Source organism: Crocuta crocuta, unplaced genomic scaffold (assembly GCF_008692635.1).
Source record: "Crocuta crocuta isolate KB4526 unplaced genomic scaffold, BGI_CrCroc_1.0 scaffold140, whole genome shotgun sequence".
In the NCBI taxonomy this organism is placed as follows: Eukaryota; Metazoa; Chordata; class Mammalia; order Carnivora; family Hyaenidae; genus Crocuta; species Crocuta crocuta.
In genome coordinates this window covers 9,472,383-9,537,434 of record NW_027527775.1, presented here as the reverse complement: position 1 = coordinate 9,537,434, position 65,052 = coordinate 9,472,383, and the positions used below count along the sequence as shown (strand labels likewise).

At 41.8% G+C, this 65,052-nt stretch overlaps 1 protein-coding gene, 1 long non-coding RNA gene and 1 other non-coding gene across 3 annotated transcripts; 1 reads left to right on the top strand and 2 right to left on the bottom strand.

Annotated features, from left to right (window-relative positions):
• Positions 1–4,703: 4,703 nt before the first annotated feature.
• GSR (glutathione-disulfide reductase) lies at positions 4,704–51,901 on the top strand. The gene is made up of 14 exons (XM_077773276.1): positions 4,704–4,780; positions 4,885–5,248; positions 20,925–20,951; positions 24,167–24,255; positions 25,427–25,496; positions 28,326–28,473; positions 31,548–31,602; positions 35,822–35,921; positions 39,737–39,823; positions 41,249–41,407; positions 44,630–44,741; positions 47,239–47,370; positions 49,030–49,163; positions 51,302–51,901. Exons 1-14 carry the CDS (start codon positions 4,704–4,706, stop codon positions 51,449–51,451), a joined length of 1,704 nt encoding a protein of 567 aa, XP_077629402.1. The 3' UTR covers positions 51,452–51,901.
• Positions 45,351–45,422, bottom strand: TRNAE-CUC (transfer RNA glutamic acid (anticodon CUC)). Its single transcript has one exon. It is a non-coding gene; the product is annotated as a tRNA-Glu (tRNA).
• Positions 51,902–53,263: 1,362 nt separating the features above from the next.
• Positions 53,264–54,626, bottom strand: LOC144239443 (uncharacterized). Its single transcript, XR_013337430.1, has 3 exons — positions 54,541–54,626; positions 53,431–53,530; positions 53,264–53,379 (listed from the first exon to the last, which is right to left on the bottom strand). It is a non-coding gene; the product is annotated as an uncharacterized LOC144239443 (long non-coding RNA).
• Positions 54,627–65,052: the final 10,426 nt, after the last annotated feature.

The window sequence follows — 65,052 nt, the reverse complement described above, 5'->3', positions numbered from 1 at the left end:
TCCACACCCACCATGAGGCTCACACTCACGATCCTGAGATGAAGACTTAGATGCTCTTCCAAATAGCCAAATATGTGCCCCAGTGTATAGGTTTATTGATTTACTATACTGTAAACCTGAAACTAATATAACACTTATGTTAATCATACTGGAATTAAAATTTTAAAAATGAATCAATTATACACTTACAGTAAGTAAATTTTATGTATGTAAATTCTCAATAGTTTAAAAAATAAATGAAGGGATAAAAAATTATATTTGACATTTTCTCCTACACAAAATATTATTTATTTATTTATTAAATGTTTTATTTCTTCCTCATAGACAGACAGGCGCATGAGCAGGGGAGGGTCAGAGAGAGAGGGAGATACAGAATCTGAAGCAGGCTCCAGGCTCTGAGCTAGCTGTCAGCATAGAGCCTGACACGGGGTCGAATCCACAAACCGTGAGATCATGGCCTGAGCTGAAGTCGGATGCCCAACTGACTGAGCCACCCAGGCGCCCCACACAAAATATTATTTAAAACATCTTGGATCTTGTATTTTTACCACAGGACACTATGTATAATGGTTTCTTTCCAGTAATGGTTAAGACCACAATCCTAAAATTTGTATGGAACCAGAAAAGACCCCAAATAGCCAGAGCAATCTTGAAAAAGAAAACCAAAGAAAGAGGCATCATAATCCCAGACTTCAAGATGTATTACAAAGCTGTAATTATCAAGACAGTATGGTACTGGCACAAAAACAGACACTCAGATCAATGGAACAGAATAGAGAACCCAGAAATGGACCCACAAACATATGGCCAACTAATCTTTGACAAAGCAGGAAAAAATGTCCAATGGAATAAAGACAGTCTCTTCAGCAAGTGGTGCTGGGAAAACTGGACAGCAACATGCAGAAGAATGAACCTGGACCACTTTCTTATACCATACACAAAGATAAACTCAAAAAGGATGAAAGACCTAAATGTAAGACAGGGAGCCATTAAAATCCTCAAGGAGAAAGCAGGCAAGAGCCTCTTTGACTTTGGCCGCAGAAACTTCTTACTCAACACATCTCCACAGGCAAGAGAAACAAAAGCGAAAGTGAACTACTGAGACTTCATCAAAATAAAAACTTCTGCACAGTGAAGGAAACAATCAGCAAAACTAAAAGGCAACCGACAGAGTGGGGGAAGATATTTGCAAATGACATATCAGATAAAGGGTTAGAATCCAAAATCTATAAAGAACTTATCAAACTCTACACCCAAAAAACAAATGATCCAGTGAAGAAATGGGCTAAAGTCATGAACAGACACTTCTCTAAAGAAGACATCCAGATGGCCAACAGACACATGAAACAATGCTCAATGTCACTCATCACCAGGGAAATACAAATCAAAACTACAATGAGACACCATCTCACACCTCTCAGAATGGCTAACATTAACAACTCTGACAACAGCAGATGTTGTTGACGAGGATGAGGAGAAAGAGGATCTCTTTTGTGCTACTGGTGGGAACGCAAACTGGTGCCACTCTAGAACACAGTATGGAGGTTCTTCAAAAACTTAAAAATAGAACTACCCTCCTACTCAGCAACTGCACTACTAGGTATTTATCCAAGGGATACAGGTATACTGTTTCGAAGGAGCACATGCACCCCAATGTTTATAGCAGCACTATTAACAATAGCCAAAGTATGGAAAGAGCCTAAATGTCCATCGATGGATGAATGGATAAAGAAGATGTGGTACATATATATACAATGGAATATTACTTGTCAATCAAAAAGAATGAATTCTTGCCATTTGCAACTACATGGATGGAACTCGAGGGTATTATGCTAAGTGAAATTAGTCAGAGAAAGATAAATATCCTCTGACTTCACTCATATGAGGACTTTAAGATACAAAACAGTTGAACATAAGGGAAGGGAAGCAAAAATAATATAAAAACAGGGAGGGAGAACAAAAACATGAGAGACTCTAAAATATGGAGAACAAACAGAGGGTTACTGGAGGGGTTGTGGGAGGGGGATGGGCTAAATGGGTAAAAGGCATTAAGGAATCTACTCTTGAAATCGTTGTTGCACTATATGCTAACTAACTTGGATATAAATAAAACAAACAAACAAACAAACAACCCCCACCAGAGACTTCAGATTTGAAGCCATTCATCAGGTAATCTTGTACAAGTTATTCTCTTTGAACCTCAGTCTCTTCATCTATAAAATGGAGATAATAATAGTATTTATTTCTTGGGATGAGGAGAGGACAACATAGTTCTTAGCACTATGCCTATTAAAGCTCTTAAGTACAGTGCTTAGTTGAATACCTATTAATTATTGGTTTATTATTTTGACAAATATCTCACAGTGTCTTTGTGGAAATCACCTAAGTGTGTCTAGTATTAAAAGAAAAATTCAATCCAATTATTGGGGCGCCTAGGTGGCTCAGTCGGTTAAACATCGACTTCGGCTCAAGTCCTGATCTCACGGTTCGTGGATTCAAGCTCCGCGTTGGGCTCTGTGCTGACAGCTAGCTCAGAGCCTGGAGCCTGTTTCAGATTCTGTGACTCCCTCTCTCTCTCTGACTCTCCCCTGCTCATGCTGTTTCTTTCTCTCTCAGAAATAAATAAAACATTAAAAAAATAATGCAATTATTAAGAGGATGAAATAATTCCTTGGGGCCCTGCTATTTCTCACAAATCATGCTAGTTTGAAATGATGTCGTAAGACTGTCACACTTGAATAACTTAGTTGATTTTCATTCTTAGCATTTTTTTAGAAAGTTTTTTGTTTGTTTAATCTTTACACCAAACATGGGACTCGAACTCAAGACATCAAGATCAAAAGTTGCATGCTCTTCTGACTGACCCAGCCAGGCGCCCTCATTTTCAGCATTTATTATCATCCTGAAACTTTTATTAAGTACATTAACTAAATTTTTACTTTAGCTGATATATATACACACATATATATTTTTTGCTTGAAGAAAACTTAGAAATAGTCAAGTCTTTAAGTGCTTGGGACATGGCTACCCATTCCCCTTCCCATGTAAGTCATATAAATGTAAAAACATTTATATGAAAATAAAATATTTTAATCCCAAACAATACCTTATAAATCTTTAGTTTCAACATATTGCATGGGATTAGGTAATTAGGTGGCAAAAAAAAGTTCTTTCCTTCTTTAAAACTTGAAGGGACATAAACCTTTACCTCCTTTCATCATCTTTATGTTGTTTTATGGCATCATTTCTCTCCCATATTTCCTGGTTCAAAACTTGTCATCATTGACTATTGTACCCTCCCCACCCCCCAGTCTGTCAACTTCACTTCCTTATCCCTGTCCAATTGTTCTTCCTATCTGTTCTCAATATTGCCACCTTTGCCTCCTATACAATTTCACCATCTCCTGTTCATTTCATATATTTCCAGAGAAAGACACCTCTGAGAAATCTTCAGTGACCCCTTAATGCCTCTGGAGTGAAGTCCCTACACCAAGCAAGGCTTTCCAAGACTCCATCCATTTCCCATTATCCGCTTCAAAATGCCTACAGTCCAGCCAATCTGCATTCCTCTACTTCTGTATCTACAATTCCTACCAACTCATTTCCTCCACTATATTTGACATGCCTATCTCCTTTTTGTCAGCCTTCCCATTTCACAGATGAAGAAACTGACACCTAGAGAGATGAAGGGTCTATGACAATGTCTGTGGCAGGAAATGAATCCAAGTTTCTCAGACTCAGACTCTTTATTCCTATTGTTTCTTGGCCTCTTGGCTACGATCAAGTGCGGACTCTTTATTCCTAAACACATCAGTGTGTATCTCTTAAGAACAAGGATATTCTCTTATATAGTCACAGTACAATAATCAAACTCAGGAAATTTTGCATTGACGTAGTACCATCATTTATTATACAGGCCACAGCTCAGATTTCACCAACTCCTTTATAGTGAATTTTCCCCAGTCCAGAATCCCATCCCGGGCCAAACCTTGTCTTTTTTTCTCATATTTCTTCAATATTCTTTAACCTGGACTAGTTCCTTTGTCTCGCTTTATTTTCAAGACATTGATAGTTTTAGAGAGTACAGGCTAGTTGCTGTAAAATTCCCCTCAGTGTGGGTTTTTCTGAGTGTTACCTCACGCTTAGGTTCAGATAATGGATTCCCAGCAAGAATACCACATAAATGAAGTTGTGTACCTCTTATTGCACATCACAGGGCACACAATGACAGCTGTCTCATTACTGGCAATATTCAACTTTGATCACTTAGATATGGTGGTGTCTGGGTCCCTGTAGAGTTACGTTTCTTCCCCATTTGTGATCAATAGGAATCTGTAGGCAGTATCCTAAGACTGTGTAAATAAGCTCCTCCCCCATGAAGTTTTCACCCAGGTGGTTTTAACAATTACTGATGTTTAATCTCACAACAATTATCACTATGATTGTTGCAAAATGCTGATTTTTCTAACTCTGTTTCTCCTACATTTACTACAAGGCATTGTACTAGAAGAGCTTTCCCTCTTCCCCTATATTACTTTTTAATGGGAGGGGGAGGAAGCTTTAAAAAAAAAAAAAAAAGGAATTGGGTACCATTTTAACTGGAACATAGGTAGCTCCCATTCCCCTTCAGTGTGCCGGGTCCGCTTCTTTGTGACGTGGACCTTCATTCCTGGTCCTGGCTGGCTCTGCCGGCCTTGTGGGCGATGGTCTGGGCCACAGCCTCGCAGACGGTGAACTACCACTACACAAATTCAAAGCCCACTGACGCCCCTGTGGTGCCGTTGGTAGTTCTAGATACTCTAAAATAACACTCCAGTCTCTATTGCTAGGGAGTAAAATGCTACCATTATCCCTAACCTGTNCACACCTCCCTTCCTCGAGAAGTCGCCGCCACGGGCAACTTCCAAGGGGCCCCGCTCAGAAAAAGCCGAGTGAACCAAAAGAAGGCGTTCATGCTTCCTCCCCGCACCGGCCTTCAGAAAGCTATATCCGGTTGATAGCCCTAGGGTGCCGGGGTTCCAGGTGCTTCGGTGAAGGCGATCCCCCTTATCCACTCTCTGTGGGCAGGGCCTGCTGCGCGGCGGGAGGGGGCGGGTCCCCCTCGGTGCCCGCGGGGCCGTGGCCAGGGGGCCCCACCCCNTACCTGGTGATCGGGGGCGGCTCGGGCGGGCTGGCCAGCGCGCGCAGGGCGGCCGAGCTGGGCGCCAGGGCCGCCGTGGTGGAGAGCCACAAGCTGGGCGGCACTTGCGTGAGTACGGGGCCCCTGCCCGCGCGTCTGCGGCGCCGCGTCCCGCAGCCCGGCTTTCTCTTCGCTGTGCCGGGACAGCCTGTCTTTTCTGGTGCTGTCCGTCCGTCCGTCCGTCCGTCCGTCCGTCCGGAGATGGGTCCCCAGCGCTNGTACGGGGCCCCTGCCCGCGCGTCTGCGGCGCCGCGTCCCGCAGCCCGGCTTTCTCTTCGCTGTGCCGGGACAGCCTGTCTTTTCTGGTGCTGTCCGTCCGTCCGTCCGTCCGTCCGGAGATGGGTCCCCAGCGCCGCGCGCTCCGCTTTCCCACCCGCGTCTGAGGTCAGGGTCCCAGCAGGTTTAAAGGAGAAAAGTGTAAAAGGCTTCCTCGCGCCTCCCCCAGCTAAACCTTAGTCTGTTCCTGCCCGGGCGCTGTGTTAACCCGAGGTGGTTACTCCTCAAGGTGCGAGAGTATTGGATTCCATGTTGATCTCATCACCAGATCCTTGAAGCAGAATTGCCTGTGGGAAAATTGCAGCTGGCTGGGGAGTGGGATTGGGGTTGGGGATGTGCCCTTGAGGAATGCAGATCCTGATCCTCTCCTTTCAGTCTCAGGGGCAAAAATGATTTACCGCACAGCCGAATCACCTGAGGAGTTGGAAAAATTCTGCTGTCTGCGTTCTGTGCCCATGGCTTCCGATTTCTCTGGTCTGGAGTGCAGCCTGGGTTTGGGGATTTTTAGGAGCTCCACAGGTGATTCTGGTTGCAGCCAAACCTGACAACCACTGCCTGCAGGTTACCTTAATGTAGGATTTACAGAAATTCTCAGACCTTTATATTTTGTCTTGTTGAGGGATTTTAAAACTGCTCCCAAATAAAGAGGGTTGTAGATCTTATGATTGAGAAGCTTTATCATTAAAAAGAAGCTTTTATTCCCATGCTATTGGTGTGGCTTTTTCTATGACAAGACATGGGAGAGGTACTTGCTGTTAATATTGAAATTCTGCATCCAAGAGTAACCTGGGATTGGGGATGCGCTCTCCAAATTCTTTTGGAGACTGATGTTTAAATTGTACCAAATTGGGAACTTCTTAAGGGCATCGATGGGCTCACGTGTTTGTGTACCTCATATAACCCCAACGAAATATCTTGCTTAGTAACCATATGTGTAATAAATGAAACTCAAAATTGACAGTTTGTGAAAGGACTGACTCCACTGCCCTGTAAGCAGTTTTCAAGTTCAAGGGGCACCTGGGTGGCTCAGTAGGTGAAGCATGGGACTCTAGATTTTGGCTCAGGTGATGATGTCACAGTTGTGAGATGGAGCCCATCATCCAGCTCTGCCCTGAGCATGGAGACTGCTTGAGATTCTCTTTCTTTCTCTCTCTTTCTCTCTCCTTCCGTCTTCCCCCCTCCCTCTTGCCCTTCCTCACTTGTGTGTATGTCCGTGGGCTCCCTCTCTCATTCTCTCCCAAACTAAATAAAAAGATAAACATTCAAGTTCAAAATGAAAGTGGGAATAGAGGAAAGGATTGTCAACTTGGACCTTGACATCTTAGTCCAGACTCCCTTAGAAGTCTGTCTATGCAGAAAACAGATTGAGGGGTGCCACTGTGAGGCCCTCGGGACAGCTGCTGCAAGCACTTGACGACTTCTCATCTTTGTACCTCTTTACTGTTCTCAGTTTTCTTCCTCCTGCATTATGTCATCATCTGCTTGGGGCATCCATCATCATTGCCTGGTTCCACTGGTATTAGTCAAAAAGGGACTGGCCTCATTTTTAGGTTCTGGTTAGGAATATGAATACATTAAGAGACGAACTACTTCCGAGAGGCAAAGGACAGCTTTGGACAGTTGGCCGCTTACTGCTTTCTTTTAGCGTGCCCAGACTTGCTCATATCATTCAGACGCAGCAAATTTTATTTTCCCATAAGCATTGGTATCTTGGGTGAAATCCCCCATTTCACATTTTCATGACATTCCATTTGGGTTTTTCCTGAACTGGCTTTTGGTTTTGAATTACAAGGAAGGATGTAGGTCTGTGTTGAATATCAGAGAAGATATAACGATAAGACATGAGTTTAGATTTAAGAATTCCAGTTATTTAGGCTCTCCATAGTTGCAGTAGTAAACTTCTGGTGTCCAGTGATGTCCAAGTAGGTGTAGGGGAAATGAAGGCACTCCGAAGCACATCATTTCATTTGTTCATGTCTTCATTTCCTGTATTCTAAGTGCTAAGTACTTGGATTGAGACTGGCGAGAGAAAAGGGTAGATGCAAACATTTTGTTTGCTTTAATGTTTATTTATTTTTTAAAGAGACAGAGTGTGAGCAGGGGAGGTGCAGAGAGAGAGGAGACACAGAATCCAAAGCAGGTTCCAGGCTCTGAGTTGTCAGCACAGAGCCCAATGGGGGCTTGAACTCAAGAGCTATGAGATCATGATGTTTAATCAACTGAGCCATCCAGGCACCCCTAGATACAAACATTTGTATGATAAAGGTCCATTCCCACAGGAAATTTGCAAAGTGGTGGGGGAGCCAAGTGGTGGGGGAGCCAAGTGGTGGGGGAGCCAAGTGGTGGAGGAGCAAAATGTAGACCGTCTACTCCAAAGTGAGGTGGCCAGTGTTAATTATTCCTGATAGTAAAAAATTACAGTAGTTGAGAGAAGAATTGGAATCGTTGCTTTTGCCTGGGCACCATGGGATGGATGGTTTTGTGAAGAAGAGAGTGTCTTTCTGAACTTGAACAGATAAATACCATTTTTTGACAGGGTAGAGTCAGAGGCAAAGGCAGAAAGGCAGGGCATATTGTGTAATTGAATTTGATTACCACACAGGGTATCTTAGAAGTAAGATATGGGAAGCTGATGAGTACATTGTAGTAAAAAATGAAGTTTCTGGGGTGGCATGGCTGGCTCAGTTGGTAGAGCACATGACTTTTTTTTTTTTTTAATGTTTATTTTGAGAGAGAGAGAGAGATCTGAATCCAGCTCTGCACTGTCAGCACAGAGCCCAATTTGGGGCTTGTAGTCACAAACTGTGAGCTCATGACCCCAGCCAAAGTTGGGCACTTAACTGACTGTGCCACTTGGGTGTCCCTAGAGCATGTGACTTTTGATCTTGGGGTGGTGAGTTCAATCCCCCCATTGGGTATAGAGTTTCTAAAAAAATGAAGTTTCTGGAAGCACAGTGAACTGTGTGGAAGGGTTTTTGAGCATGAGAGTGACTTAATAAAAGTGGTTTTATGGTAGTAGTACTGCTGAGAGATGTCCCTTGGGGACGTCAAATATAAGTGTCTTTAATACTGACTTTTTAACCATTTTTTTCCTAAATATTTTGATTCTGGAGCTTGGTGAATTTTCTTTTAAATTTTTTTAATGTTTTATTTATTTCTGAGAGAGAGACAGCACAAGCAGGGGAGGGTCAGAGAGAGAGGGAGACACAGGATCTGAAGAGAGTCTCCAGGCTCTGAGCTGGCTGTCAGCACGGAGCCCGATGTGGTGCTTGAACCCACGAACCATGAGATCATGACCTGAGCCAAAGTCAGACGCTTAACGGACTGAGCCACCCAGGCACCCCATGGTGAATTTTTTAAGTTGCTGTAGATACTTTCACATGGAAGTTTCAAATTAAAGTCTTCCTGTAGATAGTGGGATTGTGTTATGTTTTTAATTGTTGTATTTTGGTTCATTTATTTAAATTTCAGGTATACAGGTACGTTTTTAAATGCTGGGGTCATAGCAGCAAACAAAGCAGTTAAAAATCCCTGTCCTCATGGAGCTTACATTGTACTTGCATGCAATGTTTTTGTAATATTTTTTTAAAAAACAAGTTTTTGTTTTTTTAGGGCTTTTTTGGGTTTTTGGTTTTTTTTTTTTTTGTCTTTCTTAAACCTTCCTGCATTAAAGTTTAGACTCATGGTGTGATAAAGCTAGAAGTGATTTTGGAGATCCACTAATCCAGCCAGACTATAGTTTTATTTTGTTTTACTTTTCTAATGTTTATTTTTGAGAGAGAGCACTACTGGGGGAGGGGGGGACAGAGAGAGAGGAGAGGGAGGATCCAAAGCAGGCTCTGCACTGTCAGTGGAGAGCCCGATATCAAGGCTCAAACTCACAAACTGTGAGGTCGTGACCTGAGCCAAAGTCGGACACTTAACCAACTGAGCCACCCAGGCACCCTAGACTATAGTTGTTTTAAAAAAAAATGGAAGCTCTAACATAAGCTTGCTGACTTTAATTTTTTTAGGGTAATGGCCATTAAAAAAATTCTATCACTATCTTTTTTTTAATCAAGAATGATCTTTTCATAACAAGTGGGAAGCTTATAATTTCAAGTAAAGGACAGTCCTTTAAATTGAATATTTTTAGCTTTATGAAACCCTGCATGGGCCCTTTTATTTTCATTTCTTTAAGGATTAGAGGTGCCTGATGGGTCAGTTGGGTAAGCGTCCAACTTCGACTCAGGTCATGATATCCTGGTTTGTGAGTTCAAGCTCCATGTCTGGTTCCACACTGAGTGGGGCGCCTGCTTGGCAGTCTCTCTCTCTCCCTCTCTGCCCCTCCCCCATTTGCACTCTATCTCTCTCTCTCAAAATAACAAATAAGCTAAGAAAAGAAAAAAAAGAATTAGACTTACACAGATCCTTGTAGGAATTTGGGAAGCATTATTCTGGTTCAGCAACCTCACTTTACTGAGTAGCACAGTGTCTGCTAAAATGTGGTTGAAAACAAACCAAGCAGAGCATAACCGCTGGAATTGGCAGGCCAGCCATCAAACTATAGCTTTGGTGTATTAATGTGGAGTAAACTGTTACTTGTTGAACTTGTTTAAGCATTGTTCTTTACTACAAGGGAGGAAACTTCTTACCCTTCCTTCTTAGGAACCAAAAGTCATTTACTCCAAAAACACTTAGTTAAATAGGGTCTACCACATAGCTTCACTCCATAGCTCCTGATTCAGTAGATGTAGGGTGAAATGCCAGCAGATGTATTTTTAAAGAGCTCCATTTTTGTTTTTTGTTTTTTGTTTTTTTTTTGAGAGAAAGAGAGAGAATGCACACAAGCAGGGAAGAGGAAGAGTGAGAATCTCAAGCAGGCTCTGTGTTCAGCGTGGAACCCAATGCGGGGCTGGATCCCATGACCCTGGGATCATGATCTGAGCTGAAATCAAGAATCAGACACTAACCAACTGAGCCACCAGGCGCCCCTAAGGAGCTACATTCTGATTTTGTGATTTTGGTGTAACATGAGCCAGACAAAATGGTAGGGTCTTCATACAAAGAAGGGACTGTATGAAGCATTAGGATGAATCCAGTGAATCCTGAATAATTGTGTTGGTCAGATGACAGTGATTTGGTCCTGGAGTCATTCATTTCCTGGTTTCCTAATTTTATGCTTCCAAGATTGTCTACACGGTATGACTGCCTTGATTTTCTGACTCTTCTTCAGTCTTCCTTTTCTATTATAAATCTTTTTTGTGTTTATTTATTTTTGAGAGAGAGCCTGGGAAGGCAGAAAGAGGGAGAGAGAGAGAATTTCAAGCAGGCTCCCTGCTGTCAGCACGGATTCTGACATGGGGCTCCGTCCCATGAACCCTGAGCTCATGACCTGAGCCGAAGTGGGACCCTTAATCAACGGAGCTAACCAGGTCCCCTGTCTTTCTTTTCTAGGAGGCTTTTTTTTTTTCTTTTTACTTCTGTGATCTGACAGAGTAGGCCCCTTCTAAGGAGACTTGTATTTTCAAGATGAGTGATGCATGTTGGTGTACTTAAGAGTTCATCTTTTCTTTGACAGAAATTTTTAAGCTGTTAAGAAGTTCAGGTATGAGATGACTTTGCCCCGTATTGTGTTCTCTAGTGGGGGGAAGACTTTTCCTCTATCCTATGAGGTTCAATAGCTGGAGTCTGCAAATCAGACCAACAAGAGAGAGATTAATAGGGGTTTATTTCACATGCATGTGGGACTGTCACAGAGAAGTAGTGGGGGAAAAGGAGCACTTAGGCCTGGGAGCTTGATACCAAAATAAGAAAGGGTGATAAATTGTGGAGGTGACTAGACAAAGGAAAGGGGTTTGGGCTTCTAAGAACAGTAAATTGTGGGAAGGTAAATATAGGAGGAAACTAACAGAAGATAAAGGTTACTTTAATAAGATTTTGTTGGTGCAGATTCTGCTCTGCTGTCTTTCCATTTTTAGTGATAAGGGTTCTTCTCCTGGTGCAGGAGAGGGGTCATGGACACCTTCACAAAGGGAGATTTCTGCCTTCCGTTTAGGCAGAAAGGGAGGAGGCAGAGAGGCCCTCCTTTGCTCTATCTTAATTATCCTCGGTTCAAAACAATCTGCATGTCAAAGTAGCATATTTTGGGGCGCCTGGGTGGCTTAGTTGGTTAAGTGTCCGATTTTCGCTTAGGTCATGATCTCGCGGTTCGTGGGTTCGAGCCCCGCATCGGGCTCTGTGCTTACTGCCAGCTCGGAGCCTGGAGCCTGTTTCAGTCTGTGACTCCCTCTCTCTTTGACCCTCCCCTGCTCATGCTGTCTCTCTCTCTCTTTCCTAGAAATAAATAAAACATTAAAAAAAAAAAAGAAATCCTTTATTTTTCCTTAGAATTCAATTAAAGATAGTAATCTCTTATTGCCTGCTGCAATTAAGTCATTTCTGGGGGCAGAAAAATAAACGAGATCATCTTTGAATTCAGTTTTTGGCATCTCTGAAAAGTTGAAATGTAGTACTTCTCTCAAAATCAAGTGTAGACCAAGGAGAAATGCAAGGATTGTCCACAGCCAAGGTGAAAGAGAGCCTTCTGGGAGCTTTGTATCTGTGGTTCAGTTCTCTGCCTACGCATACATGGGAAGAGTTCACCTGAGGAAAAGTTCTTTCTGGTTTACTGCTCCCTTTGCCCCAGGGCCTGTGGGAGCACATGTTCCGGTGTTCTTGCTGAGTGTATGGATTCTGTGATAAAGAGTAACTGGGTTCTTGTGGTATAGGCGTGTGATTCTCACCAGTGAGAGTTGGGTAGTTAGTAAGAGTTGATTACCGGGACAAAAGCCTTCTTTTCTTTTTTATTTAAGTTGAGGTATAGTTGACATATAACATTGTGTTAGTTTAGGTGTACAGCATAAAGATTCCATATTTGTACTGTGAAATGATCACCACCAGAAGCCTAGTTAACCTTGTCACCATACATAGTAACAAATCTTTTTTTCTTGTGATAAGAACTATTTTTAAAATGTTTATTTATTTTGAGAGAGAGAGCATGCGCGCATGAGTGGCAGAGAGGCAGAGGGAGGGGGAGAGAGAGAATCCCAAGCAGGCTCTGTGCTGTCAGCGAAGAGCCCAATGCGGGGCTTGAACTCATGAACTGAGATCACGACTTGAGCCGAAATCAAGAGTCAGACACTTAACCAGCTGAGCCACCTAGGTGCCCCTGTGATAAGAACTTTTAAGATCTACACTCGTAGCACCTTCCAAATATGCAGTGCAGTAATATCAACTTTAGGCACCATGCTGTACATTACGTCTCCATGACTTATTTATTTTATAAGTGGAAGATTGTACCTAGTAAAGTCCTTTATTTTTAATGTCATTGTGAACTGTGCCATACGGTGCCAATTGCAGGTGCCAGCAGAGGAGGTGGGGGTTTTTAAAAGATTCCTGTGAAACAGGCTGCTCAGTAGACTGTATTTATCTAGGCTGAAAACAATTACTTGGCAACATGCAAATCAACCTAACTTGGAAGTGATAGCGTGCACTTTGATATTATGCTGTCTGTGTCTCCATAAGGCTAAACATGCTTTTTAAAAATTTTCACTTACGTGAAATCTACTCTTAACAGATTTTTAACTATACAGTACAGGATTATTGACTACAGGTACCATGTGGTACAGCAGGATATCTAGAACTTACTCATCCTGCTTGACCGAAGTTTTGTGCCTGTTGATTAGTAACTTCCCATTCTCCTCCCACCCCTGTCTAGATCCTGGCAACCACCATTCCATTCTTTGGGTCTATGAATTTGACTCTTTTAGATATCTCAGGGGCACCTGGCCAGCTCAGTTGGTGAAGTATGCAACTCTTGATCTTGGGGTTGTGAGTTCAAGTCCCACGTTGGATGTAGAGATTACTTAAAATAGATATCCTATAAGTGGAATCATGCAATATTTGGCTTGTTTCCCTTATTTTAGTATAATGTCCCAAGGTTGAGCGTGCATTTTTATTTATTTTTTAAATGTTTATTTTGAAAGAGAAAAAGCATGAGCAGGCAAGGGGCAGAGAGAGTGAGAGAGAGAGAGCGTGAGAGAGAGCGAGCACGAGAATCGCAAGCAGGCTGTGTGCTGTTAGCACAGAGCCCAGTGCAGGGCTGAATCTCATAAACCATGAGCTAAAATCAAGAGTTGGATGCTTAACTAACTGAGCCATCCAGGGGCCCCCGAACATGAATTTTTAAATGGACATTTGCAAAAAGGAGATCATACCTTAAGTATTGACAGGTAGTCCTCAAAAACAGAAAAGTACCCTAATTTATTTTGTGGGTTTAGAGTTTCATAAAGTGTGGCACACCTATATTCATAAGGGCTTAATAAAGGAGTGATCAGAAAGGGTGGGGTTAGTTGAAGTAGGCAAATCCTAATGTTGAAATTGGTCTTTTGATTTACCCTGTCGATTGTTTAATTTTTTTGTACCAGGTTTAGTATAATACTGCTTAGCTGTCTGCCTAAATCTGCCGGGCCAGAAAAGAAAGGCTGCCTCTGAATCCCTCAGAGGGTTTTACCCTTCGTAAAAGGTACTTTGAACAAGTCATAACAGAGAATGTTTCTTGTAGAGTGGGATTGAAGGGATTTTGTGTAAAGACCTTGGGCATTCGTCAGTGGATTCCAGTCAGTCATAATTGATAACCATTTATTATTCACTGGGTGTTGCAACATTAGATATTATATTAGGCTGCAGGATCCTAGATCATCATTTTCTTTTTTTTTTATTTTTTTTATTTTTTTACAAATAGTTTATTGTCAAATTAGTTTCCACATAACACTCAGTGCTCATCCCCATAAATGTCCTCCTCTATGCCCATCCCCCCCCCCACATCCATCAGTCCTCAGTTTTTGTCAGCATTCAAGAGTCTCTCATGGTTTGCCTCTCTCCCTTTCCCCCACCATTTCCGCCCTTCTTCTCGCCCTTGTTCCTCCGTCAAGTTCCTCCTAATCCTCCTATACGTGCAAACATATGATATTTGTCCTTCTCTGCCTGACTTATTTCGCTCAGCATAACACCCTCAAGGTCCATCCATGTTGCTACACATGGCCAGATTTCATTCTTTCTCATTGCCATGTAGTATTCCATGGTATAGATAAACCACATCTTCTTGATCCATTCCTAGATCATCATTTTCTTTTGGTGGGGGGAGCGGGAGATATGGGGCTAATGGGGTGACTCTTGGAAAGAACCTAAGGATGAAGTCTGGTTTGCTGGAGAATCAACCTTGTGATTTGAAGCTTACAATTTCATTCCCATCCCCCTGGCCTATGGGGAGGGGAGAAGGAAGAGGAGTTGGAGGTTGAATCAATCACCAGTGGCCAATAACTTAATCAGTCATGCCTGTGTAAGAGAAGCTTCATCAGGAGCTCCTGGGTGGCTCAGTCAGTTGAGCATCTGACTCTTGGTTTGGCTTGGTCCACAGGCTCCTGGTTCATGAGTTGGACCCTCACATCAGGCTCTGCACTGACAGTGGGGATCTCTCTCTCCCTCACTCTCTGCCCCTCCCCTGCTTGTGTGTACTCTCTCTCTATCACAAAATAAATAAATAAACATTGAAAAAAAATTAAAACCAAAAAGGATGGGGTTCAGAAAGCTTCTGGGTTGGCAAACACATGGAGATTGGGGAGATGGTGTATTCGTGGAAGCTCTACACCTTCCCACATACCTTGCCCTATGCATCTCTTCCACCTGCCTGTTCCTAGGTTATATCCTTTTATAATAAGTTGGTAATCTGGTAAGTAAAATGTTCCTCTCATTTCCATGAGCCACTCTAGCAATTAAGCCAGCCCAAGAAGGGGGTTGTCAGAACCTCCAAGAGCTGGTCTGAAGCACAGGAGACTGCTGGACTTGAGATTGGCCCCTGAAGTAGGGGCAGGAGGCAGGCTTGGAAGACAGAGCCCTCAACCTGTGGGAGCTGATGCTATCTCCAGGTAGATGGTGTAGAAAAAGCAAATGCTTCAGAATTGGTGTCAGAGTTGTGTAGGCACAGGGCCAAGTGGTCTTATTTAGTCGCTGTGGGTGGAAAGCTGATGAAACTCAACAAAGACAGATCTTTGTTCTGGTCGCCTACATATTCCAACCCCTAGAACAGTCAGTCATGCGCTAAGTAGTATTTAGTATAGAGTTGGTGAAAGAATGAGTTGATGAATGGATAGGGTTTTCCTTAGTGAATGATGGCTTGTCTGTCATATTCTACATGCTCCTTCTTCATACCAGTCTTGAACTAGTTTGTGGGATGCAAACAAGGAAAACAGGAAACTGTAGGCAACTCTGGGATAGACAGAAGTGGGGAACCAGAAGAAGGAAGTTTACTATTGAGTGCAGGTGACAGTCTTGACAGGTGCAACTGTAAATGGATTGAATCCTTATTTTACCACCGACATGGGCAATGTGAAGTCTACTTATCTCAGCAGAATTGAAGTTGAGAGGGCCCACCCTAGAAAAATGGTGAAGCTCCTGAGTTTTTCCGTGTGTAACATCAGACTCTTTACACGTTCTGTCCCCGTCAGGAGATGCCCCTGCCTTCACGGTGAGCCAGGGCTGGCAGGCCGACTGAATGGGCTTCTGAACACAAGGCTGGGATAGGGAGTTCTTAGAGATGGATTGTAAGATTGCCAAGGAGGCAAAGCTACCGGAGTGTCTCTGGTGTTGAGTATAGTCAGGAGTGCAGGAGACTTATCTAAGGCTCATCAGTGGTTAATGCGCGCCCCACCCCCTCCCTGGGGAAGGAGGGCTCTGTAGGGGAATTTGCCAGATGGAGAGTATTGTATTTTTCAGGTTTTAACAGCTGTGGGTACTCCTGGGAAGTCAGAGCCCTGAGCACCCATCACCCTGGTGTCCCAGTCTGGGAGGCAAGCTTTCTGCCATCAGTTGATTTGTTCCTAAAAGGGAGCAAGGCACCAGGGGAATTTATCTCCTCTCTCTTTCCAGTAAGCCTTTTGTGAACTTGGGGGTCCAGGAGTCTGCAGAAATAATTCAGAAGGGTCAGTGTCCTCATCAGATCTATCATAAATTAGAAAAGATGTGCTTTTTATATGCATTATCTCTCATCTTCTCAAAACCTCTATGATGTATTACTATCCCCATTTTATTGAATAAGAAACTGAGCTCAAAAGATTTAAAAACTTACCCACCAATAGCCTGTAAGTGGGAGGGAAGTTTGGGATTCAAACTCCTGTCTGTCTTACTCTACGGTTCTGCTCTTTCTGACAACCTGATGTACTCGTGAGCTAGAGAAGAAGAAGGGTTCAGCATGACTATATATACCTCTCCACCCCTGGCTTCCTCAGTTCTGTTGGTAACTAATTGCTGTTTTTTTCTCTTCTAAGTTAGAGGCATCTGGTTGCTGTAGTGTTGTGCTGAAGTGTAACTAGGCTTCTAAAACCAGTGGAAAGTCTTGGAGGCTTATTACTAGGAGCTGCCAAAATAGGGCGAGTGGTATTTCAAAGTCACGAGCTTTTCAGTCATAGCTCTAGGGTGCCTGCGTGGTTCAGTAGGTTAGCATCAACTCTTGATTTCGGCTGAGGTCATGATCTCACAGGTTCATGGGATCGAGCCCCACGTTAGGCTCTGGCTGACAGTGTGGAACCTGCTTGGGTATCTCTCTCTCCTTCTCTTTCTCTGCCCTTCCCCCTGGTTGCACATGGAGTGCTCTCTCTCAAAAAAAAAAAAAAAAAAAAAAAAAAAATCATAGCCCCAACCACAGATCCAATGAGTACTGTGCTAGAATATAGATTTTTTTGACTCAAAAAGGTCACCATTTTCCACCTTCTTCTCCCTCTGATTTCTAGCCCAAGGCTTTGAAGATTTTAGGGAATGTCATGATTCTGCTGCTGTNATATCTCAAAAAAAAAAAAAAAAAAAAAAAAAAAAAAAAAATCATAGCCCCAACCACAGATCCAATGAGTACTGTGCTAGAATATAGATTTTTTTGACTCAAAAAGGTCACCATTTTCCACCTTCTTCTCCCTCTGATTTCTAGCCCAAGGCTTTGAAGATTTTAGGGAATGTCATGATTCTGCTGCTGTCCCTTGAGCCAGCAGCTCAGATAGGCTGAGAGACTGTGGGTGGAATAGTAGGCTCCATGAGAACAGGGACTAACTATATTCATTCAGTGCTTTCTTCTTTGCATAATGCCTGGCACAAGTGAGTGAATGCAATAATCAGTACTTCGAATGAATGAGTAGTTGCAAGTTAAAACATTTTAGAAGTCAAAAAGGTAGAAACTTCTAAAAAGTAAATCAAATTCGTAACACTTGAAACCAGTTAAAGTCGGGCCATGTTGGCCCTTAGAAGAAGCATGTTCCAAACTTTTTTAAAAATAGTGTCAAATATACATGAGTAAAGTGATGATGTGTGAGAGTGGTTCAGAGCATTTAGTGCCTTGTGATGATTTAAATTGTTTTTAAAGGTTCCTGGGAAGTCGGAGAAGGTTGACTCAAGGGCAGGTGGAGTATATTTATTTAGGCTATTGAAATTATCTCAACTTTTAGAGACAGTGATTTTGTAGTCTGTCCCTGTTGAAGCCTCTTAGTGAACAGCAGGGTAGAGGGACTGTGGATAGAGGGACTAGGAGGGGGCGCCCAGGTGGCTCAGTTGGTTAACTTTCCGACTCTTGATTTCGGCTCAGGTCATGATGTCACAGTTCGTGGGATCAAGTCCCACATAAGGCTCTTAGCACAGAGCCTGCTTGGGATTCTCTCCCTCTTTATGTCTGTCTGTCTCTCTCTCTCTCTGCTCTTCCCCTGCTCATGAGCTCCCTCTCATGCTCTTTCTTTCAAAAATAAACAAACATTTAAAAAATAAATAGGTTAAGCACTCAACTCCTGATTTCAGCCCAGGGCATGATCTTGCAGTTAGTGAATTCAAGGCCCGAGTCAGGCTTTGCTCTCCCTTTATCTCTGCCCCCTCCCCTGCTCTCTCTGTCTCAAAAATAAACAAACTTCAATTAATAATAAATAAATAGATAGATAGACAGGCCTTTTAAAAAAGGAACTGGGAAGCACTTCGCCTGCCAAATGAGCTGGAAAAGGCAGGTGTGATGATAAAGTCATTGCCACCAAGGAGCTGGCATTCAGCTGGCTATCTTCCTCTCCTCTACCACGTAAGAAACATTGTCCTCATCCTTCCTTAGAATTGGCTCATTCCATCTATTTCCAGAACTCAAATAGTTGGGAGTTGAGAAATAGCTTGTCTTCTGCTTAGACAGATGGGAGGGCAGTGAGGGAGAAGGCCATATATTATTCTGATTGCTAGTAGAAAGTACTTCCTGCATAACCTGCTTGTAATGCTGCTGTAGGTGTGATTCTTTCATTTTACTGGGCTTGAATTCTGCACCCTTCTCTCAATCCTGTGAGTTTCTACTTCTGTTGCCTTCTGACTCTTTATTGTAGCATAACCTCATAAAAAAATCCAAGTCCACCACTAGATGGTAGATGACTTGTCTCTTTCTACGGAAAAACCCTCCAAATGACTGATAACTTGAAACTGCATAGAAACAAAGCATACCTCACTCTTTTATAATTCCTGAGTGCAGAATAATAGGAAATAAGAATGTTAAAATGAAAATGCAGGAGGTATGCTGCGAGCAAGTAGCACAGCTAGAGGAGTAGAAGGTGACTGTTCATAAGACCTTCTCTTTCCAATACCCCAGATCTCGATGAGATTTGGGTGGGCTTCTTTTACTCTAGCATTTCATATAATAAAGTCCCTTGGGAAGTGCATATGTAGTTCAGATTTCACTGCCCAGAAAATCTGTAAGATGTAGGCTTATATTTTTTGGACTTATAGGGAGCCAATCTAGTTCCTTATGGTCATGATCAGCAGAGCTGTAAGCACCTGATGTAAATTATGGCGCCAGTATTTAAATATTCAGTCTTTACTCTGTCAATAGACATGAGTGAACATGAGCCTGAGTTTTTAAAGGTTCTGCAGTTGAGACCTCGCTTAAATCTCATAACTTCATTGTGATGGCCACCACATCACCAACACCTCCCAGTGAGTATTTATAAAGTTAAAAGGTATCTGGAATATATACCACATGGCAGGTTTCCAGAGCTGAGGGGTCCCTAATTACAGTCTATATTCTGATTAGTCTTATTCCTAACCTAGCTTTTACCCTCATATTATAAATTTAACATGTGATCAAAAGGAAATAAACAGATGTAAACAAATTTGTATGTAAACATATCACAGCTTGTTTACATGGACTGTTGGGAAGAATTTCTCTGTAATCTAAAAGGGTACGAATAGTTGTTTTCTGAAAACAGCTGGTTAGTTTTTATGTGAAATCTTAGAACTATTTGTGTTTTCCTTTGTGTTTTGGCTGCTAGAAGACTGAGAATTAAATTTGTCGGGGGGGCCTAGGTGGCTCAGTTGGTTAAATATCCTACTCTTGATTTCGGCACAGGTCATAATCTCACAGGTCATGAGACTTGAGCCCTGTGTCAGGCTCTACGCTATGATCACAGAGCCTGCTTAGAATTCTCTCTCTCCCTTTCTTTCTACCCCTCCCCTGTTCGCTCGTTCTCTCTCTCTCTCTCTCAAAAATAAATATTTTAAAAATTCTTAAAAAAAAAAAGAATCAAATTTGTGGTCTGTCTCTAGCAAGCATGCAGGTAAGCATGGATACACACACACACATATATACCTGTACATACAATAGCGTGGAAGAAGAACCTTATTGCTTGATTCCTCATTATCCTTTGGTCTTGAAAAGTAATGTAGATTTCCACTAGAGATTTTTTTTCAAAGGGGCATTCTGAACGTTTTACCCAGCATATGCCATTATACGTTTCCCGAAATCATCTAAAATAGCTGCTCAGGTGTTTCAGTTGCCCTTATTCAGCTGGGGTTTTCTTACCTCTTGCTGCTTCTCTTCTTTTCTTTTCTTTTTTTTAATTTTTTTAAAATTTATTTCTGAGAGAGAGAGACTGTGTGAGCAGGAGAGGGTCAGAGAGAGAGGGAGATACAGAATCTGAAACAGGCTCCAGGCTCTGAGCTGGCTGTCAGCACGGAGCCTGACGTGATGCTTGAACCCACGAACCATGAGATCATGGCCTGAGCTGAAGTCGGACACTTAACAGACTGAGCCACCCAGGCGCCCTCTGTTGTGTCTCTTCTGCTTCATCTTTCTGTGCAAGCTCAGGTTTTGGCCGCCTCCTAACCTATACAATCCCTGAACTGTATAGCCCCTGGGCATGGAACTATTTTCCTCTCCTCTCAATGACTGCTTTTCTTGAGAAAATGTTAATGACTAAAATTCTCTGCCTCATCAAGTAAGAAAAAGAATATTCCTATCTTTTCCAACTCCATAAGAGAAAAGGAAATACTGTAGATTTTGACTTAGAACTTAAAGAAGTCTCCTGGGTTGATGCTTGGGGTTCATTTCTTTCAGGTTTGTTTGATGATTTGAGTTTAATATTCTTAAAATTTGTCCTTTTTTTTTTTTTAGGTGAATGTTGGATGTGTACCCAAAAAGGTAAAATTTTTATTTCTTCTTCCTTCCACACTCCTTTTACATATTTGATAAAGCAGTGCATTGATTTATTAGTTTTGAGTGAGTGAGATTGCATCTAGGTCTAGTAATTAGGACTGGTCATCTGCACAGAATTACTTTTTCTTAATCTAAATTACTGAATGGAATCTTCTAAAGTATTCTCATTCAATTCTGTAGCCTAATGGACTCTCTTAACAACTGTGGTGATATTTGTTCCTGGCATCTGTGGTGCAGGTTACATTGAATGAACTTGTCCTTTACCTCTGACAAAGAGGAGGAAATGGCAGCTCTTATTTCCAAAGGTGCATCTTGTTTATACTTGCAAGTAATTTTACTCCACATTTGAATATACTTTCAAAACATATTATAATCCCCAGATGACAACCTTTTGTTACTGAGATTACATTCTAAACTGACATGTTTTCGGTAAGAGGTAAGCAAATACTCCTAATCTCATCAGTGACACATAACAAAAAATAATTCCAGGAGAGTTTTTTATAATCTGTTCCATTGTGTGGTTAGGTGTTTTTTAATCATAGGAAAGTTTCTGTTTTACTGTGGAACACTTCCTCAGTTATTTGGAATCTGTTCTAATTGAAGTCATATAGTTGTGATATATGAATCATGTAAATCAGTTAAAAGGTGGTTTTATATAGTTTAATCCAGTTATGGTAGTAAATCCATTGATAGGCGCTACCTCATTATTTAAAAATATTACCTGGGCATAGTCACCTGAATTTGTAATATTTTGTTCCCATATATTAAAAATATTTTGAGAGAAAGAGAGAGAGACAGAGTGCAGGTGGGGGAGAGGCAGAAGAGTGGGAGACCCAGAATCCGAAGCAGGCTCCAGGCTCTGAGCTGTCAGCACAGACACCAACGCAGGGCTTATAAACCATGAGGTCATGACCTGAGCCAAAGTTGGATGCTTAACTGACTGAGCCACCCAGGCCCCTCTGCTGCCATATATTATGTTTCCTTTATTCCTTCTATTCTGACCATTTACTGATCAGAATATAAGGAAACATAAGGACTTTTACCTTATATTTTCAAAGGGCTCTGACTTCAAAGTGCTTTTGCATTCTTGAAGATCAGTTGGTAATTACCTCCTGTTTTCTAGAACAGATTGAAGCCTGGAGTAACTTCCCTCCAGGAGGGTAGAGTGAGGTAGCAGCAGAGAAGGAATCAGATGGGTGGGCCTGCTACCACCCTCATTTAGATGAGCCTGGAAGCCCAATGTAGTTCATATACAGCACCTTCTCCGGAGGGCATTTGAAGCTATAGCATCATACATAATACAAGTTGGAAGAAAATAAATATGGCCCCTCATGAGGAGATGAGATGAGGTATGGTGATGTTTCTTTTCTTTCTTTTTTTTTTTTAATTTTTTGTTTAAAGTTTATTTTTGAGAGAGAGCAGGGGTGGGTCAGAGAGCTAGGGAGCAAAGGATTGGAAGTGGGCTACGAGCTTATAGGAGAGAACTTGATGCAGAGCTTGAACTCAAACTGTGAGATTATGACCTGAGCTGAAGTCAGACACCCAATGGACTGAGCCTCCTGGTGCCTTTATAATGATGTTTTTAAAATTTTTTAAATTTTAAATTTTTAAATTTTATTAAACATTTTTTAATGTTTTATTTATTTCTGAGAGAGAGAGAGAAGACCGCGTGAGCAGGGGAGGGTTAGAGAGAGGGAGACACAGAATCCAAAGCAGGCTCCAGGCTCTGAGCTAGCAGTCAGCACAAAACCCAACACGGGGCTCGGACCCACGAACCATGAGATCATGAATGACCTGAGCCGAAGTTGGACCCTCAGCCAACTGAGCCACTCAGGCGCCCCAATGGTTTTTTAAAATAACCTGTTTTATTTTGTAATACTGAGAAACCTTTCATATGTATCAAGATAAACAATCTAGCAGATAAAATGGTTAATACTATATTATATGAGTTTCACATCAATTAAAAAAATGAACACAGTGCCTGGGTGGCTTGGTGGGTAAGCATCCAACTCTTGCTTTCGACTCATGTCATGATCTCATGGTTCGTGAGTTTGAGCTCCACATAGGGCTGTGTGCTAATAGCCCGGAGCCTGCTTGGGATTCTGTCTCCATCTCTCTCTGCCACTCCCCCACATGCTCTCTATCTCTGTCTCAGGATAAATAAAAATAAACTTCAAAAAAAAAACCCAAAACCCCAGAATCCAGCAAGGCCATCAGTTCTTCATTTTTAGGCATAAAGAGAGAATGGTACAAAGAAGGAATGAAATAAAAGACTTGTCAAAAATGGAGTATCAGGCTTGTCTGACAAAGAAAACTGATAGTTTGTCATCTAGAGTTCTGGATGCTCTCGAATTCTGTTTGTTATCTTGATGATGAGTTGACATAAAAGGCCTTTACAGATTTCAGGCTGCATTCCACAGAAATGTGCAACAAATCTTTGAGTTCCAGATGTCTAATTACACACGTCATTACAAGGACATATTCATAGGTACTGAGTATGTAATAGGGATTTATTCCCTCAAGGTTTTCAGGCCTCATCTTTATCTCATAGCCTCTTCTAAATCACTTTACTGTAAAGCTACAGATGCAATTGAGTTTCCTAGAACTAATTACAAAATATAGGGTTTCAGGAAATCTGAGACTTAAAAAGAGTCTGTAAGCAGTAATAAATGTTACTGGAATGCTTATAAACACTTATAACATTCTGCTGTTATAGAGTTTATAAGACAGGGAGTGTAATAGAAGTAATATCCCCCAACATTTCAGCAGCCTCCCTACAAAATCTGTCTGCTCATATTTCTGAACTTTCCTTTTTAATATGTTCAGTTTTGGTTTTACTTTAAAGTTCAGTATTTTGAGGGGCGCCTGGGTGGCTCAGTCGGTTAAGTGTCTGACTTCGGCTCAGGTCATGATCTTGTAGTTTGTGGGTTCGAGCCCCACATCAGGTTCTGTGCTGGCAGCTCAGAGCCTGGAGCCTGTTTCAGATTCTGTGTCTCCCTCTCTCTCTGCCCCTCCCCCTCTTATGCTCTGTCTCTCTGTCTCAAAAATAAATAAAAACTATTAAAAAAATTTTAAAGTTCAGTATTTTTATCTGCTTTTATGTGGTTACTTTTCATGCATGGTTTCTTTTTTTTTCCTCAGGACTCATGCACTACTGTTGTCACTACAGTTTTCTTTTTTCTTTTTTTTTTTTTTTACAGGTAATGTGGAACACAGCTGTCCACTCTGAATTCATGCACGATCATGTTGATTACGGCTTTCAAAGTTGTGAGAGTAAATTCAATTGGCGGTAAGTGTTAATGCTTAGAGGGTTCTGTTTACAAATACTAATTTTTTCTTTCATAATTAAATGAGCTATAAACTTTTTTGGAAGGGTGTTCCTGTGGTAAAATATATATAACATAAGCTGCTGGAGGTGATGGATATATTTGTGGCCTTGATTGTGATGATGGTTTTAAAGGTATATACTTATCTCTAAACTTACCAAGTTATATACAGTAAATATGTACTGTTTATTGTATGTCAGTCATACTTCAATAAAATGGTTTCAAATGCACACACAAAGTCCATCTTAGCTATTTTTAAGTTGTCAATACAAGGCCATTAAGTATATTCGTAGTGATGTGCGACTATCACCACCATCCATTTTGAGAACTTTTCTACCATCCACAACAAAAACAATGTGTTCATTAAACAATAACTCCTCAGCTCCTCTCCCCCCAGCCCCTGGTAGCACTCTTGTACTTTCTGTCTCCATGAATTTGCCTGTTTTAGGTACTTTGTATGATGTTTGTCCTTTTATGCCTGGCTTATTTCATTTAGCATGTTTTCAGAACTCATCCATGTTGTGACATGTGTTAGAGTTTCATTCCTTTTTAAGGCTATTCCCTTGTGTTCATACCACATTTTGTTTATTCAGTTCATCCCTCAGTGGACTTTTAGGTTGTTTTCACCTTTTGTCTACTGTGAATAATGCTGCTATGAACATTGATCTACAAGTCCCTGGTTTCAGTTCTTTTGGGTCTGTACCTAGAAGTGAAATTGCTGGGTCAAATGGCAGTTTTATGTTTAACTTTTTAAGGAACTGCCATAAACTTGTAGAAGCCATTAAATTTTCAAAATTTTAGCAAATTCATTCATTTACTCAACAAATATTTATTGAGTGGCCACCACGTACTTAGGCACTGTGCCAAAGCAGCTGTCCTTCTCTTCTTTGCAGGAAGATATTTACATATTGTGGGTGTCTACCAAACATTCTCCTTGGAGGAGAATAAGGGTTCTCTGCATGTGGCAGAGGGAAGGGGCGACGGCCTCCAGAGCTACTCACTCAAGGAGTTCTTACTGACTCTTCTCTGTGTATGTGATCCTCTGCTGATAGGGGTGTCCAGGGACAGATGCCCTACTCACTGACTGAAAGAAGAGAATCTTGTCTCTCAGTTCTGATTTAAGTTTCATTACAGTGTTATAAAGGAAAAACGTGATGCCTATGTGAGCCGCCTGAATACCATCTATCAAAATAACCTGACCAAGGTGAGCGTGCTGGGGACTCTGATGAGGGGGCCATTCTGTGTTGGAGTATGCTACCAATCTGACCAGACAAAAACATAGCCTTTGCACATGCAGGTCTCTTGTTTCTTTTATCTCTTTTGCAATTAATGACTTCAAGGTTGACCTGCCAGAACAAAAGTGTCTGTCTCAGTAAGCCAGTCTTTCTTCTTCTTCTTCTTTTTTTAAGTTTATTTATTTTGAGAGAGACCGAGCGTGAGTGGAGGAGGGGCAGAGAGGGAGAGAGGGAGGGAGACAGAAAATCCTAGGCAGGCTCCTTGCAGCCGGCGCATCAAGCAACACAGGGCTTCAACCCATGAAACCATGAGATCATGACCTGAGCTAAAATCAAGAGTCAGACACTTAACTGACTGAGGAACCCAGGCGCCCCTGGCCAGTCTTTTTTCTACAGAGTGGGCAGCGCATGCCATGACTGGTAGACAGGTGTCACCTCAGGGCTGCCCCTTGAGTAGGTCTGGCCCTCCTGTGAGTTCCAGAAACCAAAAATACAGGAGACTGATGTACACAACAATATGCCAGTTTATTCATTAACATCAGAAGTACTGTCTGGCTGGAAAGCTCTCATTGTTCATTTATTCACAGCAACCTCGTCCTTGGTGGCTAGGTCTGCTCAAGAGACCAAATTATGGTTCAGAAGGTTGTTTCTGTGAATGAAGTCTGATTACTTTGCCCAAGAACACTAGGCAAAGCTGTGTTTGCCTTTAGCAAACCTACATGGTCCTTCGTTAGTCTGAGGCTTTTTCTGCTTTAGTGCTTAAGTGTCGCACTTCTTCCACTAAGATAAACAATGCACCCTCCAGCTGTGCTTTTCCTTGACAGCATATTTCCCATCACCCTTCATTTGCTTTTGTGGTTTCACTTTGCAGTTTCTAAGATTTCTGCATAGCTTAGATTATATTTAGATCTGTAGTTTCTTGGTGATATTTGGGCCACCATAATCCCATGGCAGCATGGTTATAAACCAGTTTTTAGGATGAGTTACTTCTCTAGGTGGCTAACCTCATATCTTTTTGTGTTGATTCTTATTCATCAGGTTTATTTTTTGGAGAGTGATATTTTCTGACCTTAATCCCCAGTTTAAGGGGGAAATATTCAGGGCCTTCAGTGCCCTATACACTGATGACAAGAGACTTTAAGGCTGTTAGACATGAATGTAGAGGTACCACTTGCTATACTAAAACACCCACATCAATTTTTTTTTTACATTATTGACTTTATTTTCTTTACAGCATTTATCGTGTATGTAACAATCTTATTTGTTTACTTTGATGTGTCGTTCTCACCATACTCAAAAACCCTAAATGTATATTATTGAATTTNGGTCTAGTTTCATTCTTCTGCATGTTGCTGTCCAGTTCTCCCAGCACCATCTGTTAAAGAGATGTCTTTTTCCCATTGGATACTCTCCCATTTTGTNCCACATCAATTTAAAAAAAAAAAAATGGAGCGAGCTAAAATACTTTTGTAAAAGAGACCAGAAAATCGCTCAGAAAACAGCATTAAAAAAAACAAATTTTGGTTTGTCGTAGAACTTAACTATGTGTGACCTTATGGAAAAGGAATTACTTATAGTTGATTCAGAAATTCTGAAGAGGAAAGGAAACTTATTTTTAATGGAACTTCACTGTGTGTGTGTGTGTTTAATGTTTATTTATTTTTGAAAGAGAGAGAGAAAGAGAGCAGAGCGCAAGTAGAAAAGGGTCAAAGGGAGATGGAGATACGGAATCCAAACCAGGTTCCAGGCTCTGAGCTATTAGCCCAAAGCCTGACATGGGGCTCGAACTCACCAACTGCGAGATCATGACCTGAGCCGAAGTTGGCTGCTTCAGCGTACCAGGAAAAGAAACTTTCTGTCAAATATCTTAGGAAATGAAAATAAACATTATATCAGTTCCTCCCCCAGTTGATTGTTATTGCCAGTTGACTCATACCCTTTTTGTCTTCTGAAGGAAGGTTTTTCTTGTGGCTTCTGGCATTGATCTAGATTCAGCTTGGCTAAAGCAGGACATCTATAGAACAGGCCTGGAGGGCTGTTTGGAAAGGGGGAAATAACTTAATTCAGAACCAAGCGTGTTCCAAAATGTTAAAACCTGCTCTGTTGTGATCAGGTTTCCACGGTCCCATTATCGTGGTAAGTTGCCCACATTTGCTTGCCAGCGCACGTATCGGGCTTCAGAAGCTTGCCAGCAGTCCCCACACGGAGGCCCGGGCTCAGGGGATGCCAGAGGCTGCATTCTCCACATCTCTAGCACAGACCTGCATTGTCATGTTTGTGGTATTCTTCCATTTTGCTTGATGTTTGTGGTATTCTTCCATTTTGCTTGAGAAAACAGAAGGACTGCATTTTCCTCCCTTGGCCAGAGTATCCTTCCTTTGCCTCTACTCCCTTCACCTTTATTCTTTTGTCTTTCTTGGCCTTCTGTCCCTCTTTCAGACACACCATTCTTCAGTGTGATTTCATTGCAAGTGAGGAAGACTCTCCCTCAATTCCCGGAGACAAGGATGTGTAGCGTTTTTTCTTGTGGAGGTGACTTGCTCATGTTTTTCAGTCTCTGGATTTTGGCCCAAGATAGCATCTTCTTACAGCACACTTCCAACAATCAAATGGCAACCCCCTTACCTCAGTGTCAATTAACAGAAGTTCTGCAGAAACTCAAAACTTTAGAGAGTTGTCTTGGCATCAGCAAACCAAAAATCCAAATCCTCTATAGAGAAATGAAAAGAGCTGTTAAGTTGCCGCAGGTGTTTTCCTTTTATCTTGAGAACAGGCTAATGGCACGGTTCCTTTTCCAGTCCCACATAGAAATCATCCGTGGCCACGCTGCATTCACGAGTGATCCCAAGCCCACGGTAGAGGTCAGTGGGAAAAAGTATACCGCTCCTCACATCCTGATTGCCACAGGCGGTGTGCCCTCTCGTCCTCAGGAGAGCGAGATCCCTGGTGAGTCCTCTGAAGGCAAATGCTTGTTGTTAACAGTCAAGGGGCATTTACTGTTGTCTTCAACCTTATGAGCCATGCCAGGGGATCTGCCTATACCAATTCTTGCTCTTGGACAAGGCCACACGGCTGTGAGAGAAAGTCTCTGTAGAACCTAGATGTAATTGGCATTAGTGGTGTCTCGTGATGGGGCAAAGAAAGATATTTCTTCCAGTTCCAAGCTCATACATACTACAGGTAACACAGGAAGAAAAATCAGCAAAGAGTCTTATCCTTTCCTTCTCCGCATGGCAGAGATTGTCATCTGCCTGAATTTGTCACATGGATTTTATTTACAAGGCACAACTTATAGTTACCTTGTTCAAGGGAGTGAAATCTTGTAGGGATGCAACTTAATTACCTATTAAGCCTTTGTGTGCATAGTTTTCTCACAAAGAGAATTCTAGGATTAAAGCAGTAAGGATTTTCAGATAGTCATATTTGCTCTTGCATTCTATGGACACAGGGATGAGCTATGAACATACTGCCTTATTCTCACATAAGAGATACTGTTCATGTCTTTCTCCTCAACTAGATTATATGGTCTTTCTGGGTGGTGATCATAGCTTATACATATTCTGTATTCTTCCTGGATTGGCTTCAGAACCCTTGTGACCAGCATGAGTTTATATGAGAAAATTTGAGTGTACATGCAATTATGTATTTTGTTCTCTCTGGGGAGAGGAGCCAAAATTTCCCACCAGTTTTTTAAAGGGAGTTCATGACTCCCCAAAGGTCAAGAACAGCTACTGTAAAAGATAGTAACAGTCTTCAGGATTGGTTGTTAAGTGAAAAAAAGCAAGGTGTGGAACAGGATGTATAGTATACTCCAATTTGTGTCTTTTTGAAAAGGCAGGGAGACTAGACTATATGTGCACTGGAATATCTGTGGAAGGACCCTCCAAGCCTGTCATGCTGACTCTCTCTCAGAGTTCTAGAGGTCAGGGGTGGGAAGGACTTTTGTTTTTCACTAGATGCTCTGTTGTGCTTTTTGGATTTTTAAGATACATACATTTATTAATTTAAAACCTGTAGTAAAAACAAATGCAAAGAATAAAAGGTAAATGTTCCAAAGTTCTTTCTTTTTTTAAAAATTTTTTTAATGTTTTATTTATTTCTGAGAGAGAGAGAGACAGTGTGAGCAGGGGAGGGTCAGAGAGAGAGGGAGATACAGAATCTGAAACAGGCTCCAGGCCCTGAGCTGTCACCACAGAGCCTGATCCAGGGCTCAAACCCACGACCCGCGAGATCATGACCTGAACCGAAGTCGGACGCTTAACCGACTGAGCCACCCAGGCGCCCCTCTTTTCTTTCTTTCTTTTTTTTTTTTTAATGTTTATTTCTTTTTGAGACAGAGAGGGATGGAGAGAGAGCATGAGCAGGGGAGGGGCAGAAAGAGAGGGAGACACAGAATCTGAAGCAGGGTCCACATTCTAAGCTGTTAGCACAGAGCCTGACGCCGGGCTTGAACTCATGAACCATGAGATCATGACCTGCACTGAAATTGGATGCTTGCTTAACTGACTGAGCTCCCCAAGCTTGTTTCTAGACAGCGAGGCTTGGGTTGTTCACAGGTGGGACAGATTACTAAGGGAAGACATCAACCAAAATGACTTCCTAGGAAGGGGGCTCACACACTGAGTGATATATGCTGAGGAAGATGAAGATCAAAAGAACCAGTGAGTACAGGACATTGGCCAATTCAACCCGTTTTTCCAGCACTGAAGTTCTGGGGGCAAATTCATTAAGCTGAGACTAGAAGAGGGTCAGGGCCAATTGTGGAGACTTAAAGAGTCAAGTGAAGGAATCTATAATTCATGACAACTGGGTCAAATAATTGTTAGCTTTTAAATAGGGTAGTGACAAGATCTAAGTGATAATTTTAGAAAACTAATCTGACAGTGACTTGCAGCGGAGGGCGGTCAGTTTAGGAAGCTGTCACAGAAGAATGTACAGGGGGTGAAGACATGGTTGTGAGGTCCAGCGTTAGCATCTGACCCATACAGGAAAAGCTCAGTTCTGCAGACAGTTACTGAGGCTCTGCTCCGTGCCAGCATCAGAGAGAACAGGCATAACAGACTCCGAGAAGGGAGAGTCAGCTACTGTATTTCACTGATTCCAGGACACAGTAAAAAGCATATTCATCACACCTGAAATCAGGATGTGTCCTTTCATCATGTTGCCTTGAATTTGGCAAAGTGCAGATTTTTTTTTTTCTTAAATGTTTATCTATTTTTGAGAGAGAGAAAGCTCAGGGGAGGGACAGAGAGAGAGATAGACAGGGTCTGAAGTGTGCTCTTGTGCTGACAGCAGCGGGCCTGACGTGGGGCTCGAACCCATGAACCATGAGATCGTGACCTGAGCTGAAGTCGGACGTTTAACTGACTGAGCTACCCAGGCTGATGAGATATAGTAGGGGAGCCTTGAGAGAAGGAATCACAGATTGACAACTCAGGACTTCATCTGGATTATTGGTGGAAGGTGGTCCATTTAACTGAAGTGGTGAACTTGAGAGAGGGATACAGTTGGGACATAAAGTTAAGGTTCAGTTCTAAACATACTGAGTTTGAGGCAAAGTAGAGTTACATGGCAGAACAGTTAGAAATATGGGACTGGAACTTGGGGAGAAGGTCACAACTAGGATATTTGGAAGTCATCTACAGTGAGGGAAGAGTTGGTTGAAACCTTTGAGGAAAAATGGAGAAGAGGGTCAAGGCCGAGCCAAGGAGCTCCCGCCTACATTGGGATAGGGGAGTGATGCAGACTGACAGAGTCTATTCATGACAGCCAAGAAGATTCTAGTTCCTCAGAGAAATGTTATCGGTAGTTGTTACTGCTCTTTCTTATTTTTAGAGAGAAAACAAAAATGTACACTCAGGGAAGACTGGGCTGGAAAGTTTCCAAGTGGAGACTTTGACAAAACTTGTCGAAACAGAATGTGATGGCTGAGAAAGTATCCGGGTCCTATACAAAATGTTGGTGTTGTTTTACAAGAGAAAGCTCAGTCTATGTGAACTGTATTGCATTTTCCTAAATAGGTGCCAGCCTAGGAATTACCAGTGATGGATTTTTCCAACTGGAAGAATTGCCTGGGTAAGTTGGTTTCCGTCCCAACCTCAGTGTCCATTCTTCCCCAGTCTCTCCAGCTAACATTTCTTCTTCCTCCTGTTCCCGACCATCAAATGCAGGCATTCCTGAATTGTTTTCTCCTACGTTTCTTTTTATGACTTTGGGTATCTCCTCCACTAATACCCCAGTGAAAGACATGGATCTTTCATTGCAGTTTTTAGGACCAGAATCAAATATAGGGCGGTTTTGAAGATTAAATAGTAAAGTCCTAAAACAATCTTCTTTCTTCACCTTGATACAGCATCAACTGATCATGTTTCTCAAGGAACTGATTCTGGTTTCCAAAGCAGCTAGTGTAAAGGGAATCTCCATGAATGAAGGCTCTCTCGCTGTCACAGAAAAATAGGTTTTCCGAATTTGTCCTTTCTGTGTGTTTGTCCAAAAAACCTTAGTATCAACCTCTGTCATGGGTTTAGATACACAGAGAAAAAATATACTGAGGAAAATTGTTTCTCTAATTTGAAGAAGCTTCCAATTGCAGGTTTTCTAGATGGAGGGAGCTTCCTTTCACTCCTTTCACTCCTGATAAGGGCACCTAGGGGCTGGAGGAAGGACCCTTTTGGCCCAGGGACTGGCCTTTGTGCCCTTCTGATTAGCGCTCACTCTGGAATCAGTATTGCTCAATTCTTCTGCACCCTCGGCGGTGCTGCCAGTCCAGTGGAGGTCTTAATCCTGTGTTTTTCTAAAGGCCTTCATGGAGGATGACTAATGATCCAAGTCTGTGCCACTACCTTTCATGACCTGGAGCCACAGATGGTTAATAAGGGGTAGGAGGGCTTCTTTGCAGTTGCATAGCTGTAGTGAAAAAAAACCTCCCATTAAGATAATTCAGATCAGGCCATCTATTGACTCTGAGAAAAGCAGTCTTTTTAGATTTGCTGTCTGCAGGGCATACAGCTGTGTTAGAGAACAGCTTTTCTTTCCTCATGATCCACCCTGTACTGCTTGGTTTTAGGATTGAATGATGACACATGTGAGAATGTTCCCAGAAATGTGCTCATGACTTGTCATGTTTGGATGATATAAGTCAATCTAGATTCACCCTCAGAGAAGCTTCTTTATAGATACCTGTCCGTTAAAATTTTTAAAATAAATGATTTGGGGTGCCTGGGTGGCTCATTTGGTTAAGCATCAGACTCTTGATTTCAGCTCAGTTCAGTATCTCATGATTCATGAGATAGAGCCCTGCCTTGGGTGCTGTCCTGACAGTGTGGGGCCTGCTTGGGATTCTTTATCTGTTCCTTCCCTGCTTGTGTTCTCCCTCTCAAGAATAAATAAACATTAAAAATAAATGCTAGTGGGACACCTGGGTGGCTCAGTCATTTCAGCGTCCAACTTCAGCTCAGGTCATGATCTAGCCCTGCATTGGGCTCTGAGCTGACAGCTCAGGCCTGGAGGCTCTTTCAAATTCTGTCTCTCTCTCTCTCTCTCTGCCCATCCTCTGCTCATGCTCTGTCTCTCTCTCAAAAATAAATGTTAAAAAAATTTTTTTAAATGCTACCAATACAAATTTAATAAGTGAATTTATACATTTTAGTAACAAAGGACTCTGCGGGGTGCCTGGATGGCTCAGTCGGTTAAGCGTCTGACTTTGGCTCATGATCTCATCTTCAGCTCATGACTTCGGTCATGATCTCACAGTTTGTGGGTTCGAGCCCCGCATCGGGCTCTGTGCTGACAGTCAGCTCAGAGTCTGGAGCCTGTTTCAGATTCTGTATCTCCCTCTCTCTCTGACCCTCCCCTGCTCACGCTGTCTCTCTCTCTCTCTCTCAGAAATAAATAAAACATTAAAAAAAATAGAAACAAAGGACTCTGGAAACAAACTCCTATGGAAACATAAATGAACAATTTTTTTCTTTTAAGGGTCCTTTGTAATTGTTAATTTGGTAAATAAGTAAATAATTGAAGAAAGGACAGATTCTGTAGGTAAGTTACCCTGTGCTATGGGCTGTATGATTCAGTTTTGCGTTCATTGGGCTTTTTTTTTTTAAGTTTATTTATTTATTTATTTTGAGAGAGGAAGAGAGAGAGAATCTCAAGCAGGCTCTGTGCTATCACCAATGCGGGGCTTGAATCCACGAACTGTGAGATCATAACCTGAGCTGAAATCAAGAGCCAGATGCTTAACCAACTGAACCACCCAAGCACTCCCTCATTGGGCTTATGGTTGGATGGAGGCCGGAGCATCGACTCTGTGGAATGCTGTGGTCCAAGTCATTCTAAGGGCCATAAATGATGAAAAGTGCTCTGAGGACTTGAGGACATAAGATAATTTCTGGGGGATATGTAAGTGGTAAGAGGTGGAAGAGAAGTGCCTCTGGGAGCTGAGAGCAAAACACTGAGTTCACAGTTCTCTGAAAAAGCCAATGTGTTTACAGCTGTTTCTTATATGTCCCCTCCGCTTGGAAATATCCATCGCCCCTGTGGGAGCTGCTTACCTTCCGGAATCCAGAGCATTTTCTGAGCCCTGGACCCTGCATGCACTGACTTAACTCTGCTTTGGCACATGCCAGCACGTGTCTCCCCTTAGGAATTCCCCCAGGGTGGGAACTGCTACCCATCCTGCCTAGTGCGATGCTTGACCAAAGTAGTTATAACAAATGTTTGGGGAAGAAAGATGGATAAATGAAAGAGGAGGAGGGAAGACTCAAAGAAAGGAGAACAGATCAAGTATCGTAGCAAAAGAGGGAGGTGGCGCTGGAAGAAAAGCTATTTTGTGATTTCCAGGCTACGTAGACATTTCTCTTTTCAGATCCTGGGTTGTGAGATAAGCTGACTTGCAACCGTTTGGGTTCACACTTTGTTCTTTGTCTAGACCAGAGCCCTCTGATTTCACAGACTCACTGCATGGATACCTTGTCATTAGAAGGTGGTAAATAAAGGTTTCCTTTGTTCTTTCCAGATGGCCTACTTTTTAAAAAAAATTTTTAATGTTTATTTTTGTGAGAGAGAAAAACAGCATGAGCAGGAGAGGGGTGGAGAGAGAGGGAGACACAGAATGCGAAACAGGCTCCAGGGTCTGAGCTGTTAGCCCAGAGCCCAACACTGGGCTTGAACTCACCAACCACGAGATCATGACCTGAGCTGAATTTGGATGCTTAACTGACTGAGCCACCCAGGCACCCCCAGGTGGCTTACTTCTTATCCAAGTGTTGTAATGATGCTAGAGGACTGTGCTTAGAGTGTTCGAGAACTCCAGCTTGAATGGGATAGCTCTGGCTAAGGGGCACTGACTTTGTAAGCTACAGCACATAAGTACCGTTCATTGCTCTAGGGCCAGGATCACCTTCTCCACCACTGATTCAGACCTCCATCTGCATTTATCTAGTGTTTTTAAGATGCCTTCTTAGACTAACATTTATGCAGGGAGTCTAGTTTTAATTCAGATCTGACAACTTAAATGGCTTGCTTTAATTTGTCTTTAACCTAGATTGGTAGAATTAAATAATCATCAAGGAGAAGTTCTGAGCAGGGAAGAATTGTGGTGAGCATGTTGCCAATTTTAGTTTTAGGTGTGAAGGTCATTCATAAGGTATCATCTCTAGTTTCAAAAGTTTTTTTTGTTTGTTTGTTTGTTTCCTCTCTGAAGAAATGAGGCTAAAGAAATTTTAACAACTAAAAATATATTTCCCTTCTACAAAGGGACATTTTCTTTTTAAAAAAAATTTTTTTAAAATTTATTTGTGAGAGAGAGAGAGAGAGGCAGCGTGAGCAGAGGAGGGTCAGAGAGAGAGGGAGATACAGAATCCAAAGCAGGCTCCAGGCTCTGAGCTGGCAGTCAGCACAGAGCCAGATGCGGGGCTCGAACCCACGAACCGTGAGATCATGACCTGAGCGGAAGTCAGACACTTAACCCACTAAGCCACCCAGGTGCCCCCAAAGGGACATTTTCTACATGAAATTGCAATGTGGTTTTCAGAATTGGACCTTGGAGCAGAGAAAGGAAATGAATGGAAAACTGATGAAGTCTGAATAAAGCCTGGAGTTTATTCAATAGCAGTGTACCAGTGTTGATTTCTTAGTTTCGACTATTGTTTCATGGTTATGCAAGATGTTAACTTGTAGAAGAAACTGGGTGGAGTGTATACGGGACGTCTCTGTGCTGTCTTTTCAACTTTTCTGTAAATCTAAAACTATTCCAAAATAAGTTTATTCACAAATATTACCCCCACTCTCATTTTAGTCGCAGTGTCATTGTCGGCGCGGGTTACATTGCTGTAGAGATAGCTGGGATTCTTTCCGCTCTGGGATCAAAGACTTCGCTGATGATACGCCATGATAAGGTAAATCCTATCCTTTTCCCTTCCCTTTGCTCGATGTTAATCTTTTAAAAATCCACACTGAAAAAGTTCTCTTACGTTGTCATTAAATCCTAGGGTCCAAAGCATGTGGAGGTTGGTTGGTTTGTTCTGTGTGAAACCACATAGAAGCTGTTTGAATTGGGCCTCATGTTCCTACCACCTGCCGGTGGATGATACTGATTTTCATTTGATCAGACTGGCTGGTATTTTTTTCATGAAGTGCTAGATAATATCAGGTGCCTTGGTAAGGAAACATGCAGGCCTAAATATAAATTAGTTAAATTGAACAGATTGTCAGGTTAATTTCTTATTCTAGAAATCAGTTTCACGTGCTCAGGAGGTAGTGTTAGATTATTAACATTCAGTCAAAAAAATTTACTAAATTCTTTGCATTGAAAGAAAACCTGCCAAACCTACATGCACAACTATGTTCATGGCAGCATTATTCACAGTAGCCAAGAGGTAGAAGCAACCCAAGTGTCCACTGACAGACAAATGAATAAACAAAATGTATATATCTGTACAATGGAATATTTTTCAGCCTTAAAAGGAAGGGCATTGTGACACATGCTGCAGCATGGGTGAACTTTGAGGACATTATGCCAGATAAAATAAGCCAGTCACAAAAAGACATATCTGATATGATTCTACTTATATGAGGTAGGTAGAGTAGTCAAGCTCAGAGAAACAAAAAGTAGAATGGTGGTTGCCAGGGGTGAGGCACAGAAGGAAATGGGGAATTGTCTAATGAGGACAGAGTTTTGTTTCAGGAGAAGAAAAGTTTGGGAGATGGGTGGTACAGCAGAGTGAAAATACATAACACTACGGAGCTGTATCCATAGAAACGGTGAAGTTGGTAGTTGGTGAATTTACTGTTACATATTTTTTTACCACAATAAGAAGACAATAATGATAGAAGCAACTTATAGATCATCTTATTGAAATGTCATTTATAGATGAAATTAAAGCCAAGTGAGGTTTTGTGACTATTAATTAGCATCATAACTGAGAGTCAACTAAGGTCTTAGAAATCCCAGGCCAGTTGACCCTTGAACAGTTGGGGGTTAGGGGTGCGGACTGTTTGTGCGGTGGAAAATCTGAGTGTAACTTTTGACTCTCTAAAAACTAATAGCTTCCAGTTAACCTTGACATGAAGCCTTACCAATAACATAAACAGTCAGTTAACATATTTCATAAATGTGGTATGTATATATATTTTTAAAATTTTTTAAATTAATTAATTTATTTATTTTTGAGAGAGAGAGAGTGTGAGTGGGGGAGGAGCAGAGAGAGAGAGGGAGACAAAGAATCTAAAACAGACTCCAGGCTCTGAGCTATCAGCACAGAGCCTGATGTGGGGCTCGAACTCACAAGCCGTGAGATCATGGCTTGAGCCAAAGTCGGACGCTCAACCAACTGGGCCACCCAGGCGCACCTATATTTTTTTAATGTATTATTTTTGAGAGAGTGTGCAATCAGGGGAGGTACAGAGAGAGGGTGGGGAAAGAGGATCCAAAGCAGGCTCTGTGCCGAGAACAGCAAGCCCACTGCAGGGTTGGAACTCACGGACTCTGAGATTATGACCTGAGCCAAAGTTGGATGCTCAACTGGCTGAGCCACCCGGCTGATTGCCTGGCTGGCTCAGTGGGTAGAGCATGTGACTCTTGATCTCGGGGTTGTGAGTTCAAGCCCCACACTGGGTGTAGAGCTTACTTGAAAAAAAAAGAAAAAAAATCCTAAGAGAAAATACATTTACAGAATTGTACTGTGAAAAGTCTGCGTATAAATGAACCTATGTAGTCCAAACATGTGCTCAAGGGTCAATAGTTTTTTTCTGCTAAAATGTAGCCTCCATGTCTTACCTGGCGAAGTGTTACTTCTGTTTTTTAAAATTAATCATGGAAGTACCACTGGACTTTAGTACAGTATTAGAGCTTTCAGAGTCCTGGTTTGAGGCAATAGCAAGAGTGTTGGCCTAAGAGTATAGCTGGCCTTAACAAGTGTGGGACTTGGGTAAGTCATTTAATGCTTCAAGGACAAGATTTATCGGATCCCTAACCAGTCAGATGCTGTGGTTCTAATTCTTGATTATTTGAGCAAATAGAAGAAGACTAGGGAAACTGATAGCCCTGGTCAACATGTACTAGAAGTAACTTTCTTTTTGGCTTTGAGACTTGTCATATAATTAACCCCCAGGAGATTTACATCCTGAATAATAATATTTTCCCCAAGTAGATGTTGTTATTTTGCGTTGCAGGAATATATGCAGCAAACTGGAAGGAAGGAGAGAGGCAGTGGGATGGCTGGTCTGAATTTAATGTATAAATTAGTAAACAAGCTGCAGCAGTTTGTCAGTAGAGTGCATAATTCCTGCATTTGGAAAATAGGCTTATTTGCACCTCGACTTGGCCTTCCTGCCCTCCCCATACTCCAATGCATCAGACTCATTCTCCCTCTTTTCCCTGTCCAGGTATAACTCTGTTTTAGAACTACTCTATGAATAACTCAAGATCTCCCAACTTTTTTTTTTTTTCAAGTTTATTTATTTTGAGAGAGAGAAAGAGAGAGAGAGAAACAGTGCATGTGCATGTGCACGCGTGAGAGGAAGATAGTGAGGGAGAGAGAGAATCCCAAGCAGGCTCTGCACTGTCAGCACAGAGCCCAACACGGAGTTCAAACTCATGAGCTGCGGGATCATGACGTGAGCCAAAGTCAGATGCTTAACTAAGTGAGCCACCCGGGTGCCCCCAAACCTCCCATTTTTACCCTGCCTGGGGTTTGTTGCATGCTGATTATCACAAAGAAATCTCCAGGCCATGTTCTTGATTCTTTTGTTTAGATAGGAGATTTTGCTAGAGAGATCCTCCCTTAAATCGTATCAGAGCAGAAGCTGCTCTGGCATACTGAAATGGGAAGGAGAATTTTTGATGCTGAGACATAATTACGGAAAAGAGGAGCAAGTCTGGGAGGAGAAGGACATGGCAAAGATAGTAGAAGACTGAAGGTTGCCTGTTTGACTCTAAATCTGGAGTTGGTGAAATCAGACATAATACAGACACTGGTGGTGATGTAGGAAAATAGATTAAAACTCCACTTACAATATGGCTGTGAATGAAGAAAGAGATAGGAGGGAGGATACTGATACTTGGTTCCCAAGTTTATAACATGTCTCTCTCTTTTTTTAATTTAAATCCAAGTTAGTTAACATATAGTGTAATAATGATTTCAGGAATAGAATTTAGTGATTCATCACTTACATATAACACCCAGTGCTCATCCCAGCAAGTGTCCTTCTTAATGCCCATCGCTCCTTTAGCCCATGCTCCACCCACCTCCCCTCTAGCAACCCTCAGTTTGTTCTCTGTATTTAAGAGTCTCTTTTGGTTTGTCTCCCTCTCTGTTTCTATCTTATTTTTGGTTCCCTTCCCTTATGTTCATCTGTTTTGTTTCTTAAATTCCACATAGGAGTGAGATCATATTTGTCTTTCTCTGCCTGACTTACTTTGCTTAGCATAATATATTCTATTATATAGTCCCATCCATGTTGTTGCAAATGGCAAGATTTCATTCTTTTTGATCACCGAGTAATACTCCATTGTATATTTATACACACCACATCTTCTTTATTCATTCATCTGTCGATGGGCGCTTGGGTTCTTTCCATACTTTGGCTATTGTCTATAGTGCGGCTGTGAACATTGGGGTGCATGTGCCCCTTTGAATCATGTAACGTGTCTTTAATCAAGTTTTATTCCTTTCCTAACATTCATCCTTCTGGTGCCTCTGTTTGTATACAGGTACTTAGAACTTTTGATTCAATTATCAGTTCAAACTGCACTGAAGAGCTGGAGAATTCTGGCATAGAGGTGCTGAAGTACTCACAGGTATGGCCAGGCCCCGGTCATGCTTACAGCCCTTGGTCATCTGTGTGTTGTGAATGATGCTTTCTGCTTGCAGCTTCACCTGAGGGTTTTATAAACACAAACTACGCCGGTCAGTGGTTCCCATTCTAAAGTGCTACCAATTCTTATCTTTATCCTAAGAAACTGTATTTCTCAATGTATTAGTGAAGGCAAGGTATAAAAGATTAAAAATCTGGTAGTTGAATTTAGTTAGAACTAAAACTTCATTTTTTAAAAAGTTTTTTTAATGTCTTGATTTATTATTGAGACAGAAACAGAGCATGAGTGGGGGAGGAGCAGAGAGAGAGGGAGACACAGAATCCAAAGCAGGCTCCAGGCTCTGAGCTGTCAGCACAGAGCCCGATGTGGGGCTCGAACCCATGAACTGCGAGATCATGACCTGAGCTGAAGTTGGACACTTAACCGACTGAGCCACCCAGCCGCCCCTGTGGATCTACTTTTATCTGCTTTTAAAACTTTTGAGTTTTGCAGATGGACAGAATTATAAAGTACTCTACTTCTTAGGGAGTCACTAAATTTTAGAATTTTCATGGAGCATTAGGCTTATAAAAGAAATCTTTCCCCCTAGCTGCCCCCTCTCGGCAATGGCCCTATCAAGTAAAGTAATAAGTGTGAACTTGCTTTATGAATGTGAAAGTGCTACACTGGCAGTGGGGTCAGCACCCTGTAGGATCTCTACTAAACTGTGTGCACGCAGCTCTTCTGACCCACTGTCACCCTCTCACCGTTCTGATTCGGAACATGAGGAGGATATCGCTCGTGAGGTGTGAGGAAGTGTGTTAGGGATGCTGCAGAAGCCCGCTCCCGCCCTACACTACCATCGCGAATCACTGCTTCTATTTGTGTCTTACATTTGTATCATGATTTTTAAGAGGCATAATTTAAAACACCTTGTTTTTAAATATTTTTTTAAGTATTTACTTTTGAGAGAGGAAGAGTGAGTGCAAGCGGCAGAGGGGGAGAGAGAGTGGGGAACCGAAGATCCCAGACAGGCTCTGTACTGACAGCAAGAGCTGGATGTGGGGCTCAAAACTCAAGAACTGTGAGACCATGACCTGAGCTGAGGTCGGATACTTACCCGACCAAGCCACCCAGGCGCTCCTAAAGTACCTTGTTTTTAAGCTGAAGCATTAGGGTGTTGACACGAGGTGACATTTCTGGCCATTGGCCGGATGATTTGGGCCAACCTAGGAAACGTCTTGGCTCCTGGGAGTTGTGGTGTTGGTGGCCTTTGGGCAAAAGTGAATGTGTCAACATGGAGGATCCACATGTAGGATTCAGTGGGGACTTTTTTCTAGTTTCGCCACTTCAGTGGGGAGTTCTAGTTTCCTCTTTGCTTTCCTTCTTCTCTTCCTATCCCCATTAACACATTTTATTTGCCAATAGGTCAAGGAAGTTAAAAAGACTTCCTCAGGCTTGGAGCTCTGCATGGTTACTTCAGTTCCTGGTAGGAAGCCTACCTTGACCACGATTCCAGATGTTGACTGCCTGCTTTGGGCCATCGGGCGGGACCCAAATTCCGGTGGCCTGAATTTAAACAAAGTGGTAAGCTGACTTAGTCTAACCAAAGCATTCTTGAATCTGTTAGCAGTCCTGTGTTCACCTGATGGACTCCTAAACTTTGGTGGGTTCTGTTAGGTTTGTTTTTCTTTATTTCATGCACCCATTTTGTCATCAAATACCATTGCTTCTTTGAAATTGAAAAAAATATGTATTTCCCCTTTTTAGTGTTGTTACCCTACATCAGGTCTCTGCCACCTCAAATTTAGATTGTGCAGAGTGCCCTGACTAGCCTCTTCCTTACATATTTCCTTTTTACTATGATACTTGTCTCTTTAAAGCCCTGTAATTATCTTTTATTATCTGCAGCTCTAATCTCAATCGCTGAGTGTGTCAGTCATCCTGGACATTGTGGGCATTGGGGGATGGATGTGGATGTGAAGCTGATCTACCAGGGTTATAATTAGCATTCTTAGTTCTTTTTCATTTATTTTTTAAAGCTTATTTATTTGTTTGAGAGACAGACACAGCGTGAATGGGGAAAGGGCGGAGAGAGAGAGAGAGAGAGAGAGAGAGAGACTACCAAGCAGGCTCTGTGCTGCCAGCACAGAGCTTGACTCGGGGTTCAAATTGCAAACTGTGAGATCATGACCTGACCTCAAACCAAGAGTTGGTCGCTTAAGCAGCTCAGCCACCCAGGTGCCCCTTTCTTAGTTGTTTTAATTTCTTTTAAATGTTTGTTTTGAGAGAGAGGGAAAGAGAATACCAAGCAGGCATAGCACTGTTAGCTTAGCACAGAGTCCATTGTGGTGCTCGAGCCCATGAACTGGGAGATCATGACCTGAGCTGAAATCAAGAGCGGATGCTTAACCAGCTGAGCCACCCAGGTGCCCTGTTCTTTTATATTTTGAAGGAACGTCTACTGTAGTAGCTTGGGGTCTAGGTCCCAGAGTTGGACCCAATTTTGAATCTTAGTTCTGCTACTTACCAGTTAGGTGGTCTTAGGCAAGCAGCTTAATTGCTCTGAAGTTTCAATTGTTTCATGTAAGTACAGGAATAAAAATAGTACTGTCCCACTGGTTTATAGAGAAGAGTAGATGATGAGAAAGTGCATGCAAAGTAATTAGTTTAGATGCTGGTGTACAGTATGAACTCAGTCCATGTTAACCAGCTGCTTTTGTTATTGATGATGATTTTCCTGATAGGCTATAGCATGCTACAAGTAACAATAGGATTGCTTAATGTTTGAGGCTTAGGTATTTGATGGAACCTCTTGAATGGTGTGTAACATTTTGATTTAGGTTCTAATATTAATATCCTTTATCATGTGGATTCCTTTATCATTTCATACAAAGTACTTTTTAGCATTTTCAAAAGTAAACTATCCAAGATGTTTTCCTTGTTTTTAATCTTAATATTTGATGAAATTTAGTAAAACTAGGTGTCAGTTTTTGTATTAACAAAACCAGTCATCCAGGTTTTCACCTTTCAAGAGAGATTTTGTCATTGTACAGATACAGGCAGCGGTAGGTCCAGTTTTCAACTATATTTGCTGAATCTTTAAAAAATGAGATAAAAGTTTTCATCCTCACTCAGCGTTTAGATATATTTATATAATACAAATGGAATTATTACATTGTGTAGGTCTTTCCAACATGTTACTAACCTCCTTTAATCTTGCCAACTCTTTGAGAGGTAAGGACGAAGAAACCAGGAACGACACAGAGCTAATAGTCAGTCTACCAGGCTGTAAACTCCATGGGGTAGGCAGTGATTACTTATCACTATTCACAGCGACCAGGTTAATGCCTCATTTGTACTAGAAGCTCAAGTATATGTTAATAAATAGGTGGTTATACAAGGTCACATAGCTAGTAAGTGGCAGAGCTGGGATTTAAATCCAGGTCTCTGTCCTTCTAAGGGTATGCTCTTAATCACCGTGCTACCTATGTCTGCTGTCTCTTTTCTCACATGCGAGTTTATAGGCCTGGGATCTGTAAAGCTATCTTCTTGGAGCAAAAATTTAACTCAAGATATAGGGGAAACATTTGGTAAAGAAAACAGCGGTATGTTTTAGAGAGAATGCCAAACTTACTCAGAATTTTTAAATTAAAATGGTAAGCCACGGGGCACCTGGTTGCTCAGGTGAGCAGTTAAGAATCCAACTCCTAATTTCAGCTCAGGTCATGATCTCATGGTTGAGGAGTTCTAGGTCCACATTGGGCTCTATGCTGACAGTGTGGAGCCTGCTTGAGATTCATTCTCTCTCTCTCTGCCTCTCCCCCACTCAACGCTGTGTCTGTCTGTCTCAAAATAAATAAGCTTAAAAAAAAAGAATTTGTTTAAAAAATAAAGTTAACATGGTAAGCCTCAAAGAAACCTGCTTTTGATGACTGCTTCAGGCTGTCCCCTCTGAGTTATGAGTTAGTATGCTTCAAGAGGAGCACTTAAGTGGAAAAGAGGGTGTTGTTTTTTTTTTTAACATTTTTTTACATTTATCTATTTTTGAGAGATAGAGTGAGACAAAGCATGAGCGGGGAGGAGCAGAGAGAGAAGGAGACACAGAATCTGAAGCAGGCTCCAGGCTCTGAACAAGCGTTCAGCACAAAGCCTGACATGGGGCTCAAACCCATGAATGTGAGATCATGACCTGAGCCAAAGTTGGACGCTTAACCGACTGAGCCACCCAGGCGCCCCAGAAAGAGTTTTAAAAGGGTGCCTCTGTCGCTCAGTGGGTTAAGCATGCGACTTCAGCTTAGGTCATGATCCTCACGGGTCGTGGGTTTGAGCCCCGTATGGGGCTCTGTGCTGACAGCTCTGAGTCTGGAACCTGCTTCGGATACTGTGACTCCCAGTCTCTCTGCTCCTCCCCCTCTTGCACTCTGTCTCTCTCTCTCTCAAAAATAAACATTTAAAAAATTATAAAAATAATAAAAGCACTGTCTGTGGTAGACCCTGCAGCTATAGGAAATAGCCCATCTGCTAGCTGGGTGTTTCCTTTTCATGCTTACTGGCCGGTTGAATTGTATTGCAAAGGCAGGTTCTTATTACACACCTCCAAATTGGGTAAAATATTTACATTTTAAATTAAGCAAAAGATCTGAACTTGCCAACTTGTTGAGATGTTTTTCATCTTGTGGTTGAGTGTTGTGGTTTTTAGAGATTCAGGCTGAAGAGGTGCTTGAGGTGAAGTAGATCCAGAGATTGGATCTGCCGTTTGTTTGTAAAGAGGCCAAATATTTACACGATATCCTTTAAATGTTTTAGGGGATTCAAACTGATGATAAAGGTCACATCATAGTAGATGAATTCCAGAACACCAGTGTAAAAGGTGTCTACGCAGTTGGGGACGTGTGTGGAAAAGCTCTTCTTACTCCAGGTACTGTGTCCTCTTTTCTTGGGTAAGAGAGGCTCTGTGTGTATAAAACTGTTTATATAACAGGCTAGTCAGCCTATGCAAAGTTAAAAGGATGAGGGAGTATCTTTTTTTTAAGTTTATTTTTTATTTTTGAGAGAGAGAGAGTGAGCAGGGGAGGGGCAGAGAGAGGGAGAGAGAATCCCAAGCAAGCTCCACACTTCCAGCACAAGTCCGACACGGGGCTCTAACTCAGCGTACTGTGAGATCATGACCTGAGCTGAAATCCAGAGTCGGATGCTTAACCGACTGAGCCACCCAGGTGCCCCAGAATGGGTGAGTGACTTAATGTTGTCAAAATAATAAGCATGTCCTGAAATAGTTTGGTACCTTATGTTTTCTGAATAATATTCATTTTTCTTTAAAAGTGCTTAGTGAAGACTGAAATTGTTATAGAGATGATGTGGTCACCCTCTGAAGAATGCTTAAGTTAGGATCTGAGTTGCATGTGGTGACAGTGGAAGGAAGTGGCTTTGGAAAGAAGTAATTTAGAGTGACATTCCTACATGATTATATAGTCTTTCTTTTTAAAAGTTTTTATTTTTACTTATTTATTTTTTTAAGTAGCTTCCATGCCCAACATGGGGCTTGAACCCATGACCCTGTGATTGAGAGTCATTGCTCTACTGACTGAGCCAGCCAGGCACCCTGATTATTTAGTCTCAGTATGACCAAAATTGACCCACCTCCCCTGATCCCATACCTCAACCTGCTTTCTGAGTTAACTGGCACAATTTCAAGCTCTTTGTCCCACCTATATAAGCAACATCACTCTGTCTGCTTTCACTCTGTACCCTGTGTACCCCTGTGGTACCTCACCAGCCTTTCCAAAATGGCCGAGACTCTTTTCTCAGAATGGAGACTTATCCTAGTCTCACACCCAAAGCCTTTTCGCCCTTTTAGGGAGTTCCCTTAACAAAAGCAAAATAACAAACAAAGTTTCAAAAACTTGAAAATGTAATCTAATAGTCAAATATTATATCAAAGTGAAGAAAATTTCTTATGTATTCTACTGATACTATATTTTGGGAAAAAACTGTCAATTTGAAATCAACAAAATTAATAACTGATGTTTTTACTGAATGCAGTCATTTTTTTCTAAATATAGAGATAAAAACAGGCTAAGGAGAATAAACTTAAGTCAGAAGCAAAAATCATTATTTTAAAATTTTTTTAGAGAGAGAGAGAGACCCTGAGACTGAGAGAGGTAGAGGAAAAAGAGAGAGACTCTCAAGCAAGTTCCACACTTAGTGTGGGACTTGATCCCATGACCCTGGGATCATGGATCTGAGCCAAAATGAAGAGTCAGATACTCAACTAGCTGAGCCACCCAGGCACCCTAGAAGTGAGAATAATTTTTAAAATATACTTAAGGGGTACCTGGGTGGCTCAGTTGGTTGACCATCCAACTTCGGCTCAGGTCATGATCTCACAGTTTGTGAGTTTGAGCCCTGTGTCGAGCTCTGTGCTGACAGCTCAGAGCCTGGAGCCTGCTTCAGATTCTGTCTCCTTCTCTCTCTGCCCCTCTCCCACTCACATTCTCTTTCTCTCTGTCTCAAAATTAAACATTAAAATTTTTTTTTTTTAAATTCAGGCAAACCATGAGAGACTCTTGAATGCTGACAAAAACTGAGGACTGATGGATGTGGGGGGGAGGGGGGGATGGGCATGGAGGAGGACACTTGTGGGGATGAGCACTGAGTGTTATGTGGAAACTAATTTGACAATAAACTATTTGTAAAGTAAAATAAAAAGCAAAAAAAAATTTTTTTTTAAATTAAAACACATCCTACTGTGTCAAGTTGGTAACAGTACGACTGAGTATGTAACTGGTGACTGTCTGAGACTATGAACACCAGAACCACATAGGCCCAGGACTTCCCTTGGTCAGCAAGGGAGAGTGTGGGGTCATTCACCATCCAGAACTGTGGTCTTATGCTTGCAAACCAGAGCTTACCCCAATCCATCAGGACCAGCCAGGGACGAGGAGCCACAATGGTCCTGATAGAGAGGCTGGGGGGCCTTCTAAGGAATTTAAAACAAACAAAAAAACCCATCTTTCTGTGAAATGAATATGATTATAAAGTAAAACTGCAGTTGCTCACAACTGATGTAGTTTGAATCATTCATGCTGTATCAAAGAACTAACATCCTAATTAATTCCATAATTGGGAATCCTAATTAATTCCCAATCCTGCCAGATGATTGGAAACTAGTAAGTGTGTCCCCCCCTTTTTTTTTGCCTTAATGAATGTATAGAATTCATATAAACTGATAGTTTTGAATTGTTAACTAAGGCATTGATAGGCCTTCATATTGAGCTTGATCTTATCATGAGCATTGGCATAAAACTTTGTCAGAAGTAGTATGTTAAGCCAGACAAATAAATGGTTAGTAGAACAATTCTGCTGTTTTAAAAGGAGCAATAAACTGAAGTGCGGATTTAAAAATATCTTTATAGTTGCCATAGCTGCTGGCCGGAAACTTGCCCATAGACTTTTTGAATGCAAGAAAGACTCCAAACTGGACTATGACAACATCCCCACGGTTGTCTTCAGCCACCCCCCTATTGGGACAGTGGGACTCACAGAAGGTAGGTATTTAAAAATGAAGGCAATTTATAGTTTCCTTCTTCCCCTGAACTTCAGGAAGTTGCTGGCTAAATCTGTCTTCACCCCTTAAGTTACATTCCTTCTTGGTTGGCTTCTTACCTCAGTTCCAGTTTCCTCCCTAACTACTACCTCCTGGAGAATATAATCCCATTTCTTCAAATCACCCTGTGGATCTCTTTGACATTTTTTTAGCTTATTTATTTTGAACTACCTTCAAATTTAAAGAGAAGTTGCAAAAGTATCATAGTTCCCCTTATCCACGGTTTCAGTTTCCTGGTTTCAGTTTCCCAGGCCAAGTGCAGTGTAGACAGAGATGATCCTCCCAATTTATCGTCAGAAGGTCAGGGGTTGCCTAACACGAGGTCTCAATGCCTACATCATCCACTTGACCCATCTCCTTACGGAGGCATTTTATCATCTCTCATCTTCACAAGAGAGATGAGTGTAGTAGGTTAAGGTATATTGAGAGAGAGCACATTCATACAACTTTTATTACAGTGTATTATAGTTCTATTTTTGTTATCAGTTGTTAATCTACTGTGCATAATGTTAAACTTTATCATGGGTATGTATAAATAGGAAAAAATAGCGTACATAGGCTTTGGTATTATCCACGGTTTCAGGCATCCATTGGGGATCTTGGAACATTTTCTCTGTGGATGATAGGACACCACTGTAGTACAAAGGACTCCTGTATACCCATAACATTTCTGCTTTACCATGTTTTCTCTCTCTACCCATATACACAGACACACAGACACACAGACACACACACACACACGCGCGCGTCAGTATCTATTTCCTAAGAACAAGGCCTTTCCTTTACATAAGCACAGTACAGTTCTCAAATCATAACATTTAAATTGATACAATACTGGGTGGAGGGATAGGCATAATAGGTAAAGGAGATTAAGAGGTACAGACCTCCAGTTATAAAATAAATAAGTCAAGGAAATGAAAAGCACGGGATAGGGAATATAGTTATTAATATTATAATAACCTTGTGTGGTAACAGATGGTGACTACAGTTAATCATGGTGAGCATTTCCTAATGTTTGTAGTTGTTGAATCAGTATGTTGCACACCTGAAACTAACATAGTATTATACATCAACTATACTTAAGTTTACAAAAAGGTTATTAAAAAAGAAAGAAATTGATACAGTATTATCCAAACTTTAGATCTTATTCACATTTTGCCAGTTATCTCAAATAATGTCATTTTTTTTTCTTTTTTCGATTTTTTTTTTAAGTAGTCTCTACACCCAGGGTGGCACTAGAACACACAATCCTGAGGACAAGAGGCCCACACTTCACCAGCTGAGCCAGCCAGGTGCCCCTCAAAAACGTCATTTTTAATGTCCCCCACCCCCAAGGCCAGGATTCAGACCAGGATGATGCACTATATTTGTTTTCATACCAGTTTGGCCTCCTTTAAGCAAGAGACAAAATTCCTTAGCCTTTCTTTGGTCTTTCATGACATTGACATCTATGTTATAGAATGTCTCTTGTTGTAGTTTTGTTCAGTATCACCTTGTGATTTGATTCAGGTTATATATTTCTGGACATCTCTCTCTTCAGTAGCTCAGTGGAATTGCTCAGGTTTTTGACAGATGATTTTTTTCTGCCTGTGCATTATAGATGAGGCCATTCATAAATATGGAAAAGAAAATGTGAAGACCTATTCAACCACCTTTACCCCAATGTATCATGCTGTTACCAAAAGGAAAACAAAATGTGTGATGAAAATGGTTTGTGCCACCAAAGAAGAGAAGGTATGGGAAAAATGCAGTAAGTGTAAGAATGTCTTCAAGCCTGGCAGGGATGGGGGGTATTCTGGTGGGGTGGGAAGTGGGGAGACCAAGGAAAGAGTTAAAGCCTTCTTTGATTCAGCTGATGCAATCCCACTTTTATCTGCCTACATATACTGGAGTTCTTTGTAATACTTTATTTAGAAGGAAGGATCTATTGCTTTTTTTTTTTTTTAATGTTTTATTTCTGAGAGAGAGAGACAGCGTGAGCAGGGCAGGGTCAGAGAAAGAGGGAGACACAGAATCTGAAACAGGCTCCAGGCTCTGAGCTGCCAGCACAGAGCCTGACGCAGGGCTCGAACCCACGAACCGTGAGATCATGAACTGAGCCGAAGTCAGATGCTTAACTGACTGAGCCCCTATTGCTTTTTTTGTTTTTTTAATGTTTATTTATATTTGAGAGAGAGAGAGAATGGGGACTGGGGAGGGGCAGAGACAGAGAGGGAGGGAGACAGAGAATGCGAAGCAGTCTCCATGCTGTCAGTGCATGCTGTCAGTGTAAAGTCTCCATGCTATCAGTGCAAAGTTCGTGGGGCTCGAACCCACAAACTGTGAGATCATGACCTGAGCCGAAGTCAGGCATTCAACTGACTGAGCCACCCAGGTGCCCCAGGATTCACTGCTTTTAAAACATAAGAGGGAAAGGTTGAGCACCACAGAAAACCCACTGTCATTGATTCATAGGCTAGAATAGATATGTACCTCAGAAATACTGATAAGTGTAAGGTAAATTTATTTTTTCAAAGTTTATTTTTATTTATTTTGAGAAAGATACAGAGAGCAAGCAGGGGAGGGGCAGAGAGAGAAGGAGACAGAATCCCAAGCAGGCTCTTGCTGTCAGCATAGAACCAGATGTGGGGCTCAAACCCACAAACCATGAGATCATGATCTGAACCAAAGTCAAGTGTCAGACATTTAACTGACTGAGTCTACCAGGTGCTCCTATTCTTGATTTATTTTTAAAAAAATATTTTTATGCGTAAATTTTGTACATTCTGACTTTGCTAAGAATATTTGCTGGAGGTGAACATTAACATAAGGTTTAAAATTATTGAGAAACCAAACTGGAAAATGCCATATGAAACAAATGTCTCTTAATGGTCCTTCTGGCAGTCATCCAGTAGGTATGGACTGAGTGCTTCCTGGGGGCCATCTTTGTCCTTGGTCATATGGAGAGGGTGGGAAACAAATTTAGGCAGTTCCCCTCGGTCCAGAGATTAAAATCTGCCGGGAATATGGACTGTAATTTTTCTAGCCCCTAAATACATAGAACATTGTAGTTGTGGTAGAGTCGTGATGGACATGTACAGAGAGATCACGTGATAGGTAATGTAACTTGGTTGGGGAAGCAAGTGTAGCTATCTGAAGAATGAATGGGCTTTTACTCTTAAAGGAGAGGAAGAAAAATTGTCCAGACAGAGGGAACAACTTGTGCAATGGAGAGGGCATGGTGAATACTCAGGACAAAAGGAAACCTGGTGGGGCCACAGTGAGAACAGCTCGAGGGAGGGCTGTGCGGGGTGGGCTGGGGAGGGAGGTTGGAGCAGGACTCGATACAGTAGGCAGGCTCTTATGCCATACCCAGATAAGAGATTCAAGGTTTTTAGAGGTTTTAAAATGTCATGTATTTTTCAGGACTAATAAAAAGTTTATTAGCATCCCTAATAAAAACTTAATGTTAAGAATTTTTGGGGGGCACCTGAATGGCTCATTCAGGTAAGTGTCTGACTTTGGCTCAGGTCATGATCCCGCGGTTCATGGGTTCAGGCCCCATGTCGGGCTCTGTGCTGACAGCTCAGAGCCTGGAGCCCCCTTCAGATTCTGTGTCTCCTTTTCTCTCTGCCCGCCCCCCAAAGATAAATAAACGTTTAAAAAAATTTTTTTTAACATTTATTTATTTTTGCAAGAGACAGAGCACAAGTGGGGGAAGATCAGCGAGAGAGGGAGACACAGAATCTGAAGCAGGCTCCAGAGCCTGACATGGGGATTGAACCCACGAACTGTGAGATCATGACCTGAGCCAAAGGCGGACGCTTAACCAGCTGAGTCCCCCACCCCCACCAAATTTTATTTTTTAAAGAAATTTTTCTTTTTTTCCCCAGGTGGTTGGGATTCATATGCAAGGAATCGGGTGTGATGAAATGCTGCAGGGCTTTGCTGTTGCAGTGAAAATGGGAGCCACAAAAGCTGACTTTGACAACACGGTGGCCATTCACCCTACGTCTTCAGAGGAACTGGTCACACTTCGTTGAGAACCGGGGACTCGAATGGCAGGCAGCTGGACCAGCAGACCTTCTGAACAATGAACCAAATTATCATGTTTACTTACTGTTCCCATGTTGTTTCTTTATTGTAAACAGGATATTCCAGTAGTGGAAGTTTTCAGTGAATAGTAGAACTTATTTATGTAATTAGAAATTTGTTTTGTCATCCATGCTTTCCATTTGATTTGCATCTCACAATAATCAATATTTTAAAGTTTTTTTTTATTAACAGCTCTGTGCTAGCTGGGTTTTTGTTTTGTTTTGTTTTTATCTCAGCCTCATCCCAGGTATAAAGTTGTATGAAGTACAGTTAATTAAGGTACTTGAATGAATATAGCTCGCTAATTTTTATAAATGAAGCTGACGGCAGCTCTTTACATTTAGATAATGCAAGTGCCCACGTCATTTTAATGTCTTTTTTTTTTTTTTTTTTTGTAAGTAGGCTTCACGCCCAGCTTGGAGCCCAATGTGGGGCTTGAACTCATGACCCTGAGATCAAGATCTGAGCTGAGATCAACAGTCAGATGCTTAACTGACTGAACCAGCCAGGCGTCCCTTGAGCTTTTTTTCCTTGAAGCCAGTACTGTGCTCTGCACATCACAAAGCTGCTTCAAGGTGTGACCTTTCTGTAAAAGCATATGACATGAGAGACCTGCCTCCCCTATTTTTTTTTTTTAAAGATTAAAAATTTTGTTCCTTTTATGAGATGAAGTACCTCAAACTTGGGAAAGATTTACCCAAGGGAGGGACATTTTAGAAGTAATTTCTACTTTCAGAAGGAGAGGAATTCAGATACTTTAGAGTCCCTTCCTCTGCTAAGAGTTCATAGTTCAGCGAATGACTTCAACTTTTTTATGTGTTCATGTAATTTGTTTTCCGAAAACTATTTCCAAAAATCTGAAAATAAAATCACAGCCTTTTCTTCTTATGAAATTTGTTACTATAGGATTTATACGTAACCATTCATTTTCTAAGAACGTTTCACATTGGAGCATTACATGCTAACTGAGCTGCCTTAAGTAGGTTTAAGGCCTTATGGGGGAAAAAAGATTTTTATAGATTAAGAGCAGAGGTATAAAAGAAACATTTAGCAAAGGTAATGGTTGAGTTGGAAGAACAGCCTAGAAATTAGTTAGGTTTTTAGCATTTTCTGTCCATTAGCTTTTACCAACTAGGTAAGTTAGTTAAATTTTTCCATGGGTTTCATTAGCGACATAGTGCTAGTGACTTCTTTCATTAAGCTTCTACTGAGTGTCTTTCTAGTTAGCCATGGCTAGGTTGCAGCCCTGAATTATTAAGTAGATCTAATGTCAATAGAAGAAAAATACTACATCAGTAACTAGGTTATGTAACTATTGAGGTAAGAAAATGGGGTCTAAAGACCTGGACGTGGACTGACATAAGCACTCCCCATGCCTTTCCCAACAGCTTAAAGAGTAGTGGGCCAAGGTTCTGGGCTCTGCTGACCTGGTTTGTTTCTTATTCTGCATAGGGCCCAGACTTCGGGTGTTTCTTTGTAAGGAACAGGGGAGACCCGAGTAGTTACACCCATTCTAACACCATGTATTTTTTTTTTTAATTATTTTATTTTAGAGAGAGAGCGGGGGAGAAAGGGAGAGAGAGAGAGAGACAAGCTCCATGCTAAGCGTGGAGCCTGATGTGGAACTTGATCCCATGACCCTGGGAGCATGACCTAAGTCTGAGCCAAGATCAAGAGTCAACTGAACCACCCAGGTGCCCCTAAACACCATGTATTTAAAAAAATTTTTTTAAAAATATGTATTTATTTTGAGAGGGAGAGCACGTGCACATGAGCTAGAGACGGGCAGAAAGAGCGGGAGAAAGAGGATCCCAAGCAGGCTCCGTGCTGTCAAATGTGGGGCTCAAATTCACGAACCACGAGATCTTGACCTGAGCTGAAACCACAAGTTGGATGCTTAACCAACTNTAGTAGTTTTATAAGTTACCTTTTTCAAGTTGCAGTCTTCTTTCTCATCAGTTCCCAGTCTAGAAATCTAGCTCTAGCCTCTGAGTGATCTGGCACCACAGCATCCATTATTCAGAGCACTGGGGAATGTGGAAGATACACAAGACAGCACACTGTATACTATCTGGCACTTTGTAGGCACTCGGTAGGTATTTGTTGAAGGAAAGACAGGGTATGGTTGACTCTTGAACAACATGGGTTTGAATTGTGTGGGTCCACTTATAGGTGGATTTTTTACAGTTACAGAACCGTAAATGCATTTTCCTTCTGATTTTCTTAGTAACCTTTTCTCTAGCTTATTGTATTTTTTTAGTGAGCTCTATGCCCAATGTGGGGCTTAAACTCATGACCCCAAGATCAAGAGTTGCAGCGTCACATGCTCTACCAACTGAGCCAGTCAGGTGCCCCTCTTCTAGCTTATTTTATTATAATAATGCATATAGCATACAGAGTAATGTGTTAATTGAATATTTATGTTATCAGGCTTCTGGCCAACCATTGGCTATTAGCAGTTAAGTTTTGGGGAATTAAAAGTTATATAGGTTTTTGTTGTTTTTTTTTTACTGCATGAGGGCTTAGTGCCCCTAACTCCCACATTGTTCAAGTATCAACTCTACTTGCTTTCAAGTAATCCTGTAGTTTGGAATAAGAGATAAACTTCTACACCAATAACTAATTCAAAGCAGTATGTTAATCACAGAGTGACCATATAACCTATTGACTAGAATGGGGCACTTTTGTGAGTGAAAGGGGGCACAGTTAATTAATTGGGACAATAGGCACTAATTTGTACTGTTGCAGGAGTGCCACCTTAAGCAAGCATCATTGGAGAGGTGGAAGTATACAAGTTCATAAGAGACAAAAAGTGCCATTTTTGGGGGGAAAACAGGGCTATAAGAAAGAAAGATTATGTAGGGTTTGGAATTTGTGATTATGGAGAAGGTCAGAACATGTGGAGGGGTACAGTGAGGCAGACTTGGCAAAGTACATATGAGAAGTGATAAAGTTCAATTTGGAGTATCAGAGCAGATGTTGGTTTTGTGTAAAATAATTTTTGTAGAATATTCTTACCGACTTACATCTTACATACCTGAAGGTCTGGTTCTGTATTGTTGCATGACAAACTTCCTGAAAGCTTCCAGGCTTAAAATAGCAACTTTTTTTTTTTTAAATATTTTTATTTATTTCTAGGAGAGAGAGAGAGAGAGACAGCGTGAGCAGGGGAGGGTCAGAGAGAGAGGGAGTCACAGACTGAAACAGGCTCCAGGCTCTGAGCTGGCAGTCAGCACAGAGCCCGACGTGGGGCTCGAACCCACGAACCGCGAGATCATGACCTAAGCGAAAGTCGGACGCTTAACCGACTAAGCCACCCAGGCGCCCCGCAACTTTTTTTTTTAATGTATCACATTTGTGTGGGTCCAGAATTGGAGTAAGACTGCATTTGCAAAGATGACACTTCTGTTGGTGTTGACAAATATCATTTGTTGGTATTCAAATGGTAGATGGGCTGGTCTAGAGAGTCTAAAACCATCATTCATTCACATCTGGCACTTAGACAAGGATGACCAATTGGAACGCTGGCCTTAGCTGGGACTGTGAACTTGAGTGCCGACATGTAGTCTTTCCAGCTTAGCAGTCTAAGCGTTAACGGACTTACATGGAAGGTCAGGGCTCTCAGAGATTGTTCCAAGATTCCCAGGCAGATGCTGCAAGCCTTATGATCTAACCACTGAGGTTCTAGAACATCATCTCTGCCACATGCTGTTGGTTAAGCAAATCATTAAGGCCAGCCCAGATTTTTGAGGAAGTGAACTGGACTTCACCTCTCAGTGGGAGGAGCGGTAAAGAATTTGTCAACCTACTCAGTTTACAAGGCTTGCCTTAAACCACCTTTGTGAAGACTTCTTTATTGTTTTATGGGTTATATGTTCCCATAACACCTTGTCTCATAATAGGTTTATAGTCACATAGTAGGTTTGTGCTACGTATTCACCTGGTGTATGTCCTTTTACATTTACCATCCGTTTTATATTCTCAATGTTGAGTTTCACAGCACTATCCCTGATATATCATGTAGCAACTTAGTTTGTAAGAAGTCAGAGGTGTATTATTGTGTGATGTTTTTGACACTAAAGTAGTAGAAAAGGCCAATATTTTATTCTTTTATTTTTTTGAAAAATTAGTAGGCAGGATGTTCAGGTCTTCAACAAACTTTTCCCTTTCTATGAATCTGACCTGGATGTAGATGAAGAGCTGTTAGAGGTACATATGGAAGATGTTTTCCATTGTGCCTGACTCTGAAATACTCTTATTGCCATTACCTCTGGTACAATATTTTAGCATGTTGATTCTTAAATGAAGATCAGAGTCAATGTTTATTTTTTTTAATTTTTTAAAAAATGTTTTATTTATTTCTGAGAGAGAGGGAGCGAGACAGCGTGAGTGGGAGGGTCAGAGAGAGGGAGACACAGAACCCAAAAACAGGCTCCAGGCTCTGAGCTAGCTGTCAGCACAGAGCCTGACATGGGGGTCGAACCTACAAACCGTGAGGTCATGACACGAGCCGAAGTCAGATGCTTAACCAACTGAGCCACCCAGGCGCCCCTGAGTCAATGTTTTATAAAGGTAAGAATGATTGGGGGGCCTGGGTGGCTCAGTTGGTGTGTCAGTTGGGTGTCCTACTCTTGATTTCATTTCAGGTCATGATCCCAGAGTCATGGGATCGAGCCCCATCCCAGGCTCCGAGCTGAGCATGGAGCCTGCTTGAGATTCTCTTTCCCTCTGCTCCTTTCTCTCCCTCGCATGCACTCTCTTTTCTAAAAGTAAAAGATAAGGGGCCCCTGGGTGGCTCAGTCAAGCAGGTGACTCCTGATTTCCGCATAAGTCATGATCTCACGTTTGGTGAATTCAAGCCGCGCATCCAGTTCATGCTGACAGTGCAGAGCCTGCTGGGAATTCTATCTCTCCCCCTTTCTTACCTCTCCCTGCTCCTAGTCTTTCTCTCAAAATAAACTTGTGTAAAAATTTAAAAATTTTAAAAAGATAAATGATTATATACAGTTATTTCTGTATTCTGTGTAGTATAATTTACATGCTATTTAATTTGTTGAGGCAGTGTCAAAAGGTACTGTGTTGGATGCCAGGGCTGGCTTGTTCCTAAACTTTAAAGGTTTTTGTTTGTTTGTTTTTTAATGTTGATTTATTTTGAGATAGAGTATTTATTTTGGGAGAGGGAGAGAGAGAGAATCCAAGCCGACTCCGTGGTGATGGTACAAAGCCCAAAATGGAGCTCGAACTCACAAATCTTGAGATTGTGATCTGAGCCAAAGTCCAATGCTTAATTGACGGAGCCACCCAGGTGCCCCTAGACTTTATAAAGTTTTATAGGAACAATTCCCCTTTTAAATTCTTCATCTTTAAGTTGTAGTAGCCGACATTTGTCCTTTTTAGCTGTTCAGCATCTAGATTCCTTAAGTTTGGGGAATCCCAACCTTAATGAGCCTTGGAGACAAAGCCCATTTCCCGATATAAACCTGAAAGTGCCAGATACATGTTTTCCCTGGCTCCCTTGCAGCTGTGGAGAAGGCACATGATATAGGCTTGACCAATCAGATGTTCCCACCCCTGACTACTCAGAAATCAGTGATGCAAAGAAACAGGGACAGGAGAATCCATTCTAGTAGCAGGTGATGGCAGCTGTGGCAACAATACCGAGGGGTGGCCTGGCAGCAGTACGAGTCCCTCCCATGTCAGGTTCCAGCTATGGTGGCTGGAACCCCATGGCAGCAATGGTGAGCTTACTGGGCCATTTCTGAATCATGATTCTGGCCACCATGGGTGTGGCTTCTTAGCCTCAACCTGGATCATCAACCCTTCTGTGAGCCACCCTATATAGGATACATATCATTCTTAAATTAGCCCATGTGAATTTCCAATGTTTAACTAAGAACTGTGACCAGTAGTTTTATTTCAGAATACAATCTTGAATGACAAGAAAGCTTATCTATTCTAGAACTTGTTGCCTTGCCATTAAGTATTTGTCCATGTATCTCTCCATTTGCTCCTTTAAAAGACAGGGAGCATGCTCTGTGTATTTTCACTGTTTACTAAAATGCCCCATAGTTTTGAATGAATGAGAGTGTGGAAGATGACAGTAGAGAATTAGAATGTGCTGTTTGGAGAGGACCTTGATAGATGGATGAAAAGATTAGCAGTAAGGAATCATTAAAGATGGTGATGGGGTACCTGAGTGGCTCAGTCGGTTAAGCATTCAACTCTTGATCTCAGCTCAGGTCTTGATTTCAGGGTCTTGAGTTCAAACCCCGTGATGGGCTCTGCACTAGGCATGAAGCCTACTTTTAAAAAGTGATAATAATTTAAAGATGGTGAAAGGAAATGCAGTCAAAGTAGGATTGGAAGATTAAAGTAGAAATAGGAAAGGGGCGCCTCGGTTAAGTGTCGGACTTTGGCTCAGGTCATGATTTCATGGTTCATGGGTTTGAGCCCCACACTGGGCTCTCTGCTGTCAGTGCAGAGCCCAATTCATGTGTCTCCCCCTCTCTGCCCCTGTCCTTCCCTCAAAAATAAATAATTAAAAAAAGTGAAAACAGGAAAAAAGTGGAGTAGGGTGGGAGATCAGAAATGATCACAAACCAAAAGGTTTGGATTGAGGTGGTGGCAGTGGGAATGGAAAGAGACATATACAAGAAAATTTGCAACAGAAGAATCAACTGGATTTGTGAACTGGTTGAACTTAGGGCTTGAGGGATAAGGAAGAGTCAAAACTAGCCCTGAAGTTTATAGCATAAGAGATGGAGAAATAGGATACCATTAATAGATCATTCATAAAATAAAATCCCCACAGGTGGAGAGAGTTGTTTAAAGAGGGCAGATGCTAAGTTTTGGATTTGTGGTCCCAGTATTTACCTGGATATGGAAAAGATGGAGTTTAGGAGAAAAGTAAGGACTCTGGAGACAGATTTGTGAATTACACACTTGGAGGTCATAGTTAAAGCTACCAGTATGTATATATGTATTTATATGTGTACACACACACACACACACACACACACACACACATACATATATACATATATAACCCTTATGGCAAGAAGGCATGTTGAGAGACAGAGGGCTAGAGTGTCAATATTGGCCACATTGAGGGAGATTAAGGAGCCAACACCTCAGAGGAAAGAGAGCAAGAGTAAAGTCATGGGGAAAGAGCTCAAAGGAGAAAGGAATGGTACACAGGAGGCTACTGAGCCTGACGACTTAGGAAAGCTACAGGAATTCACAGGTGTGTCAATGTTCTTTAGACAAGGACCAAAGGAACCCCTGTTGTTGGACAAGTTGGATTTGTTACTTATTGCAAGGGGTAACATGGGGCCATAGGGAGTCTCAGCAAGAAGTTTTTTTGTTTTTCTTTGTTTGAGAGAGACAGAGACAGCTTGAGTGGGGGACAAGCAGAGAGACAAGGAGAGAGACAGAGAATCCCAAGCAGGCTCTGCTCTGTCAGTGCAGAGCCGGACACGGGGCTTGAACCCATGAAACTGAGATCATGATCTGAGCTGAAACCAAGAGTTGGACACTTAACCGACCAACTCAACCTCCCAAGCACCCTGGCAAGAGGTTTTTTGAATGTTTGTTTATTTTTGAGAGAGACCAAGACAGAGTGTGAGCAGGAGAGGGGCAGAGAGAGAGATGCAGAATCTGAAGCAGGGTCCAGGCTCCAAGCTGTCAGCACAGGGCCCGATGCGGGGCTCGAACTCATGAACCATGAGATATATGACCTGAGCTGAAGTCAGTTGTTGCTTAACCAACTGAGCCACCCAGATGCACCTCAGCAAATGTCCAAACAGAGAACCCATTTTAGAATATGGACTTTCATTGGGTAACTCTGGGGAAAGTATCAGGATGCAGAGGTTGATCCTAGATTGGTAATGTTGAAAGCAGAGGGTAATCTTCTGATTTGATATTACATGTTTGTAGGGAGGCAGCTCCACACATACCCATACATCAATTACTAGTAATTGGTAAAGAAGTAGCGACAATTAATTCAGCAAGAGGAGGGTGTGTGGTATTTTGAGCTGCATAGTGATCTTGACTAAAGTGAGTGTTCTATGAAATTTTATGTTCAACAGGGGAAAGATAGGATTTAGCTGAGAGCATCAGATTTATTCTCAGACATCATAGGTTGATTTTTTCTTAGGATATTATTGGTGACTTTTGAGATTCCAAGTTAGGTAGATATGTAGCGTGAAAGCAAAAAATTAAAGTGCCTTCCTTTTTTCATATATAAAAATAGGGATAGTAAACATATTACTCCATTGGGTTCTCGTGAGTTAATGTACATACAGGAATTGGTATAATAACAAGTACATAATAAATTCAGTTACCAGGGGCTATTTTTTTTTTTTTTTTTTTGTCAGACCAGGGAAAGCTTCACACACAATGCCTCATTTGAACCTGTCTTTGAAGTGTGAGTGGGGTTATGATAGAGACCAGAGAAAGGGGAAGTGGAGTTAAGGGAACAAGGTGACAGACAGGTTTAACATTCTACAAATATTTGCTATGCTTTTTCTTTTTTTAAATGTTTTTAATGTTTTATTTATTTCTAGGAGAGAGAGAGAGACAGCATGAGCAGGGGAGGGTGAGAGAGAGAGGGAGTCACAGACTCTGAAATAGGCTCCAGGCTCTGAGCTGGCAGTCAGCACAGAGCCTGACGTGGGGCTCGAACCCACGAACCGCGAGATCATGACCCAAGTGAAAGCCGGATGCTTAACCGACTAAGCCACCCAGGTGCCCTGCTATACTTTTTCTATAAGCCAGACCTTAAAGCAGAGAGAGGCTTTGGGTCAGGAAAGAAGCAGAGACCTTGTGATCAAAACCAGAAGCTCCACTTGAGGGACGGGGAGGCAAAGGAGGGGACACAAAGGTTCTGGGCCTTTGGCCTTTGGTCTCTGGCTCTGTGATAGGCCATCTGCTGCCAACAAGGCCCACCTAATGTATAAACATTCAAAGTACATTAAAAGCGTACACATCCTCTTTGTTGTCCTCAGACAAACATGGGCTTTTCTTCCTAAATGTAGCTCTATCCATTCACCAAATTGCCTATTACGGGGAGGGAAAGCTGACAAGTGCAGTGTAGTCAGAGCCGTGTAGGGGAAGCGCCCGGAGCTATGGAGCAAACCAAGGGCGCCAGCAACCCGCACTCAGAGGTCCAAAGAAGTTTTGGACTTGATGACTTTCCTTTTGTCTCTGCCTCATAAATTTCTCTTTCTTTATTGGATCAGAACCACGAACATACACAATTTGGATACCTTAGCTTCCATTGAGCCCAAATCCTTCTTTGACCTTGTATCCTCTCTTGCTTTATGATTTTGTATCTATTTCTAGCAAAACCTTAAAAGAATTGTCTAGATATTCTGTCTCCTCTCTCCGTTCTCAGCCGTTCATCCGTATTATGGAAACTGCCCTAGTGACTGTCATTAGTGACTACATGATATGAAATGATGATGTCAAATGGTTAATTCTCCTAACTGTTAATTCTCAAGCTTCATCTTGTATGATCTCTCACCAGTATTTGATTTTTGGTCAACCTTTACTTTTCTTGAACTTTCTTCACTTGCCTTCTGGGCACCCATTCACTCTTGGTTCTCTTTCTCCTTCACTGACACCTTCTTCTCAGCATCAGTCTTACTTTGAGTGTCCTAAAGCTCATTCCTTGGCCTTCTTTTCTTCTGTTTCTGCATTTGCTTGGTAGATGACCGGATGCAGTTCCATAGCTTTGAATACTATCTCTAGGCTGACTCCTACAGCCAATTGTTTATCCCACAACTCCACCTAGATCTGGTAGGTATTGTCAGCTTAATGTGGCCAAACAAAACAATTTCCTCCTCCAAACTTGCTTCTTTCCCAGTTCAGCCCATCTCATTGAATGGATCACCATTTCTTCAGTTACTCAAAGCCAAGATTTGTAGTTATTCTTGACTTCACACCTTAAGTGCAAGTCCTTATAATGGATTGCAAGGCTTTATAAGATTTGCTCTGTTCCACACTGGCTTCCTCTCAGTTCCTCCAAAAAAGCATCCGTTTGTTCTACCTAAAAAAAACCTCTCCCCACCCCCATACCCTCCGTGGTTCACATTTTCTCTTCAGTTCTCTGGTCAATTCTCACTTTATCAGAGGTACTTTCTCTGATTCTGTAAATCCCTATCCTCTGGTCCTTTCATATTCTTCATATTGCTATCCAGCATTATGTCATGTTTTTCATATATATGAATAACATAAATATATAAATTATATACACAAATACATAATTTATTTATATACACAAATACACATTTATATATCTACATATAGATACAGGTATACAGGTCCGTTTATATTTGTGAGTGTGTGTGTGTGTCTATCTGCCCCACTAAAACAACTCCACTAGGATAGGAACTTTGTATTGTTCAGCTGTGTGTCTAAATAGTGTTGGGAGTAGAACCTAGATCATGGCATTTGTTGAGCAGGTAGAATATGGCCATGGGGTAATGGGCATGATGATTGGGGCACTGCATCAAAGGGATTGGAGATGATATTGGAAAGCAGGTCAGGTTGGGATATAGATCATTCAGAGGAGACAGGACTTTATAATAAAGATACATGTCTGGGCAAAGTATTATTTTTGTTTAAGAAAGTTACCTGGAGGGGCGCCTGGGTGTCTCAGTCGGTTAAGTGTCCGACTTCGGCTCAGGTCATGATCTTGCGGTTTGTGGGTATGAGCCCCGCATCAGGTTCTGTACTGGCAGCTCAGAGCATGGAGCCTGTTTCAGATTCTGTGCCTCCCTCTCTCTCTGCCCCTCCCCTGATCATGCTCTGTTTCTGTCTCAAAAATAAATAAAAACTATAAAGAAATAATAATAAAAAGAAAGTTACCTGGAGAGGGTGGTGGCTCAACACCCAGCTTTGTGGATGTGTCTAAAGGAGACTAGCCTGAATCTCAGATGAAGAGGAAGGCACCGGATGAAAAGGAGGCTCTCACGATCTGTGGATAGGATAGAACTTTTGGGTAGGGCTGAGCACCCTGGTAGGTAAGAAGCTCTTTTCCAAAGGCAGAGGTGAAAGGGGTTAGTCAGGACTCAGAGATCAAGTTGAAGTACTCAAAATGGATTCAATCCAACAAATTGCTCCAAAAGAAGGAGTGAATTCAAAGAATGAGAATGAGTCCAGGAGTCCACCTAGTCAAAAGCATAAGGTAAAGGGTGGCACTGGAGAGGTCTGATAGAACACTATTTGTATACGTCCTTAACAGGAAGACAATGAGGACACTGCCAGGCAAGGGGTTATTAGGATAGCTGAATGTGTCAGAGAAAGATGGTGTTGAAAGTAGAGACTAACTATAGGTGTTGTGTCAGAATACCAGTTGACCACTTATGAAGAGTCTTGATGAAGTCAGTAGGACACAGGTTGGTACTTCACTTCATAGCTTTATAGGAGCAAAAGCTAAAAAGTGTCAGTGAACTCACACTTTTTCAGGCTGGGGAGGAATTCAATGGCTTTCAACCATCAAGTTTATTCCTCACTCATGCTACATGTTTATTACAGATGGGCCATGCTTATGCTTCATATCATCTTCATTCCAGGATCAGGTTGACAAAGTGCCCCAATTTGGAATATGGCAGTGTCTTATGGCAGAGGGAAAGCAAGACAGTGTTTTTTAAAGCTAGCTCTTAAAATCTCCTTGGATGTCACACATGTCATTCTGTTCACATTCCATTAGCCAAAGCAAGTCACATGCCACTCTTGGGTTCAGAAAGAAGAGGTGAATAATTATGAAAAATTATACAATCTACCACAGATGCCATTGGATTTGGCAACTGGGAGAGCCAAATTGGTGACCTTTGAAAAGAGTTTAACTGGAGAATTGGGTTCTAATAATAATGGCTAGAATTTACTGACTACTTGCTATTGTTCACATACTGTGGTGAGTGCTTTATATTTATTATCTCATTTTAATTCTCCTTACTTTGGCTCCTCCTTAATTTGTATGTTGAAACCTAACTCCCAGTGGGATGATATTAGGAGGTGAGGCCTTCAGGGGGTAATTAGGTCAGAGGGTGGAGTGTTCATGATAGGGTTAGGGTTTTATAAAGAGGGACAGGAGAGAGCTTGTTTGCTTCCTCCCTTTCTGTCTATCTCTCTCACACACCCACTCCCCAGCCCCTACCATGCAAGGACACAGCAAGAAGGCAGCCATCAAACCAGGAAGCAGGCTCTCCCGAGATACCAGATCTGCTGGTACCTTGACCTTGGACTTTCCTCCAGAATTTGGAGAAATAAATGTTTTGTTTAAGCCAGTCACCCAGTCTATGGTAATTTGTTATAGCTGACCAAACTGACTAAGACAATCCCTTCCATTACAAATGAGGATTACAGAGGTCAAGCGCTGGCGCAAGATCATAGGTGCAGAGATTCCGGCCAGTTCTATCTGGCTCCAAGGCCAGTATTTTAACTGCTGCAGAGTAAAAGTTACTAGATGGAGGTAACAGCAAATGTTTTCTTTTTGGAGAAATTTTCTAAGAGTGAGGAATGTAGGATAGCAGAATATGCTATCACAAAATATGCCACTTTGGCATAAAGATTACTTTGAACTTAAGATAATTGAGAAGCAGATATTAGATATTTGCTTAAAAGTAGGACATAAATTAAAAAGGTGTTCTCCCGGGGCACCTGGGTGGCTTAGTCGGTTAACCGTCCAACTTTCGCTTAGGTCATGATCTCGCGGTTCGTGGGTTCGAGCCCCGCGTCGGGCTCTGTGCTGACTGCCAGCTCAGAGCCTGGAGCCTGTTTCAGTCTGTGACTCCCTCTCTGACCCTCCCCTGCTCACACTGTCTCTCTCTCTCTCCTAGAAATAAATAAAACATTTAAAAAAAAAAAAGGTGTTCTCCCTACTGTATCTAGCAGGAAGGACAAATTTAGTCACTGGAGACAACTTTAGTTTCTTAAGGATTTTATTTATTTCTTAAATATTTCTTTAATTTTGAGAGAGAGAGTATGTGCATGCAAGCAGGAGAGGGGCAGAGAGAGGGGGCCGGGGGGGGTGGGGAGGGGACAGAGAATCCTAAACGGGGCAGAGAGCCTGATGTGGGGCTTGAACTCATGAACCATGAGACCACAACCTGAGCCAAAGTTGGGCGCTTAACCAAATGAGCCACCCAGGTGCCCCAAGGATTTCATTTTTAAGTAACCTCTATGCCCAATGTGAGGCTCAAAGCTATAATCCTGAGATCAAGAGATACATGCTCTACTGAATGAGCCAGCCAGTCAGTTCTTTTGTTATTGTTCTTTTGCTAAAATGCTAAATAAGCTCAAGTTCTATCCACACCTTTGAGTTACTCATCTCCAGGTATTCCTGTGTTTATGTGTAATACTCACTAATAAACTTGTTTTTCTTTTGTTAATTTATCTTTTATTAGTTTAATTACAGGGCCCCTGCTGGAAAACTTAAAATGGGGTAGGGGAAAAAAGACTTTTCCTCTTCTATGAGATGAATGTTTGAGAAGGAAGCAGGGACCTGGGAAGATATTTACAGGATTGGGTAGGCTAAGAAGGCTGG